The sequence below is a fragment of the Passer montanus genome, unplaced genomic scaffold (genome assembly GCF_014805655.1).
Source record: "Passer montanus isolate IOZ18808 unplaced genomic scaffold, ASM1480565v1 scaffold3, whole genome shotgun sequence".
In the NCBI taxonomy this organism is placed as follows: domain Eukaryota; kingdom Metazoa; phylum Chordata; class Aves; order Passeriformes; family Passeridae; genus Passer; species Passer montanus.
The window spans coordinates 8,619,753-8,691,841 of record NW_024367707.1 but is presented as its reverse complement, the minus strand read 5'-3'; the positions used below and the strand labels follow the sequence as shown (position 1 = coordinate 8,691,841).

General features: G+C 38.7%; 1 protein-coding gene across 1 annotated transcript; it reads left to right on the top strand.

The window, feature by feature from the left end:
- Window positions 1-36,087: 36,087 nt before the first annotated feature.
- EGFL6 (EGF like domain multiple 6) lies at window positions 36,088-67,811 on the top strand. Its single transcript, XM_039714404.1, has 12 exons — window positions 36,088-36,215; window positions 39,717-39,826; window positions 41,990-42,082; window positions 44,844-44,963; window positions 45,775-45,894; window positions 46,586-46,720; window positions 48,578-48,700; window positions 55,403-55,723; window positions 61,543-61,623; window positions 62,782-62,868; window positions 65,273-65,538; window positions 66,716-67,811. Exons 1-12 carry the CDS (start codon window positions 36,088-36,090, stop codon window positions 66,809-66,811), a joined length of 1,680 nt encoding a protein of 559 aa, XP_039570338.1. The 3' UTR covers window positions 66,812-67,811.
- Window positions 67,812-72,089: the final 4,278 nt, after the last annotated feature.

The window sequence follows — 72,089 nt, the reverse complement described above, 5'->3', positions numbered from 1 at the left end:
TGGATGTGGAACTCACACCAAGCAAATGTGCTGTTCACCATCTCATGTGGCTGTAAGAGACTTGATCCTGCCTGGATATTCCAGCATGGAGCAAAGAAACCCTTCCTGACTAAACTGGCGAAAAATATTGATATGTTCCCATGAAACCCTTCTTTTGAGATATGAACTATTAGTTTTCACAAGAGAAGCCCTCAGTCAGTTCTAATCACCACCTCTTTGCACACTTGGTGTTACACATAGCACATCTATCAAGATAACACATAACCCATCTTATCAAGAATTCTTGTGGTTTCTGACTTTTTAGGTGTTTTTTTCTGTTCCCACTGTAATTTTCTCCTTATGCCAGATGAGGCCAGCTTCTCATTTCTCCCACCATCCAGGAGAAGAGCTTAGCTCCTGGGACACTAACACCCTCCAGCTTTTCACTGTTGTCCCTGCAGGTGCAGCAGACACTCTGCTGTCGCTGGTACAATAACATAAACTTGCCTGCACCCTGCATGGTGTTCATTCAGCCAATGTCAAAGTGGTTCAAGACCCAACATGAGAAGCAGGGCCTGTGAGAGGGAACTTCTCCAATTTCTTAATAAAGGCTTTGTTCACCCTGTCTTCTCAACTTGGCGGTCTATAGAAGACCCCTACCACTCTGTCTCCTTTGTGACTTCCCTCCTGATCCCATATTATCATATTTTCCCTACCAAGGTTCCATGCAGCTGAGCTGCCTCACTGTGCAGCACAGCCCACCAGAGCACTGGAGTCTCAGGGAATATCCCACAGCATGTTGGCAGCAGCACTGACTGAAGAGGCAGCTTTGATGCAGTGTTGCTACTAGCAAATGGTTTACTGTCCGAAGGGTTTTCTTAGAGGTCTCCTACTTCTTAGCTCTGACCCAGAGATGATCAGTCTGGTGACTGGTTTGATAAAGTCATGCAGAGAGATGGCACTTTTATGCTTCCCTTTACTTACAGAGCAGTAATCAACTGCTAAGTCATGTTTTAGGCAAGCAGCTCCTACAGCAGTTCAGCAAATGGGAGATGTTCTGATGAAGAGCAGACTAAATTTGTCCATTCTGTAGCTATTGGAAATGTAACTTTTCCCAGTTGCTTTCAGGTTGTGAAGTAGCTTTTTAAAAGAGCATCTTAATCCACTGTTTGGCATTGCAAGTTTCACACATGGACCATCTGCCTCTTATTTACCCTCTTCTCTCTGGTCCTTCTCTTTCATTCTCACCTCATGTTAAATTTCTGGCTGAAGATATGCTGAACAGTTGGTCTGAACAGCAGAGCCACCTGACATCTGTTTTCAGAAAACAAAGCTTCACAATTGACAACTCAAGGACCAGACCTTTTGGGTTTTTTACATACACTTCTGAGCAGCTACTGACAGCAGTGTTGCCAAAAATCTGGACATAATGCTTTATAAGAGCAATGTCTCATCCATCTGAGAAAACTCTTCATGACCCTATTACTAAGGCCTCTTGAGCATTACAGCTATTATACTCTTACCAGTATTAAGGACTATATGCAAGTCATTCCTTCTTCATATCCTATAGAAAATAGCATTCTGCATCACACATGGAAAACAAAGGTCATTTTATATCAAAGATGACATTGTATCTGTAATCCCAGTGTGCACACAAATGTTTATCAACAGCTTTCTGGTCTCTCTCAAAACAGGTACAAAGACATACATATATGCTATAGGAAAAGAGGCCTTGGGAAAATATTTGCTCACAGTAGTTTTAGAATACATCTGAAATGTCTATGTAATATAAGGAAAAATATTCAGAATTTCCTAATGAGACATAGAATACCTGAAGAATAGGAGACTAGAACTTAAATTTAGTCCTAGGTCTGACTGCTCTGACAAATAATTGCCTGCCTGCACAGCAGGTACTTCAGCTACAAAGCTGACAAAACACTTGGCAAGACTCTTGAGGACTGAGTTACTTGGTAAGGCTCAAAGCCAGCATGAGTGCCATAACTAGAACTGAGAGTTGCCTCCCTTTACTAAATTAAATATGTATTGCCACCTACTGGCTATATTGCTATGTTAATATAGCAAACCAGTGATTTCAAGGGTACTACACTTGTGTTCTGTCCTCGTGAAAATTACAGACACCAATAGTAGAATAATTAAAAGTTTGTTTCCATCTTTTTTAGTGAGGAAATTATACTTGATAGTTTTTTTCACCTTTTACAAGGTATATGAATAAAAACAGTTTTGCACATTCAGAGGTTCCATCATGTGGCCATATCTGGCTATGCTAGAAGGTATAATGTGACTGTTAATAAATATAATTAGTCTGGCTGTTTGACAAAATATGTCTCAGGGAAGAGAATATATTTTTATTCTATTTGACCAAAGCAGAAGAGCTGGCTGGGTGTAGGTACTAGGAATGTAATCAGATTTAAGCAAGGCTGTGGTCACAATCTACCTGAAGAATGGTCATGCATCAACAAATCTACTGTATAATTTCTGCTGTTAGCAATCAGTGAATTAAACTGCATTAAAAGCACTGCTAATTATCTATCTAATCTATGAAGCAGCAAAGCAGACTGGCACCACATTCTGGAGAAAAAAAAATTATAAGAGCATAGTTAATCTGTAAAATAATATAGTGCTGCAATAGTGCTTTTTTCCAAGAAAATCCAAACAAGATCTAATTCAGGGATTTTGGTAAATGGTAAAGACAAATTGCATTTGATTCTGGTCCAACTCAAGCTTTGCCAATAAAAACCCAAGAATTACCCAGGATGAAGAAAACCACCTTCATTTACATTGGCTCTAAATTTATTCTGCCACCCTCCTCCAGCTGATTGATGCTGTATCACATAAATGTTATTCTACCAATTGAGCCAGTAAAGGGCTTTTTCAAAGCTTTGATGTAAATTACATCACTTAAAAAAAAGTTCAAATGTGGTTTGCCTAAATTTATATGGAAACAAGTCAGAGAGTGCTCACTGAACCTGCACCAATTGAATGGAGAAAGGCAGTAACCTTTGCCTGCTGATGGAGGTAAATAGTTGCAGAAAGGAATTTTTTAGTTAAGTGTAATCAGAATCACAAGAGGATGTTTTTCACACTTCCTAAATTATAGCTTATTACATAGTATTGTAAAGTAATTTTACCATTTAGCTTAGTCTGCAGTAAAATGAAATGTCTCTAGTCAAAGATGAGATTTTCTAAAGAGGAGTTTCAGATACAGTGATTTAGATGTATTGACTTTATATGTTCAGCTGATTTCCGTACATTTATATATTGTTCCTGTGCAGACTACCCCTCCTAAATTTCACATAAGGCTATGTCTTCAGATTTCATTAGTGTCAAGCAGAATGCAGTGGAGGAAAATTACATATTCAGCAGAAATCTGTATTAGATAACTACATAAATGCTCTTTTCAATAATTGGCAGCAGCAGTAACCATTTCTAGTGGGACACGTACCAAGAAGCAGCCTCAAACAAAGAGCTACTTGACTTCCATAAACAGAAAACTCCTCAGTCCTTTCCTCCAATTGTTGGGATTTACTTTGAGGATTTCTACTGAAAACAGAAACTGTATTCTCAGGTTCAGAGAGCTCTGAAGTAATTCTTCAGAAAACACTTGGAGAATGAGCAGTTGATGTCTTAGAAAGCATCTGTAAAACCATCTGTGAAGGATAGGCTATCATGGTCCCTAAACAATATTAGGTATTAGACCATCTCCTCTGAGCAGCTACAGTGTGCTGAAGTACTGTGCAAGCACTGCACAGTTCCTGCAGCCTCACTGTTTGCCTCTTTGCCAAGAACAGTATGGTTCTGGAGAGACACCAGGGTTAGATTAGATATTAGAAAAAAAATATCTTTGCAGGTGATGAGGCACTGGGGCAGGCTGCTCAGAGGATGCCCCATCCTTGGGAGTGTTCTAGGCTAGGTTGGATGGTGTCCTGAGCAAAGTGGAGTGTCCCTGCCCATGGTGGGGTGGGGGGTTGGAATGAGAGGCTCTTTAAGGTCCTTCAACCCAAACCATTCTATGATCCTATGATAGCTCTGCTGCAGCACTGAGCTCGACAAGCAGCAGCATCCAAAACACTTCTTTCAGGATGAAAAATTATCTATAATTTTTTACCCTGGAGGTCTATAATACAAGTTCCTTTTAATCTCTCTATGCTGTACTTCTGTTTTAATATTTTCCCTGTGCTCTCTTACCTTTCTCACAGCTGTGAAAGTTACCTGTTGTAGGCAGCTAAATTTTCAGATTTTTGGCAGCTGGGAAGTTTAACACAGCACACAGCATGGCAAAACAGGATATTTAAAATATGGTGAGGACAAAGTGCTACCTTTTGTTTCAGTAAAAACACCTTTCAAGGAGAGACAGTGAGGGGGACAGCTGCTGTGTGCTGGAATTCCCGTGAAGACTAACCTGTGAGCAGCCAGGGGATGGCGACCTCGACTCACACAACCACAGCTTGAACACCAGAATGCTGAAAGACTTGCACAAAATAAGTACATCCAGCCACTTACTCTTCATCCAAACCTATGGCAAGTAGTGCCACTAAGACCTACAGGCTGAGAAGTCTGATGTTGATCCACCATGCAACAAGGAGGATTTTTCAGAAATATTTTATTAGAGACTTTGGAAATATTCAAACATAATTTAATAATCTGAAATAGTTTAAGGTACATCCAGTGGTATAATGAATAATGGCACTTATAAAAACCAGTGATCAATTTTATATTCAGATTGTCTGTACTATGTAGTTTCAAATTTGTACATTTTTTTCTGTTTCAGGTTTGTTGATTTTTTTCTCAGGTATCAAATTAAAGTCAGGATAGCTACTCTAGAACAGATACAGTCATAGCTATTTTATCAGGGAGAGAAGCTGAGTTGTATTAGAAGTGATAGTAAAATAAAAGAAGAAATTTTTTTAAAAAGTCAAAATCTTTCAGACAACCATGGTTATAGCCCCTGAATCTGATTTGGATGAGTTTAATAAAGTGGGAGCTGAATTTTCTTCAGCCATGTCACAGTCTGAGATCTCTGTGCATAAGCAGGAGGTCAGGCAAATATGAATCACATCAGCAAAACTACAAAAAAAATAAAACCCACACAGTGCACCTTAAAAATATTTCAGGTTGCAGCTCTACGTTCTAAAACCATACTAAGTTTTTTAATTGCTTTCCATCTTCAGACCCATTTGAATTCAAATTCCCTTTGTGGAAGAACAGAAGACATCAGAACAAGAAATGACAACCTACAATTGTGTGGGGACAGGCCAGCTCTCATTAACTGAGTATAGAATTACAGTATATTATACAAACTTCCAAAGGATAGCTCAAGCATAAAAGCCCAAAGAACAGCCAAAGGGGTCTCTCTGAGAGCTGTTGGGCACTGATTGCTGTTGGTGCTGTATTCAGATTTTTGGAGGCCCTGCACCTTTGAGAAATGCTGCCACAATGTGTATGCAGCTAACTCCACCAGTGGACTGATTTTTACCTGTAGCATACTACAGTTAGAGATGATGTTGAAAACAGCAGAGAAGCTGAATGTCGTAGTCATGACCTGGATGTTTAATTTTTGTTAAGCTCACAAATTCTTAGAGAATTTGTGCGCTTAATTATTTTTTGGCTTGTCCACACAATAAAGTTAAAACACAGATAAAGAAATGTGTGGATTTACAGCTAGTTATTCATTGGAGTCGTGGAGCAGCTCTCTGTATGTTCTAAGGTAAGATGCTTCATACAATGCTCTGTAGGTATTCAAGCAGAGAAATAGCATAAGATGTCTAGATAGTTTTTAAGTTCATAGCTTCATTTACTGTGCACTGACTTTTCCAGGCAAACAAGCTTGTCTTGATCAAGAGCAGGAGAAGAGAGCGTCTCATGGACAAGTTACCAAGGAACAGGAAAAGAATTGAAAGTAGCAAAAGAGAAAGTTGCAACTAAGTTGCAGGGCAGTAGTGTTCATCCTGTTGCCTTCTTAAAATGCATGTGGCAAGTGGCTGGCTGCTGCTCGAACTTTCAGACTTCAGTGCCATAAACAAATGCAAGAAGATTCCCTGATCTAATTCTTTGAAGCTCTCTGAAATGCAAATGATCCCTAACAAGCAAGTCAAAGGCTTCTCCCTTAAGAGGGAACTGGAAAAGCAATGGAAAGGGGCAAAAGACAAAGTTACAACTAATGCAAGGCAGAGAAAGCTGCCCTGGCTCTCAGCACTGAGCAGCACTGGCTCCAGGCACAGAAATGCCCATGTTGTTATATCCTATGGCATCTCCTGTGTTTGTGGGGGAAGGGGAATAGCTCTGGAAATATTCAGAAAGCTTCAGTACAGCTTTGGCAAGTTAAGTTATGGCAGAGGCTTTCAACGCGTGGTCTGTGAAATCAGGAAATAGGTCTGGAAACCTGTCTGAGAAGAGTGAACTTACTAATGTTAGGAGGCTGCAGTTTATCCTCAGGTCTGAACTTCCGCTGGGCAAGCTGGTGACAGTCTGCAAAGCAGCACTCCATGGCTGGGGAGAGGCTCTTACAGGACGCCTGGACACTTCAGCAACTACCCGAGAGTAACCTGTGAAATACCATCAATAGGGCCTGCCTGAATGTGGTGAGCAAGGAAAAGCACTCTGTGTTTGCTGTGTGGGGTCAAGAGCACAGACAGCAGCCAGTGCTTTCCAGATAACTTCTCTCTTGTCCATTCATACCTTAACTTGCTCTCACTTTACATCTGCCCCTTGCAGCTTACTCTGCCTGTGTAGCTGCACCATTACAATAAAAATGGTACAGTTTCAAAACTGCTGACTTTGCAATCTGTTCAAGATCCCTCTGACCAGGCAGTTCTGTGTCAATGGGTAAATGGACTCACAGCACACATGCAGACTTCAAAAAAAGCTTCAAAAGGTCTCTGGGTAAGGAAAAAAAAAAAGGCAAACTAGCAAAACCGGAATATATGATACTTCTATTCATACATCAATTTCAATTTGCCATATCAGATTATGTTGCACCTGGATGTTTGATGTTGTCAAGGATGATCTAAATTAAAGTACAGCTTATCTGTTAACACAAACCCTCACATTCCCTCAGACTCTTCAGTGCAAAGATCATATCTTTGACTTTCATGAAGTGCCTGAAAAAGAGCCCTACAAAGCCATGAAAAGTATATTTTCTTTGGAAACAGTGATGTGATATATGAATGGAAATAACATCGAATATATAAGGGAAAATTCTCTATATTTGAGGACAAGATAATAAAAGCAAATAACAACTGGATAATTCCATTTTTCCTCACGATTTCAGCCCATACACTGAAGCTATATTTCATCTGAGCTGATGTCATGCTCAAACCATAGGCAAAAATTTTCAGTGTCAAAAAGTGAAAACTGCAATTTTTAGACATTAGACTAAAAAACTGATACTGTAGAAAAAACTGATACTGTAGCTGATTAATCTACTATGAATGTTTTTGCTTGCTGTAAAAAAAAGAAATCTCTGCTTTAATCTGGTGATTCTAGTTATTAAAAACTCTGCTTTAGGATGCTTAAGTCATGTTGCCTGCGGAGATTAGGAGAAAAAAATCACACTAAATATTCATTACTCTTTACAATTGTCAGGTTTCAGAGCTCTGAAAGCTTAATCCTTGCATCAAAAACCCTAGTCTCTCCCAAAATTCTCATCCTAGAGGCCAAAAACCAGAAATAATATCAGAACTCATGGAACATGATATGAACATTAGCATATTTAAAATGTAAAGACTTTATCAGATGGCCATAGCAGATGCCATCAAAAGCAGAGCAGAACAAGCTGTGTGTAGTAGTAATTAAACACTTCCCTATGTGGAAGCAGTTGTGATTTGTAGAAAATCTGTAACAACTTCTTTAGAACAGGTTAATCATACTTCTAATCCAGACCCCATTCTACTGTGTCCCCATGCTGTTATTTTGCAGTATTTAAAACAACAAATTCTCACAGCCCCTTCAGAATCTGCAGTGCTGGACCTTCACAAGGAAACACAAGGAATGTTGATGGTGCTTCTCAAAGAAGGAATTCCACCACAAGAGTCCCAAACTCCTCTTGACACTCAAAAATTCTACTGAGTTCTGTATTGCTACTGTATTCTAAAAGGCACCTTCTTACACAAAAAATGAAAAGACCGACATGAAGTAGGATAGTATCATATCAGGGGGAATGCTTTTTTAGCTTTCAATGTTTAATAGGAAACTTAATTATATAGATCTGTTATGCAATGCATCAAAAATTGAATTGTAGAATATTACATTATGGGAAATATTTTAAGTTAAGGATATTTTCCTTAAGAATATGGTCACAATATCACATTCCAAAAGGTATTCAGGTAATCTGTAGGGTGAAAGCACATAAAGTGAGAGGAATGTTATTTTGCTACCCTAGTAATGAATTAAAAATGTCTCACGGGTACTTGAACAGACTCATGCAACTTCTGGTGAAATCAGGAGCAGAAAGGAAACAGAGACCACCCAACCACTCCTGTAAACTTCTTCATTTTCTTGATTTTTGATCTTTTCTTCTTTTTTAATGTGAGTGAAATTGACATGTTTAGGAAAGAACATGAAAGCATCATGTGTCCTGATGTCCCACACTAATCAGGGACTCTGTCTTGGGGCCACCTCAAAGATGAGGGCTGAGGGCAGCAGCCAAGGTACATGAGAGGTCATCATGCACTTGAATGATATCCCCCAAAATCTTCACTAAAGCTGAATTCTTCTTTTCCCACAGTTCTGGTAGGAGTGCAGCACTAGGCTTGCCTTGTAAAAATTGAGGCTGAACTCAAGAAGATTTAGGATTTACCACCCGTGATTCTCAGTATAATTTTTCCTGAGGCATTCATGAACTCTAGAATCTCAGGCAATAGTAGTCTTCTAGCCAGGACTATAATTATCTGGGAGAAATATCAAAGGTGGTTTTCACTTCCTACAGCAAATGACTGCTTCCACTAAAAGCTTGTAACACAAGAACCCTGCTCAGCCCCTCTGTTGAGGGATTGAAACTTACACAGGGAACAGGCAAAGGGCAAATCGTGTGTGCTGCTCCTGCCTCTGAGCAGGAATCCTGGGGGGCACAGACTGAGCACAGGACCCCTGGCAGGGGGAATGTGGTGGGCTCAGGAGTGGGGGAAGAAAACTGAGCCTCTCACAAAACTGTCTGCTCTTAGCAAAAGGAGAATAGGGAAGAGCAGGCAATGAGGAAGATCAGAGACAGGGGACAGACCCCGTGTCTGGCACTCAGAGCATCACCTTTTACATGGAGACAGTGGGGTGCTGAACGTATGCACAGAGTGAAGGTGTGCACAGAGCAGGCTAGAAGTGTGATTGCATTTTGTTTTATGTCAGCGTGAGAGGAAGGCTGTAGCTGAGGTTGTTGCCATGGAAGCACAGAAAAAAAACCAGAGCAAAGCAGCTCTCCTGTGAGATTGGCTGTTCTTTAATTTGAGGTGTTGGCCAATAGACACTGCTCTGTTGTGTTTCCACAGCAGTGCAGCTGGCAGGACTGCATTTCAGGAATCTCAGAACTTAGTAAGGACCTCCTGAGTCCTTCTCAGTCCAGTTTACACTACATGTAAGTGTGGGAGATGTTGTGTTTTCTGACCTTATTATTTAATTATCATCTGGAAATTAATTTATTGACTCACTGTGCCTATTTGAAGCAATTGTGGCAATTGAATGCACTGTGAGAACTTTTGAGAGTTCTCACTTTTGAAAAGCCACATACAAACCTCCTCACTGGAAGAAAGTCACATTTTGGCAGAGTTATCAATTGGTTAATGGCTTTGTTTCATCACAGAAAATGGGGCCAGAGACCTGAGATATGAAGGAAGTCTTTTAATAGCAAAGCAAAATGAAAGCTGGGAGTTGCTTCAACCCACTAGTGTGAGGACTGCAATTTTTTTTACAGTGTAATCAAACATAGCAAGTTCTATGCTTCTATTCCTTACTATGTTTTCTTTAGTCACTGTATTTTCAGTTACTTCAAGGCCCATTAGTTTATTTTCCTCTCAGATTAATTTGTTTCAGCTCTATGTTCTTCTTAGTTAGACACAGGGAATTTTTAAACATCACTTTTGGGGACTCCTAATCTTTGCATTGCTGTGGATGAACCCATTTAAAGATGGACAAACAAACCACTACCACTAGTTAAATCCTAAACACATTTCCACTTGTGCTATTTCTTTAATTTTCATACATATCTGTAGCCCGTTACTGCTCCTGACAAGGGAAATGCATCCACTACCACACAATATGCATATCTGTAGATTATTACTTTCTTTTCTTATATAAAAAAGGAAGTTACTGGAGTAACTGGTTATAGTGGAGTTAACTGTGTGTTCCTTTATTCATAATTCTAATATGCATGATCAATAACTGCAGCTATCATGAGGTGTGTATCTGATTGACAAATAGCCATCTTTGAATGCAATAATTCACACATTTCCCAGATAAGGCAGAGCTAGAGATGAGCATTTTACTTTTGAGTACAGAGTGGCCGGAATGAAGAGACTAAACAGCTTCATTAATTTGCCTTTCATAGACCTTTTAAATAATTATTATGCTTTTATCAGTATCAATTTTCAGCAAATCACCATTTCATTTAAACTGAAAGGAGCTGTACAAATAAAAGAAAGAAAAATTACTTTTCTGAAAGCTGAATTGCACATCCCCGCAGATGACTACAAGTGCTAACACTAAGGAGCTTCTTCTCTCCTTCCCATTCTTTTTGATTCTTGCCTAATTTTCCTCTTAAAATTGCCTCTGACATAAGCTTAACTCACTGTAATAGTTGTTGTGGTTTATGCTTTGACAAGATGCAAGATTAAGATAAATAAGTTTTTTAGATCTTGTTTTCTAATTTCCAGATTGGTGGTTTTAAGATAAATTCTGAAGTCTGTGAAGAGCAACCAAAAATTAAGAAAAAGGTAAACTAAACAAGCAATAGAATAAGAGTATTCTTTCACATAGCAAAAATGGATACAGCAGAAATTAAACTGCCATAAGAGAAGAGGCTTTTTTTCAGGACCCTAAGGGAGTTTAATTAACTTACTTCCAGAAATGAGATAGAAGCATCATACTGATTTTACTGTCAGGTATTTGGCTAGAAATCAAGAGCTTCAGAAGACATTAACGGGCAAAAAGGTAACATCTGACAATATTGCAGACAGGCTCATTTAAACTTTGGGCTCCTTAATTTAAGAATTCCTGAGGACATACTGAGAGCAGACAAATTATGGGCTGCAAAAAGAAATCTGAAGTCCCAAAGATTAATCATACCAGAAATAGATTATCAGCAATTTCTTTTCCATGTAGTAAGGGCTACCAGCAGTCTGAAAAATGAGCAATAAGGTTGAGAATTCAGGTTGCAGGGTTTGCTCTGACCTGCTGAGGCTGCTGTAGGATCCAAGCTGTCAGCATATCAGCATTGCATGTAGGTACATGAAACCATTACTGGATAGAGGCATGCAGACTCCTCATTTCCATTTATTACTTTTTCTGCCAAAGTCATGAAAAAGTACCTGATGAATGTGCAATATTCCAGATGATGTTACAACTGACAGAGCAGGCCACATGCAAGTCTTTATTTATTATTGCTAACCGACTGATGCTCTTTTCAGGGGTGAATTTGGGTCAGTGTTAATTTCTATGATTTCTACTTTTGATTAGCAGTGTTGCCAGTGCCTTCTCCTATAGCAGAAAATGGTCCATCATCTTCAGGAATTTACCATAGTAAGCCAGAAAACTTAAACCATGTTCTTTCTTTTTTCCACAAAAAATATCAGAAGGGGAGAAGGTTGTTAATGGAACAAGATGCAGTTCTCCTGAGACAAAAAGTTTTCTAAAGGAATGTTATTTATCAATAAAATCTACTGTATTATGCTAATTAGATCTGGTAAAGTACAGACCCTTTCCAAACATATACCTATGTTCTCTAAGGAGAGTAGGTTTGGGGGGTAGAAATTCCAAACCCAAGATATTACTGAACTATGATAGAGATACTGTAGGTTTCAGCAAAACTCTATAAAGAAGCATAGAACAAGGACCACTGAATTTTTCTGGTTTCAACAGATGTAGCTCTAGTTTTAACATACATAATTTCTAAATAGTCCTGTTGTTCCAACTAGAGCTGCTATGATCCCAATTCTCTCTGTGCAAATTCTCTTTTAGCCCTTAGAGCAATCAAATAATCAAAATTATGTAAAAGAGGATCCCTTGAGACCTACAAAGTCACCATGACTACAAAGCAATATTCAGAACGATACTCAAGGAGACAACATAATGCAAATGACCATTGTAAATGTCAGAAAATTTCAGTAAGTTGTTATCTCTACATATTGATGTAATGACTCTAAGAGAAGAATAGGAATGAGCATCCTCAGATAAAATCACTGTGAATGTAGTTTCTGTTTCAGGAAAATGAGATTAAAAAATAGAAATAAGTATCACTACTGTCTTTAAAGGATGAAAAAAAGGGATAGATACCTAAGGACTCTTACTTCATTTATTCCACAGCATGGCTTCTAGGCCAAGATGGTATGCAAGATAATTGCAAGGAAACTGGCTGACTACTCAGAAAAAATAAATCCTCTAACATCATCTGAGTGTCATGAATGTGTAATTCCTCAATCTGAGTCTTCAGCACACCTACGACATTTTGGGCAGACTCTGGAACTACAGACCAGCTGAGGAAACAGCCTTGAGCAGTGCCAATCATAACATTCTTATAAATTGTGAAAATTTAAAAATATTATCCAGGTCTAGTACCGAGTGAAGTCATACAAATCCACTGTATGACTTCTCTTTCTGATCCTGTACACAGGACACAGGTTCCCAGTGACATATCCAGAATCACAGCACATCTTTCTGAAGAGTAAGAACCAAAGGCAACTTCCTCTCAACTTCCATAGACAATGGCCAGTCTTTTTTTTCCAAGGCAACAAAACTGCAGTTTCAAAAACATTTAGCCCTGAGCATTCCTGGACACACTGCTCTGCACCTGGAGCTGGAAGGTATTTGCTTCCAGCTTTGGTTCCAAAATGCATTCTTTCCAGGCTTTAAATTTCAAGATGATGTGAACAGTGATAAAAGATAAGAATGCACCTGTGAGTAACTGACAGCTACTAACCTTACACCTGCAAGAGATGCATGAACATACATACATGAACACAGAGTTGAAATATATGCTATTTATTCCCATATGTGAAATATTTCCCAGTCCATTCTTACCCCTCTCCAGGATCCAGACATGCTTAGGCAGCAGTATAAAGGAAAGATGAGACATTCACAGATTGCTATGGGGAAATTAAATTACATTACATTTTTCTAGCTAAACTATCAATTCTCTTTCTAGTTACATGCACAAATCCAGGATCATTTTTAGATTTAGCTTGTTCATTTTATGCCAGGAACTCTTCTCTGGATTCCAGTGATAATGTTGTAGCATTTCACAGGGTTATTGGTATCCTTGCCTCTGAGCATGGCTCTGAATGAGCAGACTGCCAAGATATCTGACAAGAATAACAAAGCAGGAGATAGTTTGAGTGTTACAGAGGTCACTATTTGGAAGTTCCTAAATTGCCACATCTGTGTCTTTCAGTCCCATGACGTGTGAGCTGCTTTCTGCAGCGCTGAAAGAAGAGCAGTGTGGAGGTGGCTGGGAGAAGGCATTCACTGGAGAAGACATTCACATTCTTCATGTGTGCCGTTCTCTACTCAGAGCAAGCACAGCAAAGCTACAGTTTCATTATAAACCTGAATCAAAATCAACAAAATTACAAAGGAGACATTCCTCTGGCTTTAAGGATCTTTGTGTTAGGAACAATCCTTAAAAAAGTATAAAATTCATCTTTCCAGATCTGATGACAATCAACTGGTCCAAAAACCAATAAACTCAAAGTATTCAGTTTTATGTGTTTACATAGTATTCAGTCCCCATCTTGATGGGCACCACCATAATAAGAAAGATTCTAATAAAGTCTCACTCAGCCCAGTTAATTCACAATTTGTCTGCTGTCTTACAGTTACACAGTAAGAGGATACATGTTGTAAAGTGCAGTTATCTCCAACAGTTTGTCGGGTGCCTACAGCTGTAAAACAGAAAAGCTGTTTGGTCTTCCCAGGTCATTTGAGTGACCTATCTGAAATCAGACTGCTGCATTCAGACTGGAAACTGGCACCAAAATGCATAATTCTTGATAATACCCATATAGACACTAGCTCAGCCAGCTAGTGGGAAAGGCAAATGGGAAAGGGAAGGGTGAAAGTAACTACAGAAGAGATGTGCAGATGTTTACATATATTTTACACCAGTGAGGAAGCCTCAAAGCTAAGACTTATTTTTCAGACCACTAATTCTAAAATATTACTAGTTGTTTTATAAGCGGGACAAAAATATTTTATCAACATTTTCTTTGCTAAAAATGCTAAGCTGAACCAAAGACACACCTCAGAGGTTGTTTTGGCTCACAAATGAAGCACACTCCCAAATTCAGTAAGGGAAACATATTCTCCATGCTGTACAGTCACTTTTTATGATTCTAGCCAGACTGTTTTTTCTACAATGCAGATCATCATATTTTCATTGTTAAAAATGCTCAGCACTACTGACATCCTCTCAAAGCATTTGATATGAACTGTGATAACATGTTTCTTTAGATGTAATTCTGCACACTCAGTAAAAGTTTGTCTTCATTAAATGTTGGAGTTTGAATTATTTTTCTCTGGTAAATTCAGCTGACAATTTCCCACTGCCCAAGCTGTTTTCAGGCAAGGACAACTAGCAAAAAAAAAGTATTCAGTGTCAGGTAGATAGAATATACAAGTACAGATGTTTGCCATGCAACTGTGTAAAAGTATTTTCAAAGAATTTCAAAAGTTTTGGTTTCCCAAGCTCAGGAAAACTCAAGGTTTGTTGATTGTTTCAAGCACCTTTTCCTGACAGTACTCAGTTCAGATATTCTTTCTTTTCTTTACCCTGCTCCTAGACAATATGTTTTCTGCACAGTCTTTTGGGCTTTTTGTGCTCCTACTTTTACTTTTTTGATTTTCCTGCTCCCCTTTCACAAGCTTTTACTTGCAAGCTAGCCTAGACTCACTCACTGTCCATTAGTGTGTTATATACTCATGTCTGTGTTTGCTCTTGAGAATCATATTTTTTCAGATATTTTATAAATCTTCCTGCATTTACATTAAGAGATGGGATAAGTTCACATCCAATCTTTAACAAAATATTACTGCTGAAATAATGAGCTGAAGGCATACAATTGCAGGTCATCCTAAGGTTCTGGGTTCTTCTTGGTTCTAAAAAAGTCTATTTGTTGTTAAAATTTCATGATACTTTGTCTGTCAAACAGTTGGCAATAAAGAATAATTGGCTCGGTACAGACAGGAGGGCTTCTTATCTGGAAAACACTTCAAAAATATCCTCAGATATTATGTGCATGATCATACATTCTTGCTCATAAAGTTACAGTATCAAAGTACTTTTCAGCAGCATATGAATTCCATGTGAAAGCTTTGGTAGAAATATTAACATTCCTTAGCTAATCAGTGAGAAGCAAGGAAATGTTAAAACCAAGACTTGTTCTTGCAGCCACCAAAGAGCATTGCACTGACAAGACAGTAATTTCTCTAGTTATGTTACCATATAACACTGCAGGTCAAATAACTGGGTTTACACTTCCACAGCCCAGCTCAGATCCAGCACTTCCCTCTTTTCCATCACCATCTCCTTTCACTGCAAAGGCTGCTGCACCTATTTAGTGGTTCCCTAATCAGTGTTCAAGCAGATTTATCTCACATATGTCCCCCTATGCTAAGGTATCTCCTTTAGGTCCACAACAGTGAGGAAAAGAAATTTCCTCCACAGCAGTTCATGTGTGTGACATGAAAGCTAAATTAAATGTCAGGTACCTGAAAAATATAGAATTTATAGTATATTTATAGTATTTTACTATAATCAAATCAAAACACACCCACAACCATTTACTCATGACTGAAAATGGTGACACTAGTAAAGACATTTCTTTCAGTGAAACAAGAAAATACCACTTCTGACATGGTCCCTAAGAACTATTTTGAGTATAGTGACTTAATTTGCCACTTGTTTTAAGATTGCATAAGTTAAAAGTTGTATTTTGAGCTACTGAAAATCCTAAATAACTCTATCACAAATTAGGTGAAAGTGTCGGGTGCCTGGAAAATTGCTGTTCTTTGAGGAGACAGTAGTTCTTCATCAGTATAAGTTTGTTGTATTTTACCAGTTAAGGTATGTTTGGAAATATGTTAGAAGCCTGCTTTTATCTGTGGATATTGGACAGACATTGCCCAAAGGGCCAGATGAGACTACTTAGTTTACTAATGATCTGGATTATGATGATTTGATTCTACCAGAAAGTTAGAGGTAACTGGTGTGTGTGTAAGGAGGTGCTTTGAACATTTTCTGGAGAACACAGGAGAGTGGCAGCTGAGTCATCTGCCCAAGCTGGGCTGTCTGAAAGCCTGTGCCTAAGTGATCCTTCCTTCACCTTCCAGCAAGGACCTTGTCACCTTCAGAGAACCACATGTCCCAGCCTAAGATTGATCAGATGGAATTAGATAAGGTAAATCTCACTTTTCCTAGCAATTATATGTTTCCATATAACTTGATAACAACCAAACCACTCATCATGCAGAAGTAGGGGTTTATTTATAACAGAACATGTGTGGCAGCTCAGTAACTAATGCCAGATGATAATCTGAGTGATTATCTGATCATTCAGCTGTTACCTCAGTCAGCAACTTTCAAATATTTGGGAAATATGCCAGATGATAATCTGAGTGATTATCTGATCATGCAGTTTACCTCAGACAGCAACTTTCAAATATTTGGGAAAAAAGTCCTCAGGAGGCCCTTTCAGAAGGCTCCTTCTTGCTGCAGTACAAGCAAATTCAAATTCAGACTGTAATTCTCTACCTTCAGCCTTTATTGTACAGTGGACTTATGCAGTGATTTTCTTCAGCTGTGCCACTGCTGACTGAATAATCTTGTCTTTAAATGCATTACTTAAGTGTTTGACTCTGCATAACTAATTTGCTTAATTTAACCTCAAAACCAAAATGATGTGACTGAAAAGCTCAATATGTGTTCTTAATTTACATTTCAACAGAACACAATAATTCCTATACTGCTCCAGGATTTTACAGTAAGTGGAACTTTTCAACAACAGAATTTCAACAGACTTTTATCACCAAAACCAAGGGTAGGACCTACATTGCCCATGACCAACAAGCTTCAGCTTTTTCCTTGGCAGTAGATTTTTTAAATAATATTTTTAATAATTATTTTTATAATACCTCACAGGCTTATTACACTTACAATCAATTACCTTTTCTCTTTACCCACAATACTAAGGTTCAAGACATATTCTGACAAAGTATTGCACGATTTCAGATCAAGAAAGTGCTACAATGCTGCAAATAGTCACTTCTACTTATTGTCAAGAAAAGATTTGATGAATTTAGAGCTATGATTGTAGCAGAGGGCACCCTGTAGCAATCATCTTGACTGTGACTCACTCCAACTTCTTTTCTAGCCACAGCTAAATGCTGTTAGTCAACACAAATCTAACAGAGTCAAGCCCACAACCCAAAGCATGTGGAGCCACCACCTGCTAGATAAATAGATAATAAATAAATAGATAAAAACCAAGTGTCAGGTAGCAACTTTCACTCATCTCTTTTCCGAAAAACTTCTACATATTAAAGAATGGTCTCCTCATGCAATGGCTTTGCAATGTGCAAGTCCTTGTACAATGTTGTACAAACTGCCTACAAGATCTTTCAATCAGGGTAACTGTTGTGCATGATATATCTAAACCCAATATTTTTAAGGAAGGAAGGATGGTCTGTTAGGTTCCTTTTAACAGTCTTTTGAGTATGCAAGTCTCACTAACATTTCTGGGATACCAAAACAAGGCCTGGCAAAACATAGAAGACAAATATTCAGGAACATATTCAGGTACCTGCAAGAGCTAAAAGAAATACAGTTTTATGTTTCAGAATAATACAGCAGAATCTAACCACTATGGAGATGAAAAAGCAATAGAAACAGAAAAGACAAAGTGTCTCAAATCCCTTTTTACTAAGTTGGAGAACAGATGACTTCACAGATGAGAAAAAGAGTGAGAAGCATTTTTGGTTTGTTTTTTTCCAAGAAGTGTAGTCTCACAACAGACACAGTATAGTTTATGTTTTTGTCTCAGGAGGTTGGCCATAGAGCCAGGTCTGAAAAACCGTGCTGTGAGGCCAAGTTTCTCCCTGAGATGCACATACTTAATTCCCATTGAGAAGACAAGCCGTAATACATCCCAGAATCTGATCCTTTTCTGTTCTCTGGTTTCCTGGTTGCTATTAATGGGTGGACTACAACCAGAACACCATTTACTACTTGTCAAAGTTCCCTACTTACATGCCAAACTTATGTGGAATTAATACATTTCAATGATAATACTTCATTTCTCTTTAAAAGTTTGCTACAAATTAACTCCTAATTTGGTGAAGCAAGCGCCCAAAAGACACGAATATACAGGCATCCTTAACAAACACCATAACACAATGTCTCAAGAAATGAGCATTGCATAAAAGCTTTAATGTTTTTGAACTGGTTTCCATTAATTTTTATATCCCCAGCTCAGTAATGCTATGAACACACTCCTTCCTGTTCTGGTGCTTGAGAGAGGGTAAATGCTACCTTGAGACCTGTATTTTACTGCAGAGACACAGAAACAGAGACATTTGTGATATTAAACATGTGCTCAAGTGCTCAGAATTACTGTGGAACAGTGTTATCCCTAGCTGAGGGAAGCAGCATCCTCCTCTGCAAGGGCTGCAGTCCTGAGCCCCATTCAGAGCCCTGGCAGACCCTGACTGTGACAGGCTGAGTGTGCCCCGACAGAGCAGGGAGAAGCCAGGATTAACACAGCCAGATATCCAATTTTATGTACATCACTGCACACAGCTTCACGTCTGATGTAACATCCTCCTCAGAAAGCTCAGTGTGTGCAAAGCAATTCTGTCTACAACTAGTGGGGCTTGGGTCACATTCAGCCTGAAATGTGCCACTAGGCTGGTAGCCCACAGGCATTGTGACCAAATACCCACCATTCAGCCTAGAAGAGCACAGGACACTCGGTCCTTGTTTAGCTCATGGTCTGCAGGACATTCCCAGTGTGTCTCTGGACACAAACTCCATGTATCCTGAAGGAAAGGTAGGGTATGTGTTTGCTTTCACTGGGGAGAAAGAAGACTGACAACCTTGTAAGCTTTAAAACAGCCATACCCAAACACGTAATTTTATTGGCATATCTTTAAAAGCAAAATAGATCTACTCTGCTGTCACTGTTCAGAAAGGAAAATTAATCTAAAACTCTGTTATAATATCAGTTTTTGACATCTTTGGCATGATTCACCATTTGCTAGCTATAGTATTTTCCTACTATAAAAATAATTTAAATGCTAAGAATTGTAATCTAAAAAAACAAGTTGATTTCAATTTTAAAAAGGCACAGATAACCTTTTTTTAGCACTGTGAGAGGAATAAAATCATGTCAATATCAGTGTGTACAGAATTTAGACATAATGGAACCATTTAAGAATGGAAGCATTTAAGCAACCACGCCATTATCAACTCTTGGACCAAAGTATGGACTTTTGTTACCACGTAAAATGGGTCATTTTCTCATGTAGTGTATCTGCCACCATATAAGAAACAAATGCTACAACCAGGTTCTAAACCCACAAAATTTCAAAGTTTCAGGAGCTTGAGAAAAATGGTGTACCTCCTTTTACTGGACTAGATAGGGGCCTGAACATCCCTTTGCTCTGAATGCAGACCAGATTCAATGTCCATTTTTGTAAGCTGCCTGGTCACAATTTCAAATTTTGATTTCTGTTTATGATAGCATAGGCTCAGTTCTGTTGTGGGAGGAAATTCCAATATGAAGAAAAAGTTATTTTTAAGATCTGTCTGCAAATCTGGAAGCTAGCCTGTTGAGCTGTAAAATCTTTTTCCACCCTTTATTTCCTTTTTCCAGCCCTTCAGGTCTTTCTAGAAATAATCCACTCAAAGATAAGCAATAGTGTAGGAGCACATTTACAAACACACTTTCAAAATGTGGAGCATATACTCAATATACATAATCCAAATTTAATAGAAATATTATCTCAATTTGACAACTGTAATGTTATCACTTTGATGTTATAAAAGGCCTCCAATTTTACAATGCAACATTTACTATACAAACTCATTTTGCAAGGAATAGCTTTGTAGTTGTAATAATCCTCTTGACAGATTTAATGGTAAATTTCAAAGCTGAAGAAACAACACTGTTTATTCCTTTTACTGTTAATTTGAACAAAAGATTTTAAAAATAAAAAAAGTATTTAGATTAGTATCTCTCAGTTTCAAGAGTATTTTGTTACAGCTGGCACCTTTAGGAAAACCCTAAATATGCATTTTTGAGAGTGATGTAGGAGAAATCAGATAATAATAATTCCCCCTTTAGCAATAAAGGAAAAATGTTTTTCCACCTTTTCTCAGTCTCTGTTACATCTAAGCTACCCCCCAGTGCCTCTCCATAGTAAAGTAAATAACAAAGTTGTATCTATTTAAAGTTTGTAAACCCACAAATTGAAGCAAGTATATTGACAAAAATACATGCACATTCACCTTTTTGCTCACTAAGAGGGCCACAGGAAAAGAAAAATAAAAAAACAGATAAATTAATAAATACATTTAAAACCATAGTTGTGGTTAATTAAGACTTTCTATTTTTCTATATCATGAGATTTTTTTATCCAATTTTGGTACTATGGAAGCAAAGATAGTGTAAAAGTACACAGTTTTCCATATGCTTCTGGCAGTCTTCTTTGCATCATTTAGTAATGGAGCAGAGGGAATCCCATTTCAAAATAAACAAAACAAAACTTTGCATATAAATATATTGGAGTAGAAAACTCATTAATCTCCCTCTCAGACCTGGCTCTCTGTATCAATACCTCACAGGAAAAAAGCATTCTGATTCTTGTAAAACAGAAGACACAATAGAGCAGCTCTGAGGTGAAAAATGAGCAGATGGAGATGGAAAGTGCTCAATCCAAAGCTGCAGACAGAAAAATGCACATCAAATTACAGTCCAAAAGTTCTCCAAAAGTTAGAAACCTCCTATAAGACTGAAGGGGTCTGGTCAGGATTTGGGGCATTCTTAGGTCCTACAGCATCAATGCAAGCAGGTTGAAAAGAGAATATGACCTGCCTCCAGTGTTTACCTCATTTAGTGAACTGAAGCCCAATTCCAAAATCCTACCACTTTTTGGATTTCTGTATCCTTTAAGAGCATTTGACTGACAAAATTTTGACAGAAAGGATTTTTTCAAGGTTTGAGCATCTTCTTGGATTTCTTGTTCTCTAGAAATGAACCATGCCAAGGTGCTGTCTTTTGCTAAAGACAAGTGACATGTCATTTCAAATGCAAGCTCATTTGTGTTTATGTGCATTGAGTTATCTCTTTACATCCATAGGTGTAGCAACGACATTTTCTGGAAAATCCTTTGCTAGGATTTTTCTCCTTTTCTAGCTGAGAAGCCTCAGAAAAAAAATGTAAACAATCTGATGGCTGTGGAATGTGGTTTAGACATTGTTTACCAGCAGGTGCATCTTGGATAGGTTCCTGTGAGTTGTTTCTACGTAATAACCAATCAAAGATGCAACTGCGTTGGGCTGTCAGAGAGTAACAAGCTTTTGTTATCATTCCATTCCTCTCTTGTCCTTTCTAGCCTTCTTATGAACCTTTTCTCTCTGTTATTTTTAGTATAGTTTTTAGTATAGCATTTTAATGTAATATAATATCAAATTATAATAAATAAGCCTTCTGAAACATGGAGTCAAGATTCTCATCTCTTCCCTCGTCCTGGCACCCTCGAACACAACCATACATAGGTATATGTAAATATATGTAAGGGAAAAGCTGGAGGGCATGGAGGCTTGTCATGGAACAGGTGACAGAACCGCAGGGAGACATCACACTGAAGCCACCTGATTGTTTCCTGTGAAAAGGCAAGTAACCTTGGTGGCTGGCCAAAGCACGGCCTTTGCCACAAGCCCCTGATCAACAAACCAGTGGCCAGCAAGGCAGGCAGGAGGCTCGACAGGGTGGTGTCTCAAGGAGTTGTGATGAGTCGTGCACAGCCCCACTGGCAGGCAGTAACCAGTGGCATCCCTCCCATCCCTCCCATCCATCTATCTATCTATCTATCTATCTATCTATCTATCTATCTATCTATCTATCTATCTATCTATCCATCTATCCCATTAATAGAAACACACAACTTATATCCAAGGTCTGAGAGAAAATGGCATGAGAAGAGGTAGGTTTCTTCCAGAATAAAATTTGGGGATTATTATTAGTACTAGTAATAAGAATTTTCTCTGGAGCTATGCAAAAGTGATATTCCAGTTGTTCCCTAGGTTCCCATTTTGATTTTTTTGTTCTTTCTCTGAAACAAATCTACTGTAATTGAAAGGAATAATTTATGATTTACACATCTTATCAGCAGGCTGTTGTGGGAGGACAGATTAGTGAATTTTATTGCTGTCTTTCTTATGAAAGAATGAGACAAGAAAAATAATAACCCAGAGCTTTCGCAGCAATGAAGAAGGAGATAATCTTCAGGGTGACCTCTCTGGGGATTCTGAAACACGTAGTAGAGGAGAGCACCCTCCTGAGCTGTGGAGTGACAGACATAATGCAATTTCTTTCTTACAAGCTATTTACATGCATTGGGATTTATGTCAGTTTTGTTTAAGGCCTTTACTCACTCACTGTTCTATGTGCTGTGCCATCTTTTGAGGGAAATAAATTCAAAAATATACAAGTTTTATTGTCCAGAGGAGAATTTTCCCAAGTTACCAAAACTCATTTCCACTTCTTCTCAAGTCTCTACTAACAAAGGCACTGTCCCAGCAGGAAAAGAATGCAAGTTTTTCAGAATCATACAAAAAATCACCAAGTTAGGTTATGCTAAATCAGAGAAGGTAGAAAAAAATCATTAACATTAAGACATGCAATGCAGGGCAATTTCTTCATCTTTCAACAAGGAATGTAATTTAACAGTGTGATGCAGAGAAACTGTTTGGTGTCATTGTGACCATAGATGTTGGGTTAAGTTGCCTACTGAAGGCAATGGATCACTTCTTGTTTATCTTTGATATGTCTGTGATCATAACCTGTAAGTCAAAATCAACACCTGTTTCAGAAACAAATTAGAAGGTAGTACAGAGTATCTGCTGGTTTGTGCTGCCATCCCAACCCTGAGTATCTGAACCCCATTATCAGGCAGTACCAACACAAGGGAGGAATCCATCCCGTGCATAAACTATGTATCATCAGTCCCAGCTTGTGGATGCTTTTGTCATCAATTACTTCTTCATCTTGGCACTATGGTGCTGTCACCCTTTCACATGTCAAATTCCAGACTAGCACAAGCAGCAAACTTGAGGAATGGTCATGGTGAGATTTCTGCTGCTGGCCTGTCTGGAAAACCTTCAGATGCTGTAATTGCTACAGTAAATGCTAACTTCAGGGTGTCTTCATACCTCTAACAACTTGTTCCCATCTTGCTTGCCCACACCATGTTTATACTCAGAACAGTTGGTGACTGCTGACAGTTGATGGCACACTTCCTAAATATCAAACCTCCAAACTGATCATGTTCTACAGGTCATCAGTAATTGTAATTTTGTTTTGTTGAACATGAGGCTTGTTAGAAGAGACAAGGAGAATTTCATATTCTCAGTCCCTGCAGAAATCTTTCTCAGCCAGAAGTACAGGTCAATTTAATCCCAAAGGGAAAATAACAAAAATAAAAATATGTGAGAAAAGATGAAAAATTATTCCTTCTCATGAGACACTTCTTCAGTAAATTAGTTGTTCAAGAAATCCATCATAACATTCCTGTATGGATCTGAGTCATGAAATCCATGCTCAGCCACTTGGTTCCTGTCACAGAGCAGGGGTTAAAGGTTGAAGTTTCTGAGGAATGCCCCAACACACAGGAACTGACCTACTCACTCCTAAATCAAGAGCTCCATTCTAGGCAAATAAAACACATGGAGTTATGAAAGAGAAAAAAAGAATGCATTGTGTGCATGACAAAAGAGTACAGATTTTACTGTGAGATGTCTGGGATTTCTCTACTTTGTATTTCCTGCCATTTTTCCTCACATGGGGCTGTTTTATCAATTAGCAGCACATGTGTGAAATAAAGGTTCAATTAAATGGAGAGAACCAGCACAATTATGCTCATTAAAACACAGAAAAATACTGGCATTTATTCAGTATTATAATCTGCTTCCAGAAAGCAATGAACACTCTGTGACACAAATGCAATTGTTTCCTAAAGAAGTGATTTTCTCCAGAGACCACTATTGTTCAAGGCAGGAGATGTAACTTTGCTCTCTTTAACAGATTGCTGTGGAGAGACAGGGCACTGCCCATTGGTTTCCACTTCCAAGAGATGCAAACAAAAGTTGCCTCTCTGTACATTTTTAACTGCTCAGACTTATACCATAAACAGCATTATTTTCAAGAATAGGAAAGTACATATCCTACATAAAAGTCAATGAGAAAGACAGCCCTCTTTAAACACTGAAACAAAATGTTTTTAACACTCTAAAGCTCTTACTTGTTTCTTCCTTTTTCTCAGCAAGATGCACTGGACAGTCAGAATTTCTGGGTCACAACTCATCTTTTTACTTTTAATCCTCCTTTTCACAGCATTCTGCAGCTTGCAGAGCCCACAGTGTCTACACAGCTTCCACTGTCACCAGGGCTCAGCATGCAGATCTAATGCACTGGATGCCTCCCATAGGCCAGACTCTCCTTTTAAACCAACTGCATATTTCGTGATTTATATCTAACCTTAATAAACATGTATCTTTTACTGTAATGGTACTGGAAAGGGAAGACAGCTTTCTGATAGACTCATAAAGAAGGATTCATTAGCTACAAGTGTAATTTCAAACCATGGCATATCAATTTCTGCTATTTCTAGTGAGAGGAAACAATTTTTTTCATTGTGCTGATTGAAATAAATGGTAAAGATATTCAAATCCAAATTATTGAGCAAGGTAGATGATTGATTCAACTTTCTGGAAAGGAGCAGTTCACCTGTTTCATCTCATATCAGAACACTTCTGTCAATATATGATTAATGGATAAAGAACTCCTACTTTTGGGATTTTTTTCACAGAAAATGGTGATTATTTAACTCAGGTAGTGGTTAAGGTGCAGAAATGTTGGGAACCACAGTCAAAAAGGGCAGAATTACTTGGAAATGTATAAATATACTTCAGATTTGCCCTTCACATACTCACAGAACCATAGTGCAAGAGCAGAATTGAGACTGTAAGAAGTACAGTGGAAGCTGAAGACTAAATAAACTTTTCCAGTCCTCAGTTTCATCTTGAAATCTTCTGGAATCCATGCACTTATTTTGCAACAACTTCTCACCATCTGCCTGCAGGAGGTGGCACTTAGAAAACACTTGTTGCAGTGAGACTGTCCCTACACTACACATGCCCACATGGATCTAAAATGTTTGTAAGCATCTGTTTGCTGAGGAATATCCCGGTGTCCAGACTCTCATGGTGGTCATTTACACTGCACAAACACAATTACAGAGCAGTGACAAAAAGTCTGTAATTCCACCCAGCCCAAACTGGACTTTTGTTTAGCAAGGCAGGATTAGCCCTCACTCATTCTCATAAAACATCTGAAGTCACTACACATGGTCAGAATGATGATACACAAAACACATGGTGCCCACTAAAAGCACACCAAGACAATGGTTGCAACTGCTGATATGAGTCTGGTTTTGTTACCAGCACTGTGGAGCTCTGCAGATTACATCATGCAGATGGTTTCTACACCTGGCATCCATTCAACCTGCACATATACTTATCCACCTCCACCTGTCTGCTTAGCCAAACCAGTAATGGGGGGAAAAAAAAGAAGCCAGGCAGCATATAAATCCATCTGCACTGAATACAGAAAGTTAATATTAAATGCTGTGCCATGGAGAAGTACTTTAGATTTCAACATGGAAACACTCCCATTTAGAGAAGCAGGGAATTCAGGCCACAGTTGAAAAAGGAAAACTGAACACTCTTACATGTTCAAGCACAGCAGATATCAGCAGGATACAACATTTCTAAACAAAACCAGCAGGTATATAGCTGTCTACTCAATTCTGCCATCAATCAGTGTTGTCTTGCACTGTTATCCTACAATATCTATTTTCTTTAAATCTATATTATGGGGTCCTTGCTTCCTCAAACACAATGGCATCAAGATCCCAGAGTTTGTTGACAGGTGATATAAATGAAAATATATAGGAAACACCAACTCAGTTGAAAAAATAAATTTCTTTTTCCAGAATAAGAATTCTGACATGGAGCACTTATAAATATGTAAAAGGAGAAAAAAAAATTAAAAAATCATTATACTCCAGGGATAATGATTTCATTATTTTTCTCTTCAAAAGAAAGATAATTCTCAAGGTGAACGTTAAAAGCATTTTCAGTCTTGGCATTATGACACATAGCCTGGCAGTATTTGAATGGGACATAGACATGGCCTCTCCTTAATGACTTTTATGCAGCTATGCATAGGAGAAGGTGTGTGGTTTTGTTACATTCTCCTTTCCTATGAGCTTCCTGAGTTGTGTAGTTTGCCAAATTATGTTCTTATAATGAACCACACATAACTCTTGTCTTTTCTTGGGGAAAGCACCAGTTAGTCCCACTGCCTAAGTCCTGCACAGCTGTAATTCCAGGGTTTTCCTAGAACTGTAACCAGGATGGAAAGACTTGTAACCAAGGTTTTGAGGTTGCTAAGAATTAATTATGAATGGAAACATGTGTGAGAAAAAGAGACAGCACTAGAAGAAAACAGCAGAACAAGGGTTAAAAAATAATGTAATGAACAAGGCAGTTCCCAGTCAATCACACTGAGGAATGTGTCAAACCCACACAACACACATTGTGATAAGAACTCAGCAGAAATTACTCATTAATGTAAGACATTTTGAGAACATAGGAATGGATGGCAACAAGGCTGCAGAACATCATACACACCATTCCTTCCTCTTATCACAACAGGAGAATAAACATTGTTTCTAAATGGACATGAAATATTTATTTAAAAAGTAATTCATCACTGCCAACCCCAGTGAAGAACCTCAGAGCTGTGACAAGGACTCAGTAGCCAGTTTCTCTGGTCCTTTATGTCCCACACGGTGTCAGACCACTCAGGCAAACTTGGTGCTGTGGTAAGTGGAAATAAGAATGAGTGAAAGTAAAATCATCTTACTCAGAGCTTTTGCAAGCAACTTTCACCTTTCTCTTGCTTTTAGACCTGATCTGTTTTGCTATATCATCTACCAACAAACTTCTCTGTATAACATCTATATTAACACGATACAGCCATTTCCATAAGGGTGACCTCTCTTATGAGGTCTTAAAAGAGCTCAAAAGACTTTTAGCCAGATAATGAAATCATCTAGAAATTAATATTCCTCAACACGATAACGTTATTAACTTCCTCATTAAGGATTTTCTTCTTATAACACATATCCCACATTTCTTGGGCAACGGGTAAAAGCAGAGCTTTTCCATCTTCCTGAACTCAGCCCACACATAACTGCAGATGAAATGAAAGAACACCAAGCAGGCTGAAACACTGATTGCTTTTGAGCTTACATTGTGTGTCTGGGCTAGCTGAGAACCATACTGTGCATTCATGGGAACAAACTGTTTGTTAGGGGTGTCAACAAGGAGGTTCTGAAATATTTTATATATTTTGAAACAACAGCTATTATTTTAAGAGCAGTCATTTTTCAGTTACTGTGGTAAGCACACCACCCATGTGATTGAAGACTGAAGAGTGTAAGAATGGGATGTTCCAGGAGGTCAGGCTTCCAGGCAAGAAACTGAGCATCATGACAGAGCTGCCAAAAGCCTTCTGGAGAGTTTATGGTGAGAAAATAACAAAGCTCTTCAAGAAAAAAACTGGGAGGTCTTCTTTCTCTGAAAGTTAAACACGGAAACTTCCTAATGAGCACTGTTATTGTTTTCTGTTTGACACAGAGGATAACAGAAAACAGATGTTTCTGCAGGAAAGGAAAGGAAAGAAGAAAAGGAAAGGAAAAGAAAGGAAAAGAAAGGAAAGGAAAGGAAAGGAAAGGAGAGGAAAGGAAAGGAAAGGAAAGGAAAGGGAAGGAAAGGAAAGGAAAGGAAAGGAAAAGAAAGGAAAGGAAAGGAAAGGAAAGGAGAGGAAAGGAAAGGAAAGGAAAGGAAAGGGAAGGAAAGGAAAGGAAAGGAAAGGAAAAGAAAGGAAAGGAAAGGAAAGGAAAGGAGAGGAAAGGAAAGGAAAGGAAAGGAAAGGGAAGGAAAGGAAAGGAAAGGAAAGGAAAAGAAAGGAAAGGAAAGGAAAGGAAAGGAGAGGAAAGGAAAGGAAAGGAAAGGAAAGGGAAGGAAAGGAAAGGAAAGGAAAGGAAAAGAAAGGAAAGGAAAGGAAAGGAAAGGAGAGGAAAGGAAAGGAAAGGAAAGGAAAGGCAGTTGGACATAAACACTATGGCTTCAGAGTACAAATTTATTTACAATATGTACACAGCTGGGAAGGGGTAAGAAAAGCAGCCAAATTATTTTCCAGGAGGGACTTAAGGCATACACTTAACTTTACGCTGCATATTAACAATAGATAGATGTTAAACAGATGTTTATTTTTAAAAATATCTGGAATAATACATCTCCACATATAAGCTTAGGAAACATATGGTCGTGGAAAATTTAAAGAAGAGGAATACATGCTGAAGGAAAAGGTTCCAAGACAGAGTGTTTAAAACCAAAGAGACAGATATCTACTCATAAAGGCAAATGACTGAATCATAGAATGGTTTGGGTTGGAAGGGACCTTAAAGATCCTCTAGTTCAAACCCTTCTGCCCCAGGTTGCTCAGAGCTCCATCCAACCTGGCCTTGAACAATTCCAGGAATGGGGCACCCATAACTTCTCTGGGCAACCTTTTTAGTGTCTCACCACCCTCAGAGCAAAGAACTTCCTCCCAATAGCCAAGTTAAATCTCACCTCTCTTACTTTTAACCTGTTCCCCCTTGTCCTTTCACTATCTGTCCACATAGAACATCACTCTCCCTCTCTTCTATGACCCCCCCTTTGAGTATTGGAAAACCCCAATGAGGTTCCTTGGGAGCTTCCTCCCAAATGCAGAAATGAGATTTAAGTGCCAACTGGAAGAGAGAGGGACATGGAACAAAAGTGCTGAGTGGTCAAAGATGTCTGTTCAACTCTAAAAACCTGCAAAGATTTCTAGGTCTTGGAACAAAATAGCAGATGAGTTTCAAGAGGACAGTTCTGATTATGCAAGAAACACAGCTCAAAAATCTACCTGGATCTCAGGCTGGGATCAAAACCAGTGCTAACAGTTTTAAAAGCACCAACACAAAAAAATTAAATGTGTGCACTTGTACATATGAAACTGCATCCACCAAATGTTTATGTGAACAGTCATTACTGAAAAATAAACTAAGTTTTATAAAACATGGCATATTTAATATTGCATAGATATTGCAATAGGAATATAAGATGTTGCATATATTTTCATATATATTCCATATATATCCAATATATTATATTCATATTGCAATATATTCATATTTCAATATGAATATAATACATTGCATATATTTTCTAAAATATTTGCATATTGTAATTTTGCCATTTGACTTAATTCTACATTACTTTTATTTTTTTTGTCTGATCTTCTCTGGATTCTCTTAAGATTTCTATGAGGGCAAAAGTATTCATAAGTTTTATGAGACCAAGAGGTAAAGGACACTGACCAAATGAATTCAGGGAAGTAGATGAAATTCAGGCAGTTCAGCTGAAGAGTAAGAACATGTCCTCCAAAACTTTCATTTGGCATTTCAGTATCACATTTGACTGAACTCTAGACTCCTCAATGATTCCTGTATGGCTGCTGGGTAGTGGAGAGAGCAGATGATCACTATAATAAAAGCCATATCTAGATTATTTTGGCCAACAAGAGATGCAACCAAAAAAGAAAATAATTTCTCATTTGGTAAAAGGCTCTGTTTTGTAACAAAAAGTGAAAACAGACTACAATGTCCATCTAGAAGATATCTAGATGTGAAAAACACTTTCTACACATGTATGAGGAAAGGTAGTTCTGTTAGGAGCAGAGATAGGAGGGGGAGTATTTTCAGAAAAATTATACAGCCACATTTTTAAGCACTGAAGATTAAGGTTTACAGAAAAGAGCCTATGAAAAAGAAAAATAAGTGCAGACAGTCAGATAAAAAACTTGAGTCCCTTTGGAAAGATTTTTCTCCAAAAAGCCAGTATTTATTTGTTACAACACTGGTACTGTCCATAATGCAGACACAGGTGATGTTTCTACATCCACATTCTAGTTCAAATCAGAATTGCACTTCAGAAGTAAATCTTGTGACTGACTGTTCAACATGCTTAGGTTCATGGACCATGTGTAATGGACTTCATGGATTTTAGCTGAAACCTTAAGCTACCCTTCAAAAGCAGACCTGACACAACTGAACCAGTAATGAATATCAATGCCAGAGAAGCAAATGACAGCAAAGAAAACCTTGAGAAGACATTTTCATGCATATATTCATCTATGATGCCCTCAGATTTTTCATTAGTTCCATGTTGTCTTCCTTTCATTTAATGACCTTTATCTTAGCTGCCAAAATAAACTTCATCACTTTTTGCTGAGTTCTTCATGCTCTTCTGAACCAGTCATCAAACAAGCACAAATATCCTTCAGCTCAGCTGCTTCTGCCAAATAAATTTATAACCTCTCTTGGAACTCCAGGCTGTGGAATATAAACCCAACATGTGAAACCTCTTATTTATATGTTTAGAAAAGTGATCTCCAGCCCAATGGTATAATTTTTACAGGCTCTTATTCATGCTGTGTTAGGCCACCCACCATCATGATTGTCTGATTTTTAATTTTTTAAACCTAGTACAATACAAAGCATTTTCTAAACACTGAGCTTTTATGCTTGTAATTGGTTTTGAGCAGAAATAAGGATTCCCTCCTAGAAACCCTAACTTGTTTAGATATATACTGAGCCCTCCTTAGGGATACCTGGGATCCAGGCTGATCCTGTCAATGGATTCCTACTCTCTGCTACACAAAGGACAGCAAGCATTGCCCCACGAACCACAGGGCTGGGTTTAACCGTAGTAGAAATCTGAAAAATGTTGTCAAATATCAAAGGAATGTAAACACACCACTTCTGAGAGTATTTTATAGTGTCAGCTAAAAAGTAGGTCGAGGTTACAACTAAATTTTCCTATTGGCAAAGGTTTGTTAATCCTGGTGCTCTGCCTTTAACAATCTAGTCTGCCAACTTTTCCTCACATGCATAATCTCAGTGAAGCAATATTACTAGGTCTCATAAATCTCTGGATATTTGATAGTTTCTGTAAACCCTCAGATTGTAGTTAAATAATTGCAAGAATTTCAACTTTGAGCATTATTTCTTTTTCTCAAGATATCCTGAAGCAATACTCAGCAAACCAAAACAAAAAATAAGCTCAATTGATTTTATAATCATGATCCTATTCAGGAATTCCAATTCAGAAATACCATTCATGACTTCTTACTATTTCAAAATAGTCTATTAAAGCTGATAAAATGATCCATGAGAAAAAAAACCCCTCAAATAGTTTCTTTTATTTCTCTATTTATTCTACTCCCTGTAAAACCTGTAAAATAACTTGATCTGAAACTACTTGACAGTATAAATGGAACTTCACTAAAAAAAAGGATATAGCCATGATTGCTATTATAGCAATATTTCAGTCCTTAATGCTCTGAGTTATTTTTTACTCTATCTGTGCTTAATGTAAATGTTTTAGCTGAAATATTTCTATTTCAACTTCATCAGTCCTTTGCCACTAAAAAAAAGGATATAGCCATGATTGCTATTATAGCAATATTTCAGTCCTTAATGCTCTGAGTTTTTTTTTTACTCTATCTGTGCTTAATGTTAATGTTTTAGCTGAAATATTACTATTTCAACTTCATCAGTCCTTTGTGATTCCTAAATAGAGATTGAATAATTCATATTTACAACATAAGAAAAGTTAGAGTATTACATTAACCCCTGCTCCAAATATCAAGACACAGAGAGAACCTGAACTCATGATAGCAGAAGTGTAATCTGAGAATTCAGGACCAAATACTTCTGTGATGTGAAACCACAAAGATCCTCCTGTTGATTCCATGAAGTGACACCAAGTGTGTTCTTCCCCACTAGGCTGAGGTTTCTGCTTTGTTACTGAGCATGCCAGCACTGAGATGCTCAAGGGGACCAAACAAGGATAGAATCTGGGATCCAAGTAAAACAGAAATCTACTGTTAGATTTTCAATACAGTAATCTCTAAAGGCAGCAGCAAATTAGCAAAAGCTGAAAAGTAGCAACTATGGACTCATAATAAGTGCAAGATAAGTCCAGACTCTACCTGGTTTAATGCCCTTTTTTATTATTATTATTTTGCCACCTGCCACCTGTTACATTTTGATAATTCAAATAAAAAAGACAAACCATCAAAGTTAAAGCTCCAAAGTGCTGAATTACAGATAGTCAATTAATATTTAATATTTATTAATATGACAAAATAAAGGTATAGAGTACATGAACTTCACATTTTTTTAACTTAGTATGGCTGAACAAACTATAAAATCACTGTGGTTTTGTCTGTCAGAAATAAACACAAAAGCCACTAAGAGGCACCATGTTATTGGGCTACCATATGGAAAGTATTATATATAAAAGGATCGCCAGTGACTGAATTATTTTTGTTTAAGGCTAATGTAGTCAAGCAATGAAAGATTTGTGTGTTAGTACATAGAGAAAGTATATGAGGGGAAAAAAATGTCTAAATCTTTTTGGCAGGAGACCTGAAACTAAAGAAAATCACATCAAAAACCAGGAAGCTATACCTATAAAATCCATCCCTGAAAATCACACAGTGGTCTCCTATTGCATTCATTCATAAAGCTGCTGGAAACGGCAATCCCTGATGCACATGTGGATTGTGTAGGTATCTATTAAGATAGGCCAGGTGGGAGAAAAAGGAGGCATTATGTATTAGATACTTGGTGTTGAGTTCTTCACAGGGGACTCGCAGAACTTTTCAGAGTTCAAGGCTTAATTTGAAAATGTAACCCCTTCCTTTCTGTGGGAGGGACACTCAAAGTGGGGAAAAGAAGGGCAAATCTACTTGTCTTCCATAGCCTGGTAGACCATCCATTCCACTCTTCCATGCCTTTGAGCATTAGAGCTACTGCCTCAGAGGAAAAAAGCATATTAAATCATGGCACAGCCAGAGCTGTGTCAGGGCCTGTACTTCATGAACTTTCAGCCAGCTCTGGAGATTGGATGTCCTCCTCTGCATGTTCCAGGGTCTATGAGTCTATGGAGCTGTTCCACAGTAGCTTTCAGAGAGAAAGTACCAAGTGAGACAAGTAGGAAATAGAGAGGTGCCAAGTGATAAATAGAGAGGGCCAATTACTCCTTCATCTTTGCTTGCTGGTGATGCTCTTGTTGGTATAAACCAGCATGTCAGACAAGGAGGAAATGAGGGGGGATGAGCAAGACTCCCAACCCGCCCCCTCAGAGAGAAAGTACCAAGTGAGACAAGTAGGAAATAGAGAGGTGCCAAGTGATAAATAGAGAGGGCCAATTACTCCTTCATCTTTGCTTGCTGGTGATGCTCTTGTTGGTACAAACCAGAGGGGGGATGAGCAAGACTCCCAACCTGCCCCCCCGCAATTCAGAGCTTTTATTCATCAAAATGAGAAATGGCATCTTCAGTGGGCAAAGCAGTCTTATTATGGGGCCTCACTTTGGTCCAGAGATTAAAAACTGGAGTACAACACATAGCTAAGACCCAAAAACTAGGGACAGCATTTTTCATGAAACAATAACAAGAACTGTGTTCAGTTTAGAAATAGGATTTATAATTGTCATCCCACTAATTTTTCATTTTGCATTCCAGATGTCAAGAAAATACATGAACAAGAGACGCCATGAGGTGTGCTTTGGGATCAGGATCGTATGAAGTACAAAAAGGTTTTCGTAAAAGCTGAGGGACATTCCTGTAAGGCATGTTATGTATGACACTAGAAGCCACAGGCCCCTCTTATATCACCTTGGTATGAAAGAGCTCCTGTGAGAGGTTGGGAGGATAGTCCAGAAACTGCCCATTAGCTTTCACTTGAGAGACAGCCAGACTACAGCCTCAATAAGCATTTCCCTAATAAATCACAGGGAATGGGGGAGACCCAGGGGCCAGTCCCATTCCAGCAGGCAATGTGAAATACTACTTAGGGACCACCAGGGCAGACAGACCTATCCACATGTCACTCTGTAAGAAAAAAAAATAAATATATTTTTGAGGAAATAATTATACCTCATAACAGACTACACGCATTGCAGTTCAGAAATTATTTGTCTTCTGACCAAAAAAACTTGTCTTGAACACCAATAAATATTTTAGTGGCAAGCTTAGACTCAAATGATACATTCATATCTATTTGTTGGAATACATATGCATTATAAAAATCATGAGTCTTTGAATTCTGTTTTACATAATTAGTATGCTTTCTACATGGTGCTGATTTAACTAAAATCCAAAGACTACTCCTCCCATACAGGAAGACAAGTCTAATGAAGGGAGCTGGGGAGTCTCAAGGTACTGCTGCATTTTAGAAAGACAGCAGCACAGCTGCAAACCAGTGGCTTTTGTGTCCAGCATCCAGGACAAAAAAAGTCTTTACCATCCTGTGCAACACAGAAACAGTATTGCACAAGTTTGTTTCTTTTAAATAGATTGAATTTTAATAACATATTATTTGAATCCTGGGGCTAGATTTGCATCTTTTGGTAATTCTGACTTCACACTGCTCCTCTCTGCAAGGTGACTTAAATGTGCTTCGGAGAAAAGTACTTTCAGAAATCTGAAGAAGTCAGCAGTAGATGTCAACGACCTGGCAGAAGTTTATTCTAAACAAGATTTTTTTCCTAATATCCAGGTACTTAGCAGCTTGGAAAAAGTTCAGGGCTGGTCCTGCAAGGCAAATCCTGGAAAGCTTTCGGCGCAAATGCATTTTGCGATGATGGAAACCCACGGTAGCGCCGCAGCGGGGGCCGGCGGTGCCGGTGTGGCACTGGGGAATCACCAGCGGCCGCTCTCAGGCCGGGCCGGGGGGTTTGTACCGGGGTTTGTACCGGAGCTCGTACCGGGGCTCGCACCGGGGTTGGTACCGGGGTTTGTACCGGGGCTCGTACCGGGGTTGGTACCGGGGTTTGTAGCGGGGCTCGTACCGCCCGTCGCAGCGACACGCCTTTCCCGGGGGAGCATCACCGCGGCTCCGAGGCCGGCTCCGGGGCAGCCTGCCCCGCTCCGGCCGGGACCCCCGCCCCTCCCCGTCCGCTCCGCCCCGCCCGGTTATACGGCCCCGTCGCGCCGCCCGCCCGCGCTCCGGCGCTGCCGCCGCGGGACGGCCGGAGGGACAGCCCGAGGGACAGCCAGACGGACAGCCGGACGGACAGCCGGACGGACAGCCGGAGGGACAGCCAGACAGCGCCGGGGTCGCGGCCGGGCCGCCTGCCGCCCGTGCCCGGGCGATGGTGCCGGCGCCCGGGAGCGCCCTGTGCTCCCCGGCCCCGCGGGTGTCGGTCCGCCCCGGCGGGCGGTCCCGGGGCCGTGGTGCTGAACGCGCCCGCCCGGTCCGTGCGCTCCGCTCCCCCGAGCTGCTCCCACCCGAGCTGGGCACGCGTGCTCTGGGAAAAGCGGCAGCTTAAGTTGCGATGCCAATGGGGGAATGGCTGCCGCATCTGTGGAAAGGTGTGAGGACCACCGGTTCTTGGTCTGCCAGCACAAACGGCCCTTCACCCGCCGCCTGTCACCACAGATGGGCTCTATGGAGAGAGGTATGCATTGGAAACAACGAGATTTTTTGAGGATCGATAAAACCACCTACTCCACACCAAGCCGTTCCAGTGTTCCCTCTCCCAATTCTCCAGAAGTGCTGCAGCAAGGGAATAACTCGTAAAGGGAGAATTCGCAGCAACTGCGTGTGAAGCCTTCATGATGTTTTCTGGTTTATTTCTTTAATATTAGATCTGTGAATGGAAACGTTTGTCATCAGCAAGTGGCAATGTGCTGTTCCAGGACATGTGAGGCTGTTGAGTGGTCAGCTCCTCAGGAACTGGAAGTTCATGAAATCCAGACCTGCTCTTATGTCCTAGAGAAGGCACATTTGTTATTCTATACCACCTCACACCATTGTCAAGGGTGAAGGAAAAGGACTGTCCTCCAGGAAGAAGGGGTTCCTTCCAGTCAAAAAAATGTGGTGGAGGGAGCCTGTCCAGTTTATTATTGGGGTATTTTCATGTGAAATGTTTCTTTTCTTCTACCTTCTGTCATTTGTATTGTTGCTGTTACTGTTCATTTCCTTGTTTTATTGCTGTTTCCAGTAAATTGTTCTTCCCTCAGCCTGTGATCTTTGCCTATTGTGCTTCCAATTCTCATCTCCATCCTGCTGCAAGGGGAAGGGTGAGGGGAAACTGGGGGAGCAAGAGAAGGTGGCATGTGGTTGTGGAGAGAGTGGGTGGGGAGACTGATTTGGGGAATCCCAATCCTAAACCATAACAGCAATACAGGTTACAGCAGCAGTGCACCTTAGTCCCACTCAGTTTAAAATGGTGCTAATGGTTCACAGCAATCTTATGACAGCTAATGCAGCCATCTCTTTATTTCAGTCTCCTCAACTCCGGCGGTCCTGAGTTGTTGTGGCTAGTATTCATCCTCACTGTTCTTTGCTAAATGTCTCACAGTGCTGTCGGCAATACTAGAGACACATAAAATCAATTACTTCTCTCCTCCCTGGGCACCCTGGACTGCTCAGTAGCCACTTGTTACCTTTAGCACTGGTGCTGCCTCTCAGAGGACAGAGTTCTTCAGACAGCACTTTTCCACTGCGCTGTGATCTCACCTGCACAGTGTGCCTTCTCCTGCCTTTCTTTTTTGGTCACGTTTTTTTGGTTGCAGATTCTTCAAGGCCAGGAATTTTTTGCACACTGGCAGACTGTGATAAGTCCGGCCATCTCACTCAGGTGCTTTAGGTAGTTCCTCTGAAATCCTACAGGAGTATGAGACAAGGAGGGATCAGAAGTGCCCTGTGCCTCCAGTCTACATTACTTCTTCCCCAATATCCACGAGGGTCCATGTGATATTCCTCCAGAAAAGGTCTGTCTACCTGAAAGAATCTCCTCTTTCTAAATTAAAAAAAAAAAATGGTGAAGTTCTGATAGAAATAGCTAACCTGATGTGTGTTGATTCTTCATGGGTGAGAGGGACTAACCTGGCAAAACTGGTTTTCCTCACAGATTTTGGGATCTAGTTGATCTTTCCCTCTGCCAAAGGTAAGTTTTATCTTGATGCTTGTTATGGAAGTCAGAACAAATCTTTCAACCTTGTCCAGGGCAATATCTATAGAGTTCAGCTATGTTAATTTAATTTGCAGCTTTATGGAACGTTTCCCAGTTTTAAGGAAAGTTTGTTCTGAAACCTTGAGAGATACTGTATACTTTATAATGGCATTATTTTTTTTTTTTAAATTTTGAAATAAATTAATAACTAAAACATTACTGAATCAGTTTTTCCTGTGAAAATGAGCACCTTTTGGAAAGGAATGAGATCCTGCTTCCTCCAGGCTTTAGGCATTTTAACCTCCCAGGGGAGTCATAGCACTATCCAGATGCATTCAAAGGGGTTTTCTGAGATTCAAGCAGAATGTACATTTACTATTATTGAATTCAAGGCCACTTTCTAGTCTGCAAGCAGAACATATGTTCTTTAACTTGTATACTTGCAAATGATGTAAGGCAGCAGCAGTGGATAACAAAATGGAAAAAGGTTATTTTACTGTCTATAGGATGCAGAGGCAGGGTGCTGATTTGTCACAGACACAGAGAAGTTAGAGCTGTTCAACACACTTGTTCACCTGTCTGAAGCTGTTCATGTACCAGAACATGTACTCCTGTGAACTGCATCACTGCATTGATGGCAAAGGTTGGGTGGCATCAGAACAATCTATTCCAGCACTGAAGCTTTTTTACCTGCCAGGTGACATGAAGACCATCTCTTTGTATAGAGTATCTCAGATACATGAGCTTATGCATTTCCTCTGAACTCCTTTCTAGTTCCAATGGTTCAGCTACTAAAGAAAACTCTGGAGTAACACCTTGTGTCTTTGAAGTGTATGCATATATTTGTTCTATTAGTTCGCCTCAGTGATGTTTGCAGGAACTGTTTTGATGTGAGTGCAGCCGTTACAGATAAGTGCAGGATGATACATGCAAAGTACTCCTGTGATGTGATAAAATATTACCTTTTTTGTGCCTCAGACTAAAAAATGCAAAAGGTCATGCCTGATGGCTTTTTTCCACCATTTTTCCCACCGTGATATTTCTGTTGCAGTGTATTGTCCCCCCTCAGGACTCCAGATCACTTACTACAAAGCTCTCACCAAACAGGAATTTTCTGGGTCAAAACCAACACTTTGGACTCTCTGAAGAAAATGCATTTTAAATTATGACTTGGATAAAGCAATGGGGACAGAGGATTTTGGATAAAGGAAAGAATTTCATAAAGGGAACAGCCATGTGGTGGACAACTTAAGTAACAGCAAGCAGAGTGAGAAGAGAACTAAAGCCACAGCACAGAGGAGGTCTAGAAGATTTACACAGTTGTGAATTTCCATCTGATTTATAATTTTGGCAACTGATATTGCAGGTTTTCCAACTCTTGCAGCTGTTGATCTGCACAATGACTTTGACCCCCCCCCGGGCTTATTGGCAGGTGAAATTAATATTAATTTGTATGGTCAGGGACTCTTATGGAACCAGAAGGCTTTGTTTTCCAACTCTTGCAGCTGTTGATCTGCACAATGACTTTGACCCCCCCTGGGCTTATTGGCAGGTGAAATTAACATTAATTTGTATGGTCAGGGACTCTCATGGAACCAGAATGCTTGGGACTGTCTGCACTTATGAAATCACTTTGCATGTATGCAGTGGCTATGAGCCTGCAAGTCACTATCTTTTATGGGCCCAACTGATGCTCTCAACAAGCTTTTCTGTAGAATCAGCCTTTCATCATCTGAGGCAACAGTGCTGTCAGTTATGGCATCATATATTTGATCCAGTTGTTCGTGTGACACAAACTGAGGCAGCCCTATTGACTTCACTGATATTAAGAGGACTCACTCTAGCAAGGAGCTGTCTGTATTTTTTGCCTTTGCCCTGTTTCTCATTAGAAAGGGTTGATCTTGCACAGTTAATTTATTACAGGTGAAACATTCCCATCATCCCAGATTCTCTGATCAAATGGAAGCTTGCATTCCTGTCTCGGAGCACTGCTCTAGGTTTGGTGAAATGAAAATGCTTGACAGTGGATAAAACATAAGAGAATTGTACAGAGGGGTATGCAGAGGAATGGCCTAGAGCATTTTCCTGCTGGAGTTAGTGTTTGTCCTTCCTTACACAGCTCGAGAGCTCGTGGGCAGCTGGGGGCTGTGAGCCAGCCTGGGGTGTGTCGCTACGGCTCCAGGTTGGATTGCTGTCCTGGCTGGAGAAAGAACAAGGGCCACTGCGAAGGTAACATTAACTTTCTTCTTGGTTCCTCTTTGCTGCTGTGTATTTGGTACTAATAAGGAGGCTTCCTACATGTCTGCCAGAAGTTACAGAAGGAAAACTCCTGAGGAGTGAAATCTCCAAATCTGTGAGAGAGCAAATAAAACATGCTTGAGAGACCATCTCCTCAAAAAAAGCAGGGCTTTGGGTAAATAACACCAAACCATAACTTGCACGTTCAGAAATTCTTAGATCCAGAAGGCACCATCTGTTCTAACCTCCTGCACAGCCCTGGTCAGTGGCTACACTGTTACAGCTGTTGAGTACGTGCCATAAGTGCAGTTTTCTAATGCTATATAAGGACCCCTAAAATGATTTAATATTGGTGTCCTTCATCTTTAGATTACACAGCCTCTGAGAACCAGAGGGTTTTAACTTTCTAAAAATATAAATAAAACTCAAGCAATAAGTGCCCCTGACTTGAGCTTGGGTAGCCAGCCAGCGTTCTGGTGAGTGGATCATTTGCTTAATGAAGAGACAATGACTCTTAAGACACTTCTAATTTGCGAAAGGTCTACATACGCCAAGGAGAATGCAGTGTTGAATCTCTCTCTCCAGTTGTATTTGGGCAAAGCACAACAAAATCATAAAATATATGTTTTATATCTTTTTAAGATGTTGCACTTGTTGTCCCAGAGAGTTTGGCCTTTTATATTTAGTGAATTTGTATAGAGGCTTAAATTATTCATTGCTGAAAATCCATATACTAAAAGGGAAAAATGCTAAAATGTCTCTGCTCTGTATATATGATATGCCATTTTTAAAAAAGAAAAAGGGATTATTGTAGTATTTCTTGCATTGCTTAATTGCACTTTAGTTTTCATGCAAATTAATACCTGGAGTGATAACTGGCAAATGTAGCTTTTGATCAGCCAGTGGAGTAGGTTGTCTTGTTTTAAAGCAATAGGTTTTCATAAAATTTGAAGACTCTTCTTTGGCAAATCACTTTAAGCCACCTAGAATGTAATTCTGCATTTTAAATCCAGATGTGCTGGTATTCACTGCTTCGGTGCTAACACTGTTTTTGCAGTCTCAGTTACAGGAGAGAAATGTGTCCATGCCATGGGAGAACATCCCAAGCAGAGATGCTTTGGATCCCAGGGGAGCAAGCTGGTCTTGCAGTGTGGCACATTGCATTCAGGGATGGAAGAAGTGTAGAAAAATGCCTCAGTCTGCAGAGTTAGTAACTTCAGTATATCTGAATGTAGCTGTTAATATAGGGAAGATACTTGAATTCAGAAAAATTAATTTTAATATTAATTTTACCATATAGTAACTAAACTTTCCTGTAGTTTGCAGATCAGCTTAACTACATAAGGGATCAAGATTCACATCTTGGTTCACACTCTTTCCCTGTTTCCTCAGAGATAGTCCTGCTACAAATCCATGTTTGCTCTTCCTGAATAACCCCCATGCTGACAATTAAAGTGATTTCAGGAGCCTTAAGGCTTATAAAAGTCAGCATTTAATTTCTGATTGATGATCCAGAGGACTTAGAGTTGCTTTTTAATGCATCCAGGGTAAATGTAGCCCTCTCAAATTATTGTAAACATGATGCAAATATATTGTCTGGGATGTGTGCTAAGGACAGTTGCCTGATGACAGATGTGCTCTGGATGTTCCACCATGGGATAGACACGTTCCTCAGCTGTAACTGAGGAGATCCAAGACTGTAAACTGCTATAGGATTATGTGTCTCCTTTGGCTCTAGGAGAGTGCTGTTGCCTCTTTCCTGCTCCAGATGCCAAGCGTAGCAATTCAAGCTGCTGGCCAGCTGCTTCTCACATAGGCTTCCTAAAGAAAGGGAAAAGGCAAGAGTACAAAACTAAATGTGGCTTGGAAGCATTGCAGGAAAAAAAAAGGAAAAAAAAAAGGGAAAAATAAAAGAGGAAGAGACCTTTTGTCTTTACAAACCTGGAAAAAATTAAATTCTTGTAATTAATGTTAGTGCTACTATTCTCAAGCACAAAGTGTTAATCAGTAGTTACTGGGCTCACACTAGAGGGAGAGGTGTGGAAGATGTTGAACTGTGCAAAACCTTTTAGGCAACTAAGCAGGGACAAAGTTCTCAAATAGAATATTTCTAACTTTTTTTTTCTCTCTCCTTTCTCTGCCTGACTCCACCAGCTACCTGTGGACATGGTTGCAAGTATGGCGAGTGCATGGGACCAAACAAATGCAAATGTTTCCCTGGATTTACAGGGAAAACCTGTAATCAAGGTTTGTGCATATGCTCCAGAAAGGAGCCTGTTGGTTTTGTTTCCGTACCTTTTCCTATGGTTTTTGCCATCTTCCAAACCAGGATATTTTCTTGTTTATGTAGAACTTAATAATGTAAGGCTTTTGCATCTCCAGCATCCCAAGAAAGCTCTTAGCCTCCTTCAGCAGACAAAAGTTTCAACCTATATTGTTTATCTCCTGTGGGCTGATGACAAGGGCAAACTCATGTTTATAGTCAGAGGATTAAGGTATGGAGAGATTATATGGGAAGGTATCAGAAGAGATGGAAGCCAATTTCAGAACCTATATTATTTTCTTAACTAGCAGCCCATGTTTCTTTTTAAATTAATCTTCTAGTCAGAGAGACTTGCACTTTTATTTTAGATGTATAATTTAGCAATCTGCCTGGGCTGTTTGTATATGCTGCTGGTATTTCTGAGAACCATCACTGGGAATCCTTAGAATTGCATTTTCAGAAACTTTAAATGCACCATTTTCCCCCCATAAATTTGGAATTTGATATGGAAATATTTCAGTTAACACATTGGTAAGAACCCAGCTTTTTATTTTCCTGTTCCAAAATATGAGACCCCTATCTTGGATCAGATGAAAGGAGCAGGACACTGTGCATGGAGAGGCACATGAGTGAACTGTAGGTGCTATGATGGAAACATGACACAAATTACTAGGTCTGTCCCTGCTACCTTCCTAAGCTCCTGCAGACTTTGCTTGAAAATATTGCATTGACATGCTAAACACACATTTTTTTATAGTCAAAACAGCCCATTTATTACACAGTATCTTTCAAAAAATATACCCTAAAGATGTGCTATTAAGTGTTTTGCAAAAATCCATCTTTTGCTGTTTTTCACAGGGAAAGAAGTTGACTCCTCAGTACCACTAGAAAGGAAAGGGAAACAGCAGTTGTGGTTCTGTGTAACAGATATATAAGTACCACTTACAACTTCAGCCTCTAAACACAGAAGTTTAACCTCAAAAATTACTTGGCAGCTGAAATGTGCTAAAAGGCAACAGAGAAGCCCTCAGCTTTTAGGTGCTTTCTGTGCAGTAACTCCATGTGCATTTGACATGCTCTCCATAGGCAACCTGATCACCTGTGCACTTCAGCAGTTCTGAGGCTGAGGCTCAGAGGAAGCACTGCACAGACTCCCTGTTACCTCCTGGGCTTTTCTACCTTCTGAAGCAGCAGCAGGATTTTTTCAGTGGGGTGGTGGCTGGTACTGGCCAGCAGTGTCCAAGAGCTGTTTGTTTCAACAGTATGGCTGTGTAGGTGGTCATGTTCCATCAGCCAGGAGTGTTAATATCCACTTGTAATTTACTGGCAGATGTAGCCTTGGTCTGTCCTTACAGCAGAATGTCCTGCTGAGCAAGCTCAACATGAGCTAACTAAAATAACAGAGATAAGGGGACTGTATTAGTCTGCCACCAAGTCTGAGCTAATCAGCCTTATCTCCATAGGTTCTTTTTTAGAGCTGTGTATGCTATCTGTGCATTGTGAGAGATAGGTACAGATAAGCACTTTTGAAAAGGTATGGTTTATGTGGAATAACTTTTGTTCTCTAGTTTGCTCTGTAGTTTCTTTGTTAAGAGAGTTTTAGTTATTTAGTGGAGTCACAGCAGCACAACAATCCAGTGTGATTTGCAAACAGACAGGTTGTCCTTTTTCAAACAGACCCTGTGAGAATAATAGAATGCAACCCTCTCTCTTCCCTGGACTGAGCTGTAACAAGCACTTGTGCACCTCCACAAAGTCTGTGCTTTGAATGGCCTGCAGGTTTTGTTCCTGTGGTCTGCAGGGTGTGGCACAAGAACAGATGCTTCTCCCATTGGAAATGGAGTTGCACAAGCTCAGGGGCTGCTTGGAGAGCTGCATCTTTACTGAAATTATGTTATCGGTCATATATCCTGTTAAACACATATTGAATGTGCATATGCTGGTGCATTCTATTAATGAGTTCCATTTATTTACTAATCACTCACTACAAGAGGTAGACGTGGTAGGTCATGGAAGTAAAAACCACAGATGTTGTCCCCTTGTCATAGGCCAAATATCATTGTCAGCACTGCTCACCCTATACCACACAAATAAACGTTTTAGAATTCTCATTTTCTCCCTGTGAAGGACAGATGTTGGGAATTTGAAATTGATGTAGTTTCTGAAAAGCCTTTAAATCCTGGATTTTAAAAAAGACAGGATGTTTTATTCTCAGGATTTTGAGATTTTTTGAGATCCTTTTAAAGTCACGTTATTATTATCATAAATTGTATTTCATTTCTGCTACTGATAACCTTGGTACCAGTGTGTAGCTCAGAAAAATTAAAGTAAAAATCTTTGTCTCACTTTATCTCAAACTGTTTTGCTGTTCTTAGTCTCATGTTTTTGCCTTTCTAATACAGAGGTCAACTGGAGGGCTAGAACCAGAAAAAATCCATTTTAAAAAGTCCCAAAAAAAGATTATCTACGATTCTCTCCACCCCTCCACTTCTTCCTAACAAGCTGCCAGATGTGGCCAGAGTTTGCATTAACTTTTCAAGTGTAGAGGTCTGTGTATGTTGGTTTTACTAGCAGTCTTTCAGCCAGATGGTCTGCTAAATTCTCTTCTTCCAAGGGGCTGGCTTTATTTTCCATCCAGACAATTTCACTCTGGGGAACTCCACACATTAGGCAATATTATCCACCTCTATGTATGAATATATGTAAAAAAGCCCAGCACTCACTCAGTTCCAATGACTTCTGCAGATCTGAATGAATGTGGACTGAAGCCACGTCCCTGCGAGCACAGATGCATGAACACACATGGCAGCTACAAGTGCTATTGTCTCAACGGGTACACGCTCATGCCAGATGGCACATGTGCAAGTAAGTAATGGAGCTGATGGAACAGGCACACCACATCATCTAATCACATCTAATCCCAGCAGATTTTCCTCTTGTGATGAACTGATTCAGTTTATTCAGGATAGGGTCTTTGCCCCTGCTCTCTGGTACTGTCACAGCTGAAAGAGGCTTCCTGTTTGGTAGTTGCTGGGTAAAGTAAACGAGGTCATACTTATATTTTGGTCTTCAGAGGTGTTTTGGTCCTGACAGAAGTAAAAGTCTTTGATAGTGTTGCTTCAGATGAAGAACAGCTAGTATGATCTCAGTGTATAGTCCTGCCAGTTCATCTGCTGAATAAGGATGAATTTATTCAAGCAATGCACCAATACAGATTACGTTTACTGTGCTGAATTTCATGCCATTCTTCCTTGCTTTACCTTTCTGTGCTCCACAACTGATTTATTTTATCTGTGTTAATATGCTTTTGACAGTTGCTGTAAACTGTTCTTGCAAACATTTGCTGTATGATCTAATGCCTATCTAAACTTAGGAAAATAGGTATTTCTACCTACATTCTTTGTCTTTAAGTCAGCATGAAATGGAAATCATTCTGCTTTTTTAGCCAACCTGATTTTTCAGACCGGAAGAAGCTTCTAATTTTTTGGTGAGAGGGTTTTGTTTGTAGAAAATATCTCACAGACTCCTGAATTTTTTATATGTTAATTTAGAAACAGTTTTATTTATAATGAAGGGGTTTTTCTTGTTCTGATTAATTTCTGTGTTTATCCATGTCTAACTTTAAATTGTGTGATTCCAATTTTGCTCTTCTTGTTATTTTAAATACTGTTTTCAGGTTCTAGGACATGTGCCATGGTGAATTGCCAATATGGATGTGAAGAAGTCAAAGGGCACGTGCAGTGTCTCTGTCCATCAGGTGGCCTTCAGCTGGGACCAAATGGAAGGACATGCATTGGTATGTTTAGAGAGCTCACTCTCAGCTTCTTTTCTGCAGGATCCCCATAAAAAGCCGTAAGATTCTGGGGAAAGGTTAGGAAGTAGTTAACCCTCCTTGCTGGCTTAAATAATGCTTTTTGTTACTCTCAGTGTGATGTAAAGTTTTAATATTTAAAAAATAAAACTTTTTCTTGAACTATTGGCCATGTAATTCTTTGGATAACTCTCATTCCCAGTAAATAATTCCATGTTTTGACATGATTTAGAGTCATCCACAGATTTGGTTTCTCCCTATTGGTATGAGGCCATTAATTACTGTGCTTTGCCTGCAGGAAGCTGCCCTGCTGACATAATGTATTATAGGATTTGGGCATTTAGTTTGGATAGGGCTTTCTTTTATTGTGATGACCCACAGTACAAACTTCTCAATTTTTCTCCAGAACCCTCAACATTACCTGTGAGTTTCCTGTGATGAAGAAATCATTGCTTATAATACTTGGTACTGTGTTCTTCCATAAAGTTAGTTCACATTTCACTGCTTCACTCATAAGAACACGTGACAAAGCCATCACCAAATGTGAAAATATATGATTTATTTATTATTTGTGACAGCGACAGACAAGAACAAATCAGTCTCATGCAAATCCCAGTGAGTTTTTTCCTATTTTACCTTCTCATGGGTCTGACCAGCATCCCTTCTCCTGCTGTAGACATTGATGAATGCTCCACTGGCAAAGCTGTCTGCTCGTACAACCGCAGGTGCGTCAACACGTTTGGAAGCTTCTACTGCAAGTGCCAGCTGGGATATGAACTGAAATACACCAGTGGCAGGTACAGCTGTGCAGGTAAGGGCTAGCCCATGGATATTCCTTCTTCATTCTTCTTATTCCCACAGAGCACATCTTCCCTGTGGTTGCCCCCAGCACATTGTCCTGTCCTGGGGATGCTGCCTCAGAACTGGGTAAAAGGTGTCACACTAAGAATGTTCTTGATGGAACTTTGAATTTTTCTCTGTTTTGTTTTTTTTTTTTTTTTCTGTAGCCTTATGAAAAACAAAATCACTGGCACTTGCAATTTAAATTCCCTCATTGTGTCAAGTCAAAATGTGCAAGAGCTTGTTCTAAGTTGGCAACTGTTGACTAAAAAAATGCTACTTCTGGTGAAGATTTTGTTAAAGAACCATTTTTTGTTGTCTTGGTTTCAAACTGTGATGAATAAGCAGTCTCACTATATTTTTTTCCTTTCTCCATGTCGTTATTGAGGAATGTGAAGTAAGTGTCTTCATGACTGTAAAAACAGTTATTTGGATGGTTTGAACAGAACTTGAGGGGAAAAAAACAGAATGGAAATAGTAGGTTTCAATTATTTTCAGGTTTCTGTTGCATGAACAATTTTCTTCCTAACAAAAATAAATACAGGCAAAAAGTTATCTTGACATGCTCAGGTGCTAAAACAAATGTCAAAGCATGCTTAACTCCTGTTTCAATCCATTAGCTGAATACTGGAAGAACAGCAAAATATAAGTTACTGCAGCAGGTGCTGCAGGAGTAATCTTCAAGCTGTTGACTACACAAGGGCCTGGAAGTGTTGGAACTACTACACATGCATAAGAAAGAGAACTAATGGGATTTGTTTAAATTTAATTTATAATCGAAGTGAGGAGTGGGAGGAAGATCATAAGGTAGGTTTGGAGACTTAAGTTTGCATTTCATGTCTGCAAACCCCAAGAGACTTCAAGTGAGAAAAATATATTTTTTTTCTCATACGTATGCATGGGAGAAAAATCAGAATGGTCTCAGTGGTGAGGATTTTATTTGCAAACCTAAATCTCACGTTCAGACACATCAGACTTTTGAGTCAGTCTTCCTGCTACTTGTTTGCTGACTTACATTATGAGAGGACCTGTCAGCTGCTAAAAATGATGCAATCTGGGTAAAATGTGAGTGGTACAAACATTTGTACACCAACATGACTCCCTCATGTGGAATAAATCAGAAACCTCTTTGTAATGGAATAAAATCAAATATTCTTGGTGCCTGTACATTTTGCTGTGAGTTGAATGTAGTATTTTCTACTGAATTTTCCTTATAACTTTTTTTTCATGCAGCATCATATATATATATGCTGGAATGTGAGAGGCAGCTTAAAGATCTTGACATCTTGGCATGCTCAGGGTTACCTTCCTTTGCATTCTTTCTACAGTGAATTAAAAAATGAGAATGTTTTGGTGAGCTCTTTAACTGCTGTCACCGACTCTCTTGGTGCTTTGTGCATTTTGCTAATAGAAGAGCATGTGTAACCTGTAGTTTGAATCCTGTCCTCAGTCAGAAAATCACTGCATTCACCTTGTCTTTACTGGGATGGACATTTTCCATGGATGCGTACTCCAGCATCTCTGTTTGGAGTGACACCAAGCAGTGTCCTAGGGTGAATCATCCTGTCCTCAGTCAGAAAATCACTGCATTCACCTTGTCTTTACTGGGATGGACATTTTCCATGGATGCGTACGCCAGCATCTGTGTGTTTGGAGTGACACCAAGCAGTCTGTCCTAGGGTGAATGCTTCTGCCTCTGATGGCCACTGCTCTGGCTTGGTCTAACATTAGTGCTTACAGTACCTGGATGAGATGGGGGCACAAACAGGCTGCCAGGAGCCTTGGGTTTCAGCACAGCTTTCACTGAAGCGTTTCTTTCTCCCCCCAGATGTAAATGAATGTGTGACAAACACACACAGGTGCAACCTCCATGCCGAGTGCCTCAACACCCCAGGATCCTTCCAGTGCAAGTGTAAGCAGGGCTACCGAGGCAGTGGATTCGATTGTGCTGGTGAGTACCACTGGATGGCAGGAATTGTATTGTTTTTCTCCAATAATTGATCATTACAAGGCATGTTCTCAGAAAAGTCATGCTGAACAGTGCTGCAATACCAACCAAGCAAGACCTCTCCACAAAATAACATTTTAACTGCATGACTCACAGCATAGTCAATACAAGTATCCCTTGTTCAAATTAATTTTGTCTGTAAGTCTTCAAGTCTCATCTCTAGGAATTGCAAGTAGAACAGAGATATTAATTTGTCTTGAAGAAACAGAGAAAATAATTTTAAAAAATCTACTGTGATTTCTCAATGAATTCCCAAGGTTAGCTCCTTGGAGGGATGTGCTGTCCCTCCCAGAAGGCTAACTTAGCAAAAAATGAGAAAATGGAGAAAAGCTGTGACTTCTCTGTTAAATTCTTTTCACTTGGTTTATCTATTGAATATGGAAGACATCCTATAAAGCTGTCATTTCCCACTTTAACTGAATATGACCCTTCAAGAAGAAAGAAAGAAAGAAAGAAAGAAAGAAAGGCTGTCCTTGTCTTTATATTTAAAATGAACCTTTTAATTTATACCTTTATTAATCCTGGCAGATGTTTCTCCTGCAACATCATTAAAGATGTTTTCCTCAAGAGGACACTTGACCTCTGCTCAAACATTTTAAAAGTTTTTGTCTGTAGCAGATGAAGTCTACATAATATATAAATCTTTTCAATTAATGCTTGATCAGATATGTGTTATGATTATACTTCATGGTCACAGATGTTCTCTGAGTCCCTCTATTGTTCATGTTCCTACTCCCATTATGGTAGCAATTGAAACTTACAATACACATTGATAAATTAATATTTTCACAGAATATTTTGAATTGCACAGGACCCACTAGTCCAACTCGTGGCCCTGTACAGGAGAGCACCATTTTGTTAAGTTTCAACTTTCAGTAAAAAAATGTTGACTCTTAACAAGCAAAAATAAACACACAAAAATCTAGCTGTTACTGAGCCATTTGATATCGACAAGATTACCACAGCAGACCTGTTTAGAGCATTCTTCTACTCAAATTCAATGTTATGAGCCAGGTTCCTTGCTGGACCATACCTCTTGTGATATGTCACTGCAGCTCACTGAAATGGAAGGATACATTTGATTGGGCATCAAAGCAAACTGACATGACACGTCTTGGTATGCTTTTGTTAAAACAAAGTGCACCACAGGTGAAATGTTAAACAAATACATCTCTGAGAAAAATAGTCTGGGGGTTTGTTTTGGTTATTTTTTTCATTTGCCTTTTTAATGAGAAGGTAAAAAATTTCCAGAGAAATTTTTACTAACTCCATGCATAGTTTTTGACTAATTCATTTCTTTTTGACTAACTCCATGCATAAAATACTCTTTCATCAAGCAAAAACAATTCAACAACAATGATTGCTTACATATAAATAACAGAAATATTTTCAGTTGTGGAGAGAAATGTTTTGATGTCTAGCCCTGTAAAAAAAATCAGTCCTGAAGTCAGTTGTTTCCTATCGTCTCATGGGTGTTTCTCTTACATCGTTTGCCCTCTGCCTACTTCCTCCTGTCATATTTCCAGTTACAGAAATCCATTTGTTGTTTAGCAGAGAGAGGATCCATGCCATTCATAGAACTTCACAGAACACACTAAATGGAAAAGAGATTCATTATGAGAGGATAGAAGAACAACATACAGTAATGAGAGCAATCAGAGCCACAGGCAGGTCAAAAGTTGAGGGTCCAGCTAGAAAGAGGAAGATTAAAATACAATCAGCAGTAGGTAAACCCTGAAATGCAGAGATGCTAAATAGAGACTGGTTTCTCTGGTGGTAATTCTCCCACATATACCTTCTATTTTAAAGGGAAATGGAGGAGTTTCTTTTAGCTCTGACTGTTTCAATAGCTGACTTTTACTGCAATCCTCAAGAACATCTGACCAGTGTAACTCACAGGGACAGAACGTGTCTTGCCACTGGGGAAAATGGTTTTTTTCAAACAGTGACACAAACAATTGCATGTACCAGCCAACAGTGAAACCCTGAATGTTCTCCATGTCATATGGCAATTGTGGAAAAGCTTTGCCTTTAATGCAGCAAAAAGAAAATTTGCTATGGGGTTTAATGGGATGAGGACACCATCTTGGGCATTTAGGAGCTGAAGGCTGTGGCTTCACACTTCTTTTGGTGACAATGGCTACAGTTCCTGTGGCCCATTCCAGTTCCCAGCAGGGCTTGTGCTGCAGCTGAACAAAAACCTTCTTAAATAAGTCTCCAGTACTCCACATAATTATTCCCACAGAGATGGAATCCTGTTTTCACAGGGAAGCATTAGTTCTTAATAGCAATTGTCTCTAGTATATAAAAAAACCTGGCTACCATGGAAGCAGTATTTGCTTTTTTCAAAAAATGAAAACTATTTTAATATATAGCATAATTTTTGGATTATGAAAGGAGAGCAATTAAGCACATTGCTTATAATGAAATTCCTGTGGCTACATCTCATGCTATCAAATAACCTAATAATTGACATAATATATAATTTATCTTTGCAAAGAAGGTGGTGGAAATTCTTTCATTCAATTTCTATGTCAATACACTGCCTTGGAGAAAGCTGCTGAAATGTCAGGCTGCAAACACTGCTGCTGGTGATATGACCTGTGATTATTAAGGCACCCTTTTGCCATTTAACACTCCTATATCCATGAAACATTGGAGACCATTTCTGAACAGTCTGTAGCACACATGTTTGAGAATCCATAGAGATGGACAGATTTGAGCAATCCCTAAAAGGGTCCTAGTCATTTCCACATCTGGCCCCTATCTTGCTGCAATCTGTTGCTGTTCTCAGGTTCATGTGTTTCCTGATTTCCTATTGTGCATTGAAAACCCACATTTCCCCTGCCACATGCTTTTATCTATATTTCAGCTTTTATTTAAGAATAGAGTCTCACAAGGTTCCATAAGCAATTAAGATTCCTAGGGAAAAAAAGAACCTATTTTTGATTCACTTTTTTTGGTCCTACAAAATAACGGGAAAAGGATTACTATATTTAAGTCTAGAGGTATCACTCTAAGGAGCTCAACAATAACATTCCTGTTATTGCCCAGCTAGAGGCAGAGGTTACTTTGCTGGGTATCAAGTGTCAATAAAAATTCATGTTGGCTCTCTCTCTGCCTCTTGTATTACTCATCCATTTTTTGCTGATAGGGTAACCCTTAGACCCTATATATAACTTTGCATTCTTATTAATTTGCCAATCTTGAGAAAGGTTGGTTTGACATAATAAAGTTTCAAAGCTTCAGAAACAATTGTTGTCATATCACTGGTGATATTCTTAAAATTTATTTCAGTATGTCACTCTTCAGTGAGTAACATCTTCAGTGAGTAACACTTAGGCTTTTGTCACCACACATATCCTACTAGATGCCTTGCTGGCTGGTATAGTCATGTATGAAGCACAGTCCAGTGTAAAAAACTTGCCCTGATTTCTCAAAGTATCCTTCCCTAAATAAGACAGTAAAAATTTTAGAAATTAAATAGGGTAGTGTCGCATATTGGTAGATGATGTTCCATGGTGCTTAGAAGAAAATACTAGCCCAGAATCTGTCTTTTAACCTATCTATGAAAGCTTTCAGACTCTCTTAAGAACATCTAAAAGAGGTTGATAACTTTTAGAATGATTTCTAGAAGTATGTCATGCTTATCTTTACTCACATCTACAGACTCCACCTTCAGGTGGTAGATTGTTGTCTGTCTCCCTCAACACTTCTTCAGCTCTGATATAGAGAAGCTATAAAGGGAGCTATGAAAGGATTTGTAAGCCAATCTCCTGGGCTTGTCTCTCACCAGGTTTTTAAATGCTCTGTGAGGTGTGAGGGTGGAAGCAGTGGGGTGCCTGCTGGAGTGCAGAGCAAGCTGTCTGACTGCATCCCCCGGATGGTCAGGGCCAGCACCAGCTGCACTCACAGGGTGTGTGGAAGGAAAACAGACTCTTGTCTGTCCCTCTCCTGTATCATCCCCTGAGTACTTCCCTTTACGCAATGCAGCACAGAGTCAGTGTTGGCATATACTCTATGTATTTTTTTCAACTCAACTTTCACAACTCGGTCATTAAACAACCTACACCAATCCATTTCTGCAGGTTTATAATTTTGTATAATTTCTGTGAGTTTTTCTGATGACAGAAAACTTTTATTTTAGCCCTCAGCCACTGTTTGCCTTTGTTTTTCTACTTCTTGCTTTAATTCTCTCCATTTCAAAGAAAGAAAATACCTTTGAAAACGGAGATATTTTCATATTAGGGCAATAAATAGAAACTGCATGCTTCCTGATCAAAGGTAGGTGAGGAAGACATGAGCTGAGGTGGAATACTCAAAAATGCAAAAGAATACATTTCTTTGCACTTTTTCCAAAATTCTCTGTGGTCACATGGACAGATAAGTGCACATATGTTTGTGACCAACATGTCTGCATTTATCTATGTATCTTGAGGCAAAGGGTCCTGAACTATCACTGCCTCAGGTGTAGCACCCCAAAGCACCATAGAAGGTGAGCTGCTCATTCAGGCAAGTCCACAGGCCATGGATTCAAAAGAACAGACAGAGCTTAAGGTGTTGCATCCTTTGCATTAGTCCTCCTGCAATTTATGGCTAGATATAAAAAGCCTTAAATCTACACCTCTGGCTACTCTAAAGATGAATGAAAGTCGGAAGGAGACTAGTGCTGTGTCCTGAACTATGCATAGTGTCTAGAGTCTCTGTCTCCACAAGGATGGAGATTTTCATAGCACAGCAGCAAATTGGAGTCTGCAAGCACATGGGAATTTATACCTTTTCATCCCCCTATTTTTGTCACTCCTGTCAGCTGATTTTCCACTCTGCTAAATTTTGCACATACAAGGAGATTGGTTTTCTGACACCACAGAGGTTATTTTGGTGAACTGTAAGAATTTTCCATTTCGTGAAGAAAACTTCAAAGCAGAAACCAAAAGCAGATGTTCAGATTTGCTGAGCAGTCAATCCTGTAGCCTTGAAAATCCCCATAGCCCCTCTGTTAAAAGGGTGAAGTTTCTTGTTACTGATAGTCAAGAGGAAATTTGTTTGGAATTAAGCTATCCTGTTAATTCTTATTGCTGAATTCTGAGTTTTGACCTAGGGAAACTTACATCCTTTATGACATCACCCTCCAGAGGATACTTAGTGGAGTATTAGTAAAGAGCTTATTTGCAAGTATTTGACAAACAAGCCTATAAGTTTTATCCAAAAGAAGGAAGAACAAATCCTCAAGTTTGACTTTCATTTTATTGGCATCTGTTTACTCCAACAGCAATCTCAAAACCCCCTAAATGCTACAGTGAGCACACCAAGAGTCTGAATTTTTTTCTGACATACTAAATAGCATGTAGCTGTACTTGCCATAAATAAAATGTGACAAATTCACAGTGATAGGATTGTATTTTCCAGAAGTGAATATAAATTCAGGGAACTTTCCTCTTTTTCTACTAGACTGCAGTTCTATTTTATTTACTGGTGTTTTTTCTTCTGCTGTATCTTCATGAAAAGAGGCACAGAGAATATTGTACTATGCAAGGCTCCAAGTCCAGTCCATCGGTCTCAAAGTACTACTATAAAATGTTCATAAATACAAAGTGAGGAGCAAAACAGGAACATATTCTTGCCCTGATAATATAATCATTAGACAGCAGAAGCAGAGGGAAATAAAAATAGCTGTCTTCCACCATAACTTTTAATCCTAAAAGACTGTAGGCACTGCAGCATCAATACTGATTGAGAATCAAAGATGGGAAGCAGTATATGTGGCTATTCTGGAACACTGATGAAAATAATTTCTCTTTATGAAAGAGCTTTTTTATAGCACACTGGAACTGCTCAGCTTTCATTGTTCCCTAGGTAGTGCACATAAAAGACTCAAACTGTCAGTAGTTTATGACATGGTTGTGCACAACATTTGATAGTAGTATCCAAAAGGATAATTCCAGAATAATTAAAATAACACCACTTTATCCAAAACTATAAGATACAGTATTTCACGTCCAAGAGAAGTCATAAAATGGTAAATTCTCAGGAAATGTTACATTTATGTTCTAGTCCATTTTGGGATTGCAATTTGGCATTTTTGGATTCTTCTCTGAATTTTGGTGTTTGCCCCTTAGAATTAAATAAGAGCTAAAAGAAATATGATGGAGGAGTTGATGTATATCTTCTCAAAATATCCTCCATTTCAGTAGCTTCCAGCCTGCCATGGCAAGAAAATTAGACCAGAGAAGTTCACAAAAGACAAGAGAAATGCTCATTATTAGGCTGCAGTTGTTGTGCAGAGGATCCCATCTCCATGGACAAGTTTAGTCCAAAACCTGAACAAGGATTTTTGGGGTTTTTTGCCTCAGCTCCAGTGTAAAAATAATTTATGTAAGGGGCTGTATGGTCTGTGTTACTGCTGTGCTACACAGGAGTCCAAAGACATCATTACTGAGGGTTGCTTTGGTCTTTTCACTGTAACTCAGACAGAGCTGTCAGTAGTACAGAGCTGAACATGTGCCTGAACTTACATCTCATAGTAGAGAATTTAATTCTGTGGCTCTCTGGACCTTGTAAAGGACACCACAGCCCCATTTAAAAACATTGTCATTGCTGAATGATTCCTTAGATTAATATTTTCTATTTTCTTCTTGGTTCTAGTTATCCCTGAAAAGTCAGTGAAGGAAATTGCAAGAAGCCCTGGAACAGCTAAGGACACAATTAAGAAACTTCTTGCACAAAAAAGCAGTGTGAAAAAGCATAAAACAATTAAGAATGCAATCCCAGAAGCAGCTGTGACCCCACCTTCTAAGACCCACGTGCAGTTGCTGGACTATGAAGGTGGTATTGATCTTGGTGGGAGCTACAGTGAGGAAGAAACTGCAGCTGCTGCAGAAGAGGAGGCTGAAGAGTCAGATGAAGAGGAGAAGGACGATTTTGAAAATCAAATTGATGAGCGAAGCCTTAGAGGGGATGTCTTTTGTAAGTTTATTTGTTTTTTAAAATATCTGGCTTCAATGTAAATATGTCTGAACTAAAAAATCATCACAAAACATTACACTTTATCAGAATTTACTTGTAGAAAATGGATCATAGAATCATAGGATGGTTAGGTTCTAGTTAATGCTTTGAAAATACATTTGAAGACTTTGAAAAACACAGCAAGAAATTGTACAGCATATTGGATCTAGATGATCTTCAAGGTCTCTTCCAACCCAAGCAATTCTATTATTGTAACTGGGTTTTAGTACAGTTGTCTCAGTCAAACATTCTTCAAGGTAGTGGAAAAAATAATTACGATGAAGAACACACACGTTCAATATCCCATTCATTACATTTTCTCTTTCCAAAGTATAGAAAATACTATCCCACAGCAATTCAAATTATAATAATAAAAATGAGAAAAATAAATTAGCATTCAGTTTATTGATATTTAACCTGGAAAGAGAGATAAGTATATATTTTTTTAAAGGAAGGATAATTTTAAAGTCCTCTGGAAAAAATGGTCTGTAATGTTGTAATTCTATAAGACAGCCAAGAAAAATTGTAATTATTAACTTAACAGTGGAGAACACAAGCTTCCTTGCCAAAGGCATTCTCCTAAAATTGCCTTCTTTCTTTGTTTTCGTTGGTAATTGGCCTGTTTCAGTTTAAGTTGAGGATATAGACTAATATTGCTTCCTCAAATTATGCTAGAGAGCTGATAAACAGAACAAAATCAGGACTTTGCTCAATAAACTCCTCCCTTCCTGCAAATATTAACAGTAAGTGCTGATGGCATGTTTCAAGTTTGCTGACAATACCAAAATGGGGAGAATGACCCATTAATTGAAGGGCAGCACTGCTATTAAAGGGATCTGGCCAGGCTGTGCAGGTAGACTGACAGGAACAATATAAGGTTCAAGAAAAGCAGATGGAAAGGGAGAGAAAAGCCTCATGCAACATTATGGATTTGGGATGACTGCTTAGGAAGATGCTTTGCAGTAAAACGCACGTTTTGCACTTCCCACTACAAGACAAATGAGGAGACGATGGATGGATGGATGGATGGATGGATGGATGGATGGATGGATGGATGGATGGATGGATGGATGGATGGATGGATCTCAGACATCTCAACCGGTGTCTTTTTCAGCCTGCTTGGACAGGTGAGGAAGGATTGCTAGGAATACTGCCCACAGGGTATGGTCACCCTGGGTTTTGGTTGGAAGGACAAAGGTCTCTGCTGTCTCTGCCTGGTGATGCAAGGAGAACTCGATCTCCTGTACCGGGCTACAGGACCTGATGCAATTGCAAAGGGTGGACTATGCAACCTTCCAGCTGGGTACTCTGTGCTACACTAGTTGGAATGCACTAATTTTCCAGATTTCAATTTGAGTGATGACACACATGGAAAATCCTCTGTCCATACAGAGTCAAAATAATATATTGTTGTCATGATGATTGGTGAGATTCATTTTCCAGGGCCTTCCCAACCAAACCAGGGCATTTGAACACTATATACCTGGGCTAGGCAGAGAGGTAGAGTCTACTTGTTTCTACAAAAATTACCGCTACAGCTGACAGCAGTAACAATGAATATTACTGCTTGAAAATATTAAAGCATTGTGGTTCATCTGTAGTTTTGCCTATACTGCCTTTGTTCCAGTCACATCTGGCCAGAATTTTCCCTTATAGATGTGAGATTCATATGCTGAATTTGTTAGAGAGATTTTATTTTGCGAGGGGATTCTGGCAGAAAGTTGGTGTGCTGCTTCATGCAGAGATAGCAGCATGCCCAAGATGTAGTTTCATTAAGTTTGTGAACTCTGTATTATCTGTGGCTTTCTTGTTTGACACCAACTGTGATTCAGGGACTTAAAGCATTGTGCCATTTTCATTTTCATTTCAGGATACCGTGTTTTCCTTCCTCTTAAATTTCCATGTGGTGTACTTGATCTTTGTTATCTTAAAAATTCAGTCATGATTCAGGCGCTTAATTGCTTGAACATTTGGCTTTAAAAACACTTTCAATTTTAATGATATTGAGTGATCTTTCAGAGAACATCATTAGCTCAAATTTACAGCTCATAAATTTTCACATTTTTTCCTTTCTTTGTTGATGTCTATTCAGCAGATTCCTTTACTACAATATTAAATTCCTTCATATAATCCCCTCAAGTATTCACATAGCATCTGCCTTTTGTATTATTAATATTGGTATTGCTTGTCTTCTGGGAAGAGTAGTTAGTTAGGAAAAGATAAAAAAGTCTCTTTAAATTGATGTATTATTTTATCATAGTAGTTTTACTACATAATAAATACATAGGGAGCCATAGAAAAATATTGTAGGACAAAAGGGAAATATATGGAGATGGAAATTATTAAAATAGGCCCAACTACCAAAATACTGGACGTTCATGAGAATTGCTATTTACCGACTTTTTTTTTTATAACCCACACAATAGTTAAAAGACAGCAAAGTGAAGCCCAAAACATGTAAGAAATGTCAAAATTACGGTCATCAATGAAAATTTAGATTTTTTTCTTTTATTTTTGTATCTTATGATACAGTTTGAAATTCCTTCAAATTACTATTTTCCATGGGATTCTTGCCTTGTCCAATGTGGAAGAACAATGTGTCCTCTTGTGAAAGGTGCAGTTTAATAAATAGCAGTATTTATTTATTGATAAGCTAATTATTTATTGATAGTAATATTCATCATTAATGATTTATTCATTATTATCAAATAATTTAGTAAAAATGAGGGCAGTATTGGAAATGTATTGGAAAGCTCTTTATTACATGAGAAGTGCCCTTTCTGCATATGGGAGAAGACACAGAGAGCTGGGCCAAAGGACTTGGTTATATAAGCAAGGATTGCAGAGATGCTACACTCAAGCTCCACTGAAATAACTAAGCACAACCTTAATTCTGACAGTTTCTAACATTTTATTGCTTTTTGGCTATCACTGGTAATTCAGAATGATATTGCCAAATGCAACTAAATTCTATATTCTGTACTTCATCAGTTTATGAAATTCACATCATGCTTAGAACTCCTGTCGTATCATGTAGCTATTTTATTACACAGACACTCACTTCAGTAGCATCAAGAATGATAAAGAGGGATTAATATTTAGCAGTACTAAAAGTGGACTGTTTCCCTTATGGCTTCACAGCTCTTGATGCTGAACAAGAGAACTCCCTTAGTTAATCATGATGTTTGCTCTCATTCTTTTCTGGTAATTCCACCACTCTGTGAGCTGTTAATGCTCAGACCACAGCTCAGTTCATAGCTATACATGACTTCTGGCAAATGGAATTGTTTCAGAGCAGGATATGGTAGCAGAGAAATGGTATATTCCTGTGAGTCCATCCTAGTGGTATACCATATACATAGGAAGCTTGAGTGAAATTTACTACGTCTTATATTCTTCTTGATTTTTTTTTACAGTGCCCACTCTGTTTTTCTGGGTTTTGTTTTTTTTAATAGGTTTGATGACATCAGTGGTTAAGAACATGTGGCACCATGGTATGAAGGGGTTTGTATGTAGAGATTACATATTAGCTGTTGTTGCATATAAATTGATGGGAGGGCATCCTCAGTACAGAAAGAAGGATGGACTCTGCTGTGCCTAGAGTGCAACACAGAGTGCAACATATGTGTGCTTTTCCTGGTGAGAGCTTGTTCTTAGGGACCATGAGAGGAGACCTGCCTTTTTACAAGAGCACTTGGTAGCAGAAGAGCTAAAAAAATTAATTATGACTCCTGCCTATTACTTATGAGGGAGTAAACTTTGGATCCTGGCTGTGTGTGAGGATGATCTGAATAAAATACAGGTACTTTTCAAACAGTAAGGTATATTTGAAACCTTTCTGTAAGCTGAAGCTTGCAGTTTCTCATAATATACTGATATCTTTCAGTAAGTGCAAAACCTGATTGTAATGCCTGACTGAAAACAAAAATAGATTTGGAAACAAAACTGGACTTTTTTTCTGTCCATAACAGCTCTTCGCTTCATAGCACATGGCTACACCTGCACGTATCTCTCTCAAGTGAATTCAAGTATAATTCAATAACTTAAGAAATAAATCATTCTGGCAGCTGTTGTCTTCTGTTAAATCACTCCACTCTTTCCAGAACTGATCATATTTTAATAGCTGTCTTCATTTTGGCAAAGGTTTTCACAGTCTGAGCCTCTTTCACCAAGTACAAGGCCAAGTTTATGGCTTGAGAGTAAACTTAACACCAATCTGGATGTGTCTATTCCTAAATGCGTCTATGTAAACAAAAATTGATTTGAAGGAAGATGTATATTAATTCTTGCCTTAAGTATGAATATTATCCAGGTGATCTAAGCACTGGACTAGGTTAGGGGGAAGCTACAAGGACAGCACGAGATGACACGCTCCTGGCAATTCATCAGAAAGCTCATAAGATTGCATGAATCTTCTCCAATTCATCACTTCTGGAAGTGCCTCCAGGCCCCTTTGTTAGTGTGTGTTTTCACTGGTGTACACAGAGCAATTTTTGACAGTTTTGAAGAAGCAGAAAGGTTTAGTGGATGGCATAGCCTTTACGGTGCTAGGAGGCTCTGGATTGCAGTTGCTTCTGAGTATATTCTTAAAACTGAGTATGGGTGAGCATGTTGGAGTATTTAAATGGAAAGCCCTAGCTCAGTCAAACTCATGGGAAAAAAAACCTCCCCTCTGAACAAATGTGCGTCCATGTGAAAATAATGACTTTTAAAATATTTGGCATTTCCATATATGATGCAATGCTGAGTAGGGAAAAGTAATTTCCATAGCTTTTCTTAGCACAGCTGCCCATGGGATGGGGCTGAAAAATGAACTTCATTTGTTTCAGGCTTTCCACTAATACATTCTCCAAGCAGTAATCCGAAGGCTTCTTCCTCACTCTTCTAAAATGGCTCTTTTAAACTCCTCCTGTTTTCATAGGTGGTCATGAACATATCACAGGTATCACCTGTTTATGTGTTTGCAAAGGATAGAACACTGGAAGCCAGTCTTCCCCTTATCTCATGTGTGATTAGTTATTTTCACAGGGTATGCATAAAGAAGTTGAGATTTATGATTATTTCTTTAGTGAGTGCACTTATCTATTAATCACTTAAAATAATACAAAACAAACTTAATAATAGAATTTTTAATGACTTATAGTAATCTAGAGATCACTTAGCGTAAACAAGAATATGGAATCCTCTGTCTCACCAGACAGAAGAGGATTTCCCTTGGTCTCTGAGGCTGAGAAATAATGCTTCTTGAGTAACCACCTCTTTCAGGCCAGTGTCTTAGAGAACACCCCTAACATTCATTGGTGCTGCTTTACCAGCTCTTCCAGTCAGCACCAGCTATCACTGCCCTGAATTCAGATCTGTGGGCCTTTGATGCCCTAATTACAAAGTCTCTGACATTATCCATTTTTTGAGGTTGGCAAACAGCTTCCTGCTGTCTGGTAGAGTTCAGTTCCATTTGATCATTATAACAAGAAAGCAGATCAGGCCACTGAAGAAAAATCACCATTTTATCTGTGATTTATCTTGTGAATGTGTAACTCAATAAAGCTGTAGCTCCAGTGCTTATAGGTTAGAAGGCTCAGTGCTGTGGAAAACAGCAATTTAAGCAAATTTTTAAAATTCAGAGTATCTAATTGCTGTTAGGAATATGGGTTTTGTGGTGGAGTGGAAAAATACATATATTGACTTATTTAAATAAATTATGTCAGCTGGTATAAAGGAATAAAGTTCCATTTTCTGTTCCTGTGATGACTGAGTACTTGACAAGCTGTTTTCCCTAGCTCCCAAGGTAAAAGAAGCAGCTGCTTTTGGCCCTCACCTGGCACAGAGGAAAATTCCAGTGTCGAGACCAGAGCAAGAAGGTGGCTTACTTTTATCATACAGTATTATTTTCCTGTGTATTGTATCTTTTTGTGACAACCTGTGTTAGCCAAGTCAGAACTAGTTTAAAAGCCTTTAACATAAACCAAAGATTTTGTGAACACGTTGGAGAGAGTATCTGGCCAAACTATGCTACCAGTTCCAATGTGTCCTTTTCCAAGCATACTTTTACTGTTTATAACCCATGCATAGAAAGTTTCCCCATACTAGAATTTGACTTGCAATTGAATCAACAGAATTTTACTTGAATAATTTCATAGTCATGAAAAAATAAAGTAGCTTCTATTGTCTATAAAATGAAAACATATTGTATAACACACAATAATCTTAAACTAACAAAATACATGTGCTGGTTGACATTTTTTTCCAATTTAGAAAGCAGTAGTTTCAGAAACAATGGATTTAGACAACTAACTTCTCTAAGTGCCATGTACTGCATGTCTCTGTCTCATGATAAAATACATTTAAATAACAAGAAGGATGCTTCTTTCTGAGGAAATTCAGATGGCTGATGTATTACTCTTGATCTGATCTGTCATGCTTGCATTGCACAGTGTCCCTTTCTGTGTGTGGTGCTTTTCACCTGCACAGTCATGACGGCTGTGGTGTCCTCTGGCTGACACCCTTTTCAGGGTGCTCTAAAGGTCAACTGATCTGGGCTATTCCCAGCTCCATGTAGTTGGATTATCAGGTGCTGATGTAAGGGATTCTTCTCATGGGAGGCCAGTTTCTCCCAAAGGATAGAACTGGAACTTGAGCTGATTGCAACTACAGCAGTGTAACAAATGGAGAAGGGAGAGCTCTAAAGCTGGCAGATCTCAAACAATTCCTGATGCTAGAGTTCAACGCTAACAACTCCACCTATACTTGGGGATTTGCAGGCCATCAATGTACAGAAGTCACAGCATATAAATTTATGTGCAGGTGTGAGTAAAAAGATACTGAGCTAAAGAAAGGATTATTGCATAATATTTTGATTTTTGGCAGTTGCATCTCGGTCAACACCATCTGAAATCAGATTATAATTTTAGAATGATCTGTACATTAATAACTGTATGAATAAAGAGCAAAATGTTTTAACAGTACTTAGGATATGCTTCTAAGTGCTCCTATTATCTCTGCCAAATTTTTTTTTTCAGTTGATTGCAGCTTCAGTCGAGGGGTTTGTGACTGGAAACAAGATGCTGATGATGACTTTGACTGGAATCCTGCTGATCGAGACAGAGGTATTCAGATATCTGCCATCTAGATAGGCTCTGATTTGATGGCTTACCCTCTGCAAAAAAGGGGGGGAAGGGAAACAGAATCCAGGATTTTTCTTTTCTATCAGTGTGTTATCTTTATAATAGAAGAAAAGGGGCAGAGGATGCTAGGAGTGGATATTGTTTCTTTGAAATGTCCAATAGAAAATAGTAATCAGCAATATATATCAACACAAATAAATCAAAATGTAAGAAAAATTATTAGAACATAACTGTTCAGAATTGCAAACTACAAGGCAATGGAAACCTTATTAACTATGTTCAGAATTGCAAACTACAAGGCAATGAAAACCTTATTAACTAGTTGTTGTGTCTCTCCAAGATTGGTAGGACATTTCATCACACATCTGTCATTTAGATGGATGTGAGAATGTAGTCACCTACATGGTTTAAATATCACTGGGATAACTGCTCAGAAATCTCAATCTCTGCAAAACAAACTCAGAATAAGCCAAGGGCAAGGGGCCTATTCAAGAAAAAACAATACATGAACAGGTACCAATGGGAGCCTGCTGAAACCTAAGAAACAGCTCCTGAGAGCAATGTGGGGCTGCTGAGTGGGTGCACATAAAAAGGTGGGGCTGGACGAATTTGTTTGAAAGGATCTCTCTTTCCCTGTGACACAGAAATGTTGCAGAAGTGCTAACAACTCCACCTATACTTGGGGATTTGCAGGCCATCAATGTACAGAAGTCACAGCATATAAATTTATGTGCAGGTGTGAGTAAAAAGATACTGAGCTAAAGAAAGGATTATTGCATAATATTTTGATTTTTGGCAGTTGCATCTCGGTCAACACCATCTGAAATCAGATTATAATTTTAGAATGATCTGTACATTAATAACTGTATGAATAAAGAGCAAAATGTTTTAACAGTACTTAGGATATGCTTCTAAGTGCTCCTATTATCTCTGCCAATTTTTTTTTTCAGTTGATTGCAGCTTCAGTCGAGGGGTTTGTGACTGGAAACAAGATGCTGATGATGACTTTGACTGGAATCCTGCTGATCGAGACAGAGGTATTCAGATATCTGCCATCTAGATAGGCTCTGATTTGATGGCTTACCCTCTGCAAAAAAGGGGGGGAGGGGAAACAGAATCCAGGATTTTTCTTTTCTATCAGTGTGTTATCTTTATAATAGAAGAAAAGGGGCAGAGGATGCTAGGAGTGGATATTGTTTCTTTGAAATGTCCAATAGAAAATAGTAATCAGCAATATATATCAACACAAATAAATCAAAATGTAAGAAAAATTATTAGAACATAACTGTTCAGAATTGCAAACTACAAGGCAATGGAAACCTTATTAACTAGTTGTGTCTCTCCAAGATTGGTAGGACATTTCATCACACATCTGTCATTTAGATGGATGTGAGAATGTAGTCACCTACATGGTTTAAATATCACTGGGATAACTGCTCAGAAATCTCAATCTCTGCAAAACAAACTCAGAATAAGCCAAGAGCAAGGGGCCTATTCAAGAACAACCAATACATGAACAGGTACCAATGGAAGCCTGCTGAAACCTGAAAAAGAGCTCCATGAGAGCAATGTGGGGCTGCTGAGTGGGTGCACATAAAAAGGTGGGGCTGGATGAGTTTGTTTGAAAGGATCTATCTTTCCCTGTGACACAGAAATGTTGCAGAAGTTGCTGCAGTAGTGACCAGTGGATCCTACAGATCCTGCAGGCTGCTTACACCGGTTCCCACACTCACATTCTCTTCCTCTTAGAGTCTTTCCATGTTTTCCATGTCTTTCTTCACTAATCCTTCCTCTCCTGCTCCACATAATTCCCTAAATCCCTTCTCTGTGCTGTCACTTCCAGGAAAACCTTACCCGGGCCTTATCCTGTCTCCCTGAACTTCTGCTAATTATGACTTCATTTATGGCCCCAGATGTTTTATTTCTTTAAGACTTTGTGTGTGTCTGTCACTTCATTGGTCTTCTAGGACATGGGAAATAAGCTGTCAGTTCCCTTGTGAATTTGTCATCAGTGCAGAGAACAGTGGAGAGAATATTGACCTAGCTCAATTACTGAAATAATCTGACCACAGAGGCACAGCAGCATGTTTCAGACTTGCATTTGAAAAACAGATGGTTTTGACTTCAAAAGATAGTGCAAGGAAGAATGACTGTAATTGCCAGTGAAATATGAACTCATCTCTGTAAACTGATCTGACTTCCAACAGTATAAGTTTATTCCTTGCTAAGTACACTCCCTGCTGCTTTTCTCCAATGTGATTTTAAATTATTCAAGTAAACTACCTTCAGCTTCCCCTTATTTTCTTAGCAAACGTATTCAAATTGTTAATAAATAACACAAGTGCATTAAAGATAATTTTTTTAAAAACTATTTTCTTTTTACAAGGTGATGGCTACTACATGGCAGTTCCAGCTTTTGTGGGGCACAAGAATGATATGGGGCGTTTAAAACTTCTCCTCACTGACCTCAAACCAAAGAGCAGCTACTGCCTGATTTTCAGTTACCGGCTTGCTGGTGAGAAAGTGGGAAAGCTTCGAGTGTTCTTGGCAAACAAAAAATCTGCTCCTGTCTGGGAAGAGAACAAAGAAAAAGATGAAAAGTGGAGAACCGGAAAAATAGAGATATTTCAGGGAGCTGAAACAACCAACAGTGTAAGTATAAGACAGTTTATTAGCCAATTACCATAACCAACATGCTGGTTTGATTTCCTAATTCTCAAGTGTTCCACCAACTGTTTTATAGGCATCAGCAACCAAAAGGCTAATCTAAAATGGGAAACAGGAACCCACATTTTAGGGGGCATTAAAGTTATCACTTGGTTGTAATTTCAGAACTGAATCACCCCAGTTGGTTAGAATACCGATGCCAGTAATTCTGTCGTTTTGTAAAAATACTGCATCACATCATAAATTAACACAAGTAATCAAAATCTGCCCGTAATACCTCATGCAACAGAAGCCTACATACATGCCTAGAAAAATGATTTTTTTTCATTTAATAGAAGAGGTTACTCTCAAACCACATTAAAGCATTGAGACCATTCTAGCAAAAGGAGGCATCGTGTATAATCAAGGGGGCCCATCACCAGAGGAGCAGGGTGTACCAACAGGGAACACTGGGCACTGATGTATGCCTGAAACTGCCTCAATCAGGACTTCAGCCAGGTTCTTCTCAAAATTCTGGGGCCTGATTTCCATTTGTGTGATGGAACATTTTCAGTGCTGTGTAAAGGCTCCTACTGTAAAATTGAATAGGGTGAATGTAAAGGAAATGTGAGACTTTTCCAAGGTCCTTCGCACAGCTGGAATGATGTGGAAAAGCCCTTAAATAAATGAGAATCAGAATATAAAATAAAAAACCCAAACATCCTATTCATAAAAATAATCCCCCTCTTTATATATAGTATACATACTATACTCAATACATAATAGAGGGTGTATATATATATAGAAGAGGCACACAAAACCTGAGGATCCAAATAGATCAAAAATGAGCATTTGTAATGTCTTGAATAAATGAAATGCATGAGCAGCACATGCTGTGATGAAACTACATTATTATAAGAGGATTTCACTCAATTTGCATTTTTTACAATAAAAGTAAATAATCTTATTAAAGTAATCCGTCTGGTATTGTAAATCTGTGCAGAGGATTTTAAATATATTTCAAATAATGCACAAAAGCTTTTAAAATGGCAAAGATTCAAGTCATTAAATCCTATGTTGTAATAAAATATTCTTCATTTATAGCATTATAATTAATTAGGAGTTGCTAAATGGTTGAATAAACTGTATTTTCACCCTTAATACATATCTTTTCTTATGACAGGTCACTTTTGAATCAGAGCGTGGGAAGGGTAAAACTGGAGAAATTGGAGTGGACAATGTGATACTAATTTCTGGTCCATGCCCAGAAGATACCTGATAATGGACATTTAAGTATACCAGATTTAATCCTATTTTTCACATTTTATTAGTAGTGTATTTTTTGTATTCTTTTTTAAATTAAAAAACAAAACCAAAACAAACCTATATAATTGTGCCTTGAATCTAATGCAACAATGCAAACAGAAAAACTGATGTGCAAGATGCAAATTACACTTTTTTGTGAGTACTTCTAATTTTGATACATGAGTTGAGTGTAATACTACTGTATTTTATAATTCGAGGTCAGGGTTTCTGAAGTGTTATTGGTCAAGCTTTTTTACAATTCTACATGCTTTTATTTCTTAAAAATCTTCTTGAGGCTATTCATTAGTCTTCTATTTCATTTCATCTACTCCATGAGAACATAAAGCAGTGTTTAAGACAATGTTACTACTTCTGGTGACATAATTAAATTCTTAGTGGGTATGTTCTAAAAATCAGTGTGCATCACCCTGTGTGCAGTAAGGCGATCATACACAGAGCCAAGGTGTTTGTTTATTTAAATACTTGTGCAAAGATGGGTGCTAAGTAAATCCACAAAGTCAGCACACCAAGCAGAAATTATGACCACTATTTATATGTTGTTAATCTTGATATATTCCACTTATCTATTATATATTCAGTGTTTAATACTCCACTATTGCTGAGTTGTGCTGAGCTGGCTTCTTATCTTGGGCAGCCTTGTGGCCTTCAGTGTTTACTGTTGTATTATTGCTGAGCTGTGCTGAGCTGGCTTTCTTAATTTCTTCTTATCTTGGATGTCCTGCAGTAGCACACCCTTCCTCCCAAATTTTGTTACCCCTCTGGGTCTGTGATATTTGAAGCATGTCAACCTCTAAACTTTAATAAAGTAATTCTATTGACAAATAATTTATCTTAGGCATGAGGTAAATATTCAATTTATTGAAGAAGAAGGAAGAAAGTGACAACATTCATTTCCTTTCTGATGGAGCTAAGAAAGTTATAAGTGGATTCATGTCTTTGAGAAATATTTTCATTACCAATAAAGTATGTAAAATACCTTGATTGTCATCAGTGTCTTTGAGTCACACAAATCAGTGTTAAGAAATGATCCCTTTATAGTTTTATAAGCATTTAATGTTCACCATTAACAGATTATGTTACCAACTGGCACGGAAATACAAGAGCAAAAAGAATGACCCATTATTAATGTTTAAGAAGCTTCACATTATGTACTGAACAAAAGGCTCCTGCTGGATTGCAGGCCAACTTTACCCCATTAGAGGTGAGAAAGAGTGATTTTCATTGTCCAGGAGACAGTATGACCTAGTGGCCACAAGCTAAGTCTCCTCTTACACAACTGATAAAATAATCTTTGTTGTGAGTTCCTTCATGACCCTTTAAACATCAACAAAAAGAGTGGGGATTATCCACCATCCCTACAAGCAGGAAGGTGAGCAGAACTTTCTTGCACAGAGCAGGAGCTGCCACCCACTGCCATGCTTGCCCATGCTCACAAGTGCATGGCAATGAACACCTACACAACTGAGGGACCAGAATCCAGGTTACATCTTTTCTGACAATGCTGTGAAAGATAAGAACATTATTTTTGTCTTGTGATCTCTGTGGAATGTACCTAATGGTCTGGATTCTAAGATAACAGAGAAGCCCATGGAAAAGCCCTGGTTCAGGCAATGTTCACTTAAATACATGTGCACACATTTTCCTCTTGGTTATTTCTGTGTATCCCTTTCCAGGCTGGTTGCTCACTGTTTATTATTAGTGACCTTCGTATTTTGCTTTTGTATGAAGAAGGGTATATCCAAAATGACTGAATATAATTTTGTACTCCAACACTGAAGAATTTTGAAGAATTCAGCCTTTATGAACCCAAGCTTTCTAACAGAAACACTACACCGGTTCAAAAACCTTGAATTCAACCCATGAAGCAAGTCAGGAATGCTTGAGAGAATTCTTGTTGAAACACAGTATTTTTGGACTGTGCACACAGCTGAGGAAAGGGTAGGCAAAACTGAAATATCTGGAAACTTTACAATGGCTATGCAACCAGGAAATGCGGCTTTTTTGTTAGAACTGGTTTGTGTTACAAAACAGATGCTCTGGGAATTGTACATGCACTTCGGCTTTGACATAGGAATCTGTTTCCTGGTGTCTTTGGAGTTGCTGAGGAAATTGCAGAAAATGGACTTGGGTAAAGCAAACTCTCTTTATGTTAAGAGCAAAGACTCTGGTAGCTTCTAAATGAGGGAAAAGTTTCTTCAGCATCAAATTGAATGCTGACTGTGATTATGTCAGAATGCCTGAAAAACCTGGTCACAGTGAGGCAGAAAAGTGAAACAAGTATTTTCCTGGATTCACTCCTCCTTGTCTGACTGCAGATCAACTATTCTTACTGAAGAACCAAAAAATGAAAGTTCAATTTTACTGAGGTAAAATTCTGTGTCTAGCTTCAAACAGCAATAACTTATGCAGCACCTATATAAAATACTAAGAAGCCTAAGAATCATTCCAGTCTTGCTGCAGTGTTTGAAGTGCAAATGATGTATATATGTGGAGCAAACTGGGTCCACCTAAAAATGCATCTGGGCATTTCTTGCATGGGCAGTTACTGGTCATAGAAAGATAAATACTGCCTGTGGAAGGCCTACTATCTAAAGGGTATTTGCTCAATACACAAACAACAGAGAGAAAACACAATGAATATGGAGCTGATATTTATTTATTTATTGGTTGAATCATAGCCCACCATGAATTATCACTTTAGTGGGACCATGAATCCCAACTTTAGTGGGACCAATACTTCAGTGGTAGAATTCTATCCAAAAGTCAAGTCAACAAGATTTTGTATTTCATGGAATGAGAAAGAAAATTATTTGCACAGATCAGTACCAGCTAACTGCAATAGCTTCCATAAGGCTTTCTGTAGTAGATGCAGAAGTGATTTCCCATTTGTTTGCAATGGATTATCATTTACAAGATAGCTTGCATCATAGCATAATTCTAGCATGATAAGACCTGAATAGAAAAACTGAAACCTTTTTTTGTTGTGAATAAATTCAAAGATGGCTTCTGCAGAAGCAACAAAATAAATCCATTTTGTACAGACAGTCATATAAACCACATCAGTGCATCAGCAAATTAACTGGTACTGTTTGCAACATTCATTCTGAAGATGGAACCGCTAAGAGCAAAACCTACATGTTTCTCCTTCAGATGAAAAGAGTAAAAGGACATATTATGCCTATAATCATTAATGCCTCAAAATGTTCCTGACAGTTTTCCATTACTGTGAAAGTCATTATCTGCTGTAATCAAGTGGCTTGAACTTTGATAACATCATTTGTAACTCTCAAGTCTGATAACACACTTTAGAGACTAGGCTGCCTGCAATTTAATGAAAAAAAAGAGCTTCTAGCTAATTGCTCAAATCTATACTGCATCCTTCAAAAGCTACTCAACAGATGTGATCACTTAATCTTGAATGTTGTAACAAAAGGTTTGAATCACTTTTCTTCAGCTGCCAAAAGAACTAACAGAGGCATTTCATTTTGACCATGGTGAATACATGGAAATGCTGAGGCACGTTCCCAAAAGATAGTTATCTTTTAACCTGCAGTTGAAAGGAACTTAAAACATTTTCCAGCAATTAGATGTTATTTTATATATTAAAAAATTATTCCCAAATGCAATTTTTCAGGATCAAAAAGATCAAGATAATTAAGAGAGGTTTTCAATAACTGCTGCTCCTATTTACTTCATAATTGGTATATTGTTAATGACAGATTCATACAAGTGCATATACTAGAGGTATTGTAACTCATGACAATATATTAATGAAAAGGTAAATAGCAATGAAGCGTGAGTAATTTACTTGGTCATACGTGCAACTGTTACATTAAAGCTCATCACAGCGAAAGACTTTTAATAGCAAAGAATTTCTAATTTTAATAATAAGTAACCTCTCAAATACCTGATTTTAATGCTTGATTTCAACAAAATTAGACATATAGTCTCTCTGACCCTCTCCAGTTCTTCAGGAAGGGTACATTATACAAATGTTGGGAAAACTGATTATTAATTTTGTATTTGGAAAATACTGAGCTGGGGAATATTTAGCCTTCTGTGATTCGGTGATTTTTTTAACAGCCTGACACTCTGAAAACCTCTCAATTTCTCAATATTTCTGTATTGCCTTATACCAATTTCTATTTCAGATATACACTGAGCAGAAACTTCTCTTTCAACAGATTTGCGAAATCATTTAAAAAGTGATCCTTTGAGGTCCTCAGATAAAAGTTAACTTCAATCACACATTTAGTGTTTGATTAATTAATCTAAAATGAAAGGGAAATATTTCAAAGCCAAACATTATGTAAAATAATAAAATATATTATAAACAATTAGTGTATTAAATTCTGACAGAAATAAGGTCTGAATTAAAGGAAACAGCACGTTTCTAGACATGCCGCAAAACAGCATTTAATTTTTTTTTCATATGCTTCCTTTTACCTCCATGAAAAGATATTGCTTCTCCAACACAGAGGATGGTTTGCAGGAGCACGAAATAGCTCCTCAGTTATGTTCTGACAGGGCCCAAGCTCCAGCTCTCCCTCAAATGATTCCCATGAAGAACTTGGAAGTCAAAATGCTCCAAGAATCACGCCCTGGAGGGAGTTCATGTCCAGAAGTGCCACTTTTTTATTGTGTAGAGGAGGTGACATGTTTATTTTTCTGCTGTTTGCTCTTTAGAAAGACAGAAGCAAAGTTAGCAGCTCATTCAGGCACTTGAACTCTTTGTCCAGAGCTGACTGCCCGGCTCCATTGCTTTCTGCTGCTGTACAGTGCTTAACTTTGATGCCCAAAACCTGCTTGCTGAATAATTTACAATTATACAATACCATAAAAAACAGAAGTCACAAATGTGATAAAATGGTACAAAATAATGATAAAATCGTTTAGAAATACATGCCATAAAGTAATCAGAAGCAATATATTTTAAAATCACCCACAAAAAAACTATCCTCCCCTCAAGCATTAATTTTATTCTAAGCTAAGTAATGTTAACTGCTGATTTTAAAAGTGCTAGAACAGATACTGTACTCAAGAAAGTCACATGTTCACTTACAGTGAGTTAATCATTAGCATCACCTTCCTGTCCAGGATGTAAATACATGGGAGTCCTAATTTTCTTCGTCTTGTTTGAAATTGCCAGGATTTTAAAATAGTCACCCTTTTTAGAGGCAAGGGGGCACTTGTAGACTGGTTCAAGTATGTGCACTATTGAAAATGCATGT

Bases quoted from the DNA above. Each gene is read 5' to 3' on its own strand.
- EGFL6 (XM_039714404.1), top strand. From the start codon at position 36,088: ATGGAGAGAGGTATGCATTGGAAACAACGAGATTTTTTGAGGATCGAT. The intron at 45,895-46,585 runs GTATGTTTAGAG...CTCCTGCTGTAG, and splicing joins AAATGGAAGGACATGCATTG to ACATTGATGAATGCTCCACT. The intron at 62,869-65,272 runs GTATTCAGATAT...TCTTTTTACAAG, and splicing joins TCCTGCTGATCGAGACAGAG to GTGATGGCTACTACATGGCA.